Source organism: Ahaetulla prasina, chromosome 5 (assembly GCF_028640845.1).
Source record: "Ahaetulla prasina isolate Xishuangbanna chromosome 5, ASM2864084v1, whole genome shotgun sequence".
Taxonomy (NCBI): domain Eukaryota; kingdom Metazoa; phylum Chordata; class Lepidosauria; order Squamata; family Colubridae; genus Ahaetulla; species Ahaetulla prasina.
The window spans coordinates 100,337,427-100,409,515 of NC_080543.1; the positions used below are offsets into that span (position 1 = coordinate 100,337,427).

At 38.1% G+C, this 72,089-nt stretch overlaps 2 protein-coding genes across 2 annotated transcripts in view; both read left to right on the forward strand.

Annotated features, from left to right (window-relative positions):
* The first annotated feature begins 9,591 nt into the window (after positions 1 to 9,591).
* On the forward strand, positions 9,592 to 44,936 carry GCC2 (GRIP and coiled-coil domain containing 2). Its single transcript, XM_058185534.1, has 23 exons — positions 9,592 to 9,783; positions 12,497 to 12,559; positions 14,067 to 14,151; positions 14,436 to 14,503; positions 15,982 to 16,086; positions 17,121 to 19,598; positions 20,331 to 20,391; positions 21,000 to 21,100; positions 22,606 to 22,704; positions 23,239 to 23,358; positions 23,921 to 24,085; positions 24,166 to 24,270; positions 24,831 to 24,993; positions 25,983 to 26,083; positions 26,184 to 26,261; positions 27,058 to 27,195; positions 29,615 to 29,730; positions 30,855 to 31,031; positions 31,282 to 31,499; positions 31,958 to 32,152; positions 38,850 to 38,989; positions 41,271 to 41,472; positions 42,117 to 44,936. The coding sequence occupies exons 1-23, from the start codon at positions 9,778 to 9,780 to the stop codon at positions 42,185 to 42,187; spliced, it is 5,055 nt and encodes a 1,684-aa protein (XP_058041517.1). The 5' UTR covers positions 9,592 to 9,777; the 3' UTR covers positions 42,188 to 44,936.
* Positions 44,937 to 62,941: 18,005 nt separating this feature from the next.
* The window catches only part of LIMS1 (LIM zinc finger domain containing 1), an 82,118-nt gene continuing 72,970 nt past the window's right edge, over positions 62,942 to 72,089 (forward strand). Inside the window, exon 1 of the mRNA XM_058186725.1 lies at positions 62,942 to 63,475. Coding sequence (XP_058042708.1) covers positions 63,441 to 63,475 — 35 coding nt within the window. The 5' untranslated portion in view covers positions 62,942 to 63,440. The remainder of the gene's footprint in view (positions 63,476 to 72,089) is intronic.

Consider the following 72,089-nt stretch of genomic DNA (forward strand, 5'->3'; position numbering starts at 1 on the left):
AGCATCATGAGAGAGTCATCAACATGCATATTGATAAGTCACACTGTTGGCATCTCTGCCAACCATTTGAACATCAGACAGGGAAACCCTTTGATTTTAATGCTACTAAAATCCATGCTATTCTCCCTGTGAAAGCTAATGCAGAAGATGAGATCCACCAAAAGAAGATAACAATTTGCTTACTGGGATATGCCTGCCTAAGCTCTCAATCCCCAGTGTATTCCCATAAAGAGTTTCCAACCTACCTCAAAGAAACCAACTCCACCTAGCCACCCTCCAACTCACTCACATCCAGCTGGGTACTGGGCCAGGATAACTAACTAGCATAATCTTCTTCAGACAAAGAAATGATGGAAATACTTTCTTGAAAGGACTGTTCTAATAAAGGGAGCTATGGAGGTTTTCATCAGGAATTGATGAGCAAAGTGGGGAATCATTCATCCTTCCTTACTGCTTTAGCCAAATAGCCTTCTTCACTGCAAAGTTCTTTTTTTTTTTCCTTCACAGGGCTGCCAGCTACCCCTACGGTAAATGATTGTAATCTCACACTAAGAAAAGCATCATGACTAGATGAACGACATCTGGTTGTGTGAATGTTTATTTTAATTACTCTTTTTTTAAAACCTGGATTTCAAAAACCAAATCTCTTCTTACTAATGAGAAATTCTCATTACTACTTCTATTTCTAGCCATTTCTATATATTATGCATTTTACAAGAACCATCCCTGAGGTCATGTTCTGAGAGGAAAGCGAATCATTGCACAAACTGATATCTTTCAAGAAAGTGTTTGAGAAAGCTGTAGGAGCCTAATGAGATTTTATTATCTTGCTATCCTTGCTGACTATAATATCATATCTTAATGTTGGAGTGCCTCCAGCAGCACATGCACAGCCCGGGAAACCATTGTAATTCATTTGTCTTCCAGAGGAAATGCAGAAGAACGTGGCATCAGAAGGAACCAGAGAAGTGTAACAGCTAGCTTGGTTATCACATTTAATACCCCCTCCCAATTTTTTTAGCACACTGAGCACATGCAAGCAGCAAATTCATGTTTCCACTCTGCTCCTGATGATTGAAATAAAATGTCTCTCTCTCTCAACTGATGGTTGAGAGCCAAATTTGTGTTGGCTATGGAAAAAAGTGTACCCATATACTACTACAGCTCTGATGCCTGTAACTTTTAACTGAGAAAAATGGTACACCATAGGACAGGGGTCTGCAAACTTGGCTCTTTTAAGACTTGTGGACTTCAACTCCCAGAGTTCCTCGGCCAGCAAAGCCAAAGTCCACAAGTCTTAAAAGAGCCAAGTTGGCAGACCCCTGCCATAGGACAAACCATTTTGGCTCAAGATACCTTGGCTAACATGCAGAATAGGTCCAAAGTCTGGAACACATGACTCCCATGGAATTAATATTTGACAAATTTTATAAAACATTTTTTATGACAGAAACATTATCATAAAACAGTTAGTGACATACAAAATATCATAAAGCATTTCCTTTTTTGATGTTTCACTCTTTTACAGTTCAAAGTGATCTAAACAGCTTATAATGTATGTCTAATGGCAGTGGTGAAATCCATTTTTTTTTTGCTACCGGTTCTGTGGGCGTGGCTTGGTGGCAGGGAAAGGATACTGCAAAATCTCCATTCCCACCCCACTCCAGGGGAAGGATACTGCAAAATCCCCATTTCGTCCCCACTCCTGGGGGGAAGGATATTGCAAAATCCCCATTCCCACTCCACTCTGGGGCCAGCCAGAGGTGGTACTTGCCGGTTCCCTGAACTACTCAAAATTTCCGCTACCAATTCTCCGAACTGCTCACTACCGGTTCTCCAGAACCTGTCAGAACCTGCTGGATTTCATACCTGGTCTATGGAGATTTTCAGCCGTCCAGGTCATGGTTGTTCCAAAGCTGCGTTTTTTTCAAAAGTCAATTGGACTTTGTTTTTCCGGAAGACATTTCACTACTCATCCAAGAGGCTTCATCAATTCTTCTGAAGAAGCTTCTTGGATGAGAAACAAAACGTCTTCAAGAAAAACAAAGTCCAGTTGCCTTTTGAAAAAGCACCTTTGGGACTGTTTATGACACAATACTAAACAGCACAAGACATTTGCTGTGCTGATGTTTGATTGTTCTATATAGTTCAATAAGGCAGATACATCTCTGAATGTATCCTAACTTTTCCAGTGAAGGAAGTACATTAGAAGCTCTGTCATTTTTGAAGGCATTAAGGAATCTGATAAGAAAATATCTCTGAAATAATGACCCAATAAGGCATGAATGGTTCAGTCTAACTTAAAATCCAGATTAAAAAGAACAGAGTTTCAAGTGCTTTTTCTTTCACTATATGGCTTTTCTGTTTCATTCTGTAATTCATTGACACTCTTTGTACTTTTGTTTTGTTTTTTGTTTTCAACATAAATAAAGGGCTTGCTTGAAAGTGATTGGTAGGTAGGTTCAGACATTTTTATTCTTATAAGAGGACACTAGATCGGATGTGGCAATTAAGTCAGTGAGCTGGCTAAAGCTGCTAGCTCAATATATTTCATGGCTAAAAGTGGATTTGAATCCATCTCAGAAGAAGCTTGCATCTATCACTTTTTCCACTCTAAACTGCCCATTGCTGAAAAAAGACGTCCAAATTTTAGCTCTCCAGGTGCTGTGAGCACTCTGTTTCAAAGATCTATCATGAGGCTAATATAATAAACATGATTCCGTATGTGTCTTTATAGAGAAAAGGTGAAAATAAAAATGATCATCACATTACATATTCATTGCCATACTGTACAATCTTGGCCCTAGGAACTAAGAAGTTTGAGAGTTCAATTTGTAATTTTTTAACATCCTCTGATAACCTACTGATAAGCCTACTACATAACTGCAATTTCTCATAATACTGACAAACCCTATATGTTAAAATGTCAATAAGCTGTCTAGCCCTTACATTATAGCATTTGAAAATAATTATTTACAAGCAAGCATATCAGAGGTGGGTTTCAACAGGTTCTGACCAGTTCTGGAGAACCGGTAGCAGAAATTTTGAGTAGTTTGGAGAACCGGTAGTAAAAACTCTGACTGGCCCCGTCCCCATCTACTCTCTGTCTCCCAAGTCCCAGCTGATTGGGAGGAAATGGGGATTTTGCAGTAACCTTCCCCTGGATTGGGGAGGGAATGGAGATTTTACAATATCCTTCCCCTGGAGCGGGGTGGGAATGAAGATTTTATATTATCTTTCCCCTGCCACACCCACCAAGCCATGCCATGCCCATCGAGCCACACCCACAGACCCGGTAGTAAAAAAATTTGAAACCCACCACTGAAGCATATACTTCTATACAGCATTAGAAAGTAAGCCCCACTGAAGTTTATGGTCTTGACCTGGATAAGTAGTAAGTATATAGCTGACTTCCGGATTGTAGCTTGTGATACAACTACCTCATAAATTAAAATAAAAAACAATTAAGCTAAACAGGGTCAGCACTGCCTTAATAAATTTGATGTATAAATTGTTCACTATTCACTATCTGAACATATTCTAAGTATGTAAAACTATAAACAAAAACTGCATGAGATTTTTTAATTTCCACTTACCAATGGAACATATAGCTATATTAAAAGAAATAAAGCAAATAAAGCAAAATTAGAACCAAGTAAACAAAATATTTAGTGACTCTAGCGTATCCATCAATGTGCCACATTTTGCATAAATTGGTTCCATAGAATTCATTCAGCTGTAATATTGTACTGAAGGAAGAATATGAGAAATAAAAGTACAAACTCCCAGTTCCTTTTATTGAAAGCCTCCCTAAAATATTTTAGTACAGCTAATTTAGTAAATAAAGAAATTGGTGTTAAGGTCATCTTTTCTAAATGGTTTTAAGGGAATGGAAATCTAAATATAACATTTAGAATGAGAAAAAAATGCCTACTAATAAATTTTAATCATAGTCAATCACATTAAATACTGAAAAATCAATACATTTAATTAAAGTAAAAGCTTTCCTTGGATGAGATGAGAATTTCTTGGCAGAATGGTGCAGTCAATGGCATAATTTTTTTATCAAGAAATGGATATTTCATTACTCTTTCCTTCACCTTGTTTCCATTATATTTATTGCACTTTTAGATTGTCTGTCTTCTGTTTCTTCATGTTTGCTGTTTGACAATCTAACTAAAATCCCTACATTGTTCTTCCACAAAGGTTAATATATGCTTTAAAAAGTACAGTGAAGAATAAATCAAACCAACATTGAAGAATGCTTCAGACTGGATGGATGGATGGATTTGATTGTGATGCCTTCTCACCAGTAGTAGGTTTCAATTTCGTTCACTACCGTGCATGTATAGAGACGTTCAGGTGGGTGGGCGGAGCCTCCCACTGCTGCCGCTACCGGTTCGCCCGACCCGAGTTGAACTGGTAACAACCCACCACTGCTTCTCACTGCAACCACTTCTGGGTGTCTCACAAAATAAAGAGCAATATAAAAACAATGAACTGCAATAAATTAGACTAGAAAAAATTACAAAATAATTACAAGATGACAAGCTAAACAATTAATCAAAGTATAAAGTATCACAGACAAGGCAGTCCCATCCACCCTATCCCAAGGCCTGTTTTCAAGGCTATCCAGAACTCCCAGGATGGGGACACTTCATTCCAAAGGGCAGATGCCTCTGCAGAGAAATTGCACTTCCTAGATCTGTAAATATCTGTTCATTCAAGGGGAAGTGAGACAAATAATCTATCAAATAACTGAATTCGATTCCATGGAGGGGTTTATCGGTAATAACGAGCACCTTGAACTGTACTCAGAAGCACACTGGCAACCAATGCAGCTTGTGAACATCTCACAAATGTTCACTGGTACTCACACTTCTGCATTCAGGACCAGATGAAGTTTCCAATTGGTCTTCAAGGTCATCTCAAGCTAGAGCCATTTGCCATAGGCAAACCATGAGATGTAAGGCCATGGGAGATCCTGGAAAGGACATACTAACACACCAGATAAGAGTGTGCTAGTGCAAAGTTGGCTAGTCTTTAAGCAGGCACTTTGAGTCTAAGAGAAATCCTCCCCCCAAAGTTGCTCTTAAGTCCTGATTGGGGAAATGTAAAAATAATTCAGAAATAAAATGGAAAATGCCCATCTCAAGGTAGTCCAAACAGCCACAGGCATTCAGTCTGGGTAGCAATACTACTGGGTAGTCAATTTCTACTCATCTAGGCCTACACAGCCTTCAGATACAGAAACAGGATTTTGACAGCCTCATTTGGCCATCCTCAAATCAAAAAGTCTGACTGGATATTATCAACATACTGATGATACAGGTCTCCAAACCAGCAAATGACCTAACCTAGTGGTTTCATACAGATGTTGGAAAGGGAGAGACCATTGGATCTTCTGTACTCTTCAAGGGAGGACTCTCAGGAGTGATACACACACATTCTTCAGCACAACTGAAACTAGCTATAAAGAAAAGAGAGCCACTATAATGCAGTGCCCCCAATTCCCAATCTCTAGATCTGTCCATAAACATATTTTGGGACAAAGGAATCCAAGGATGGAAGCACCAGCTCTATTCTAGCTCCATTTTAGGTAATCAACAAGTACAAGCAAAGCTGTGTTAAATAATTTTGACTATACTGTTAAAAAACAACAATTTTGTGGTATATCAATTGACAAAAACATTCCTAAGAAATGGCAATCAGTTCATTTGTCTCACAACCTCTGAGGCTCCTAGCTGCCAAAAGTTAAGGCCATAGTGCCATCCGGTTTTCACCATGAACATTTTGTTCAAAGAACAAACTGATTTAAAAATATAATATCCAGAAGTATAAAAATATAAATAGATTAAAACTATAAATATGGGAGGGCAGGAATGCTGAACAAATTGACCCAATAGATAAAATGAGCTTGAATGTTCCAAGGTTAGATGGAAATAGAAAACAATATTTATAGTTGCTGCAAAGATCATGGGAAGGGCATAAATATCAGTGTAATTTCACTATAGGACAACCTGTAGCAACACATTAGAAATGTACATGAGGTTTGGGAAGTCTGGTTCAGAGCTTCACAAAACAACATTAAAGTAGCTAAAGGATGTTCTTTAATAAAATGTGATTTGTTCATAAGCCTGGATAAAGCTGAAACTATGCCTTTACCAAGAAATTGAAAACACATCTTCCTGTCCAGTTGGTTCCTCCATCCTTTTGGGAGAAAAAGTGTAAATTAATAAGTTGGGGAAGAAACCAGCAGGGGACTCAGCAGGTATGGTATAATCAAGATGGTACCATAACCCCACAATCAAAGTCTCGTGGTCTTTTTGCTTGCATTATGTGAACAATGCTCATAAAAAGGGGCAGAGCTTCAGTTGTACCATGCAATTGCCATCTTGACTTTTTTTTTTTGACACACATAAATATCCTTTCAGGCTCTCTGGAAACACACACCTATTTTATTTAGAGTAGATATGATACCAGACAAAACTGGGCATTTAGACTAGCCAGTCTAAATGCCCAGACATGAGAGGTCTCTCACATTATGTTGATTGTCTTTCCATTCTTTATTGCTTGTGGAACTGAAACATAATATGCAGGTAACTATTTTCTTGTGAAATATTGAAAGGAACTCATCATGAAATGCATTCAGATATTCTTTCTGCATTGGTTATCTCAGTCTGTCTTACTAGTCCCTCTTAGCAGAACACAATACAGTCATGGTAACTGAACACAAAAAGGTGTTCATACATTGATGTGCACATCCTAGAGGCAAGCCCAGGAAGCGATTTGCATCAATGCACACATCAATCACCCTTCTCATCCTCCTTGCCCTGTCCTGGTTTAAAAACTGTTTTAAAATATTATTAATGGTAACTGTTATTTTTCAACTTGCTTTTCTCACGTAGCAGGCATAGTATAAAGCTGAAGAGTTCCCATTGACTGGGCTTTCTTTTAGTAATCAGAAGCTTTAATGTGTTTCAGTAAAATTGACATAGCTGGTTGAAAGCGTGGCCACTCCTAGGAAGTATATTTCTGTAATTGCTTTCAGTGTGATGCCAAATTAGTTGGAGCACATGGGTGACTTTTGGCTTCTTCTGAGCATATAAGCTACATCATCGGCAGGCAGCTAAAAACTTAAATTTACTAAATTTACATTCATAGCTTATTAAGAAGCATTCATTCTTGAGTTATTTATACAAATAATAAAAGTGGATAATAAATATTGCATGTGTTAGAAACTTGGAAGCAGGCATATTTAGGTTTGTCCTGTGAGGCTCTGACAATACACTATGGCAACTTCTCCCAAAGGTGCTTTTTCAAGAGGCAACTGGACTTTCTGGTTTTTCTTTGAAGATGTTTCGTTTCTTATCCAAGACGCTTCTTCACCCTAATGACCTGGATGACTGAGAAACTCCATAGACACATGGCAACTTCTATTTGGTGGTTTTCTGGAACATTTGGGATCATTGAGTATCTGGGGCCTGAAAGAAAGGAATTACATCTATATTGTAATAACATCATTGCACAAATGAATGCCAGTTATATAATTTGTATCATTTGTGTTATGACATTGTAATGCAGATTACATCATCAAGTCTTAAAACTTTTACACTTGAGGACTATCTTTTTGGGGTTACAGCTTTTCCTAGGTTTTTTTGTTATTTTCAGAACCACAGGCAACTTGGTCCTATGCACAAGGATTTTCAAGTAAACTCACTATATCTATTTCTGCCAAATACTGTACATTGTCTTTACACGATTCTTGATAGGATATGTAAATATACAGTCAGATGCATAGCTTAATTTATCTAGGTGTTACAGTTATCATCTTGGGATATCAATCCTTCATGTTATTACTGTTCCCTATCTTTCAAAATTATTCCCTGCAATGAAAGTTTCTCAAACTTCACCCAGAAAAGTCTATTGCTAACTTTGAAGTATTTAAATGAAACCTTCTTTCTGCCCTTGGTGGGGGTTTTGGACTTTTATCTCTGTGGGTAATCATGTTTCTCTTCCCTTGTTTACTCTCTTTAAATCACTCCTTTTAAAATACATCTGTCCAATATGAATGTAATCACTCCACCTTTCAGATATGGAATTGTTCAGAAAGTGATATGCAGCAGCTGTTTGTAGTAGATTAATCTTCTGGTTTATATTGTTGAACTGCATAAAAAGTACCAATAAGACTTCAACTTTAAAAATACTTTTATTTGTTTTACATTAGTAGCAATTCTAGTATGTAACACTTGATAATCAGGCAAGAAAAATCTGTATCTATTGTTTTTTCAGGCAATATAGGTGTTTCTAGTCTACTTTTAGTGCCACCAATCAAACATGTTATTTTCTTTGACATATTTCATTTTTAAACAAGAAGGATGAAAGGGAGCACAGAAATATGGATTACAAATTGAAAACATTCTTGTCTGACCCTTGTAAAATCCATGTTTATTAGAAGATAATTCTAAGTAAACCTTCATCTAAAGCACTCTATCATTTAGCAAGGATGCTTTATGTAGGATGTATAAGGAGACAAAACTTGGCCATATTATGACTAACCTGTGGTTACTGAAGAAAAATAAATTTGACCAACTTTTACAAATAAAGTGATAATCGTTAACTGGAAAGGAACAAGAGCTTCCCATTTTAAGTATGCTTTCCTAAAAGCAATCATTATCTAAAATCAATACAAATTACATCAGATTAAATATGCTTAGAACAGGAATTTAATAGAAAATAGATTGCCTCTCCTTTTTTTTTTCCAAAAATCTTAACATGGGAGAAAATTAGCCCACTTGATAATTCAACTGGCTTTACCTGACCTCAGTTATTTTCCCCATTGCATTTTAATTTGGCAGAACATGTGGATAAATATGTTAGCTTATATATTTGTACAGCAACATATATTTCATTTGGTTTCATTGTAGTGACAACTTGCACACTCAGCTGGGAGTGCATGTATATAACCCACACTGTTCAAGTTTGCAACTGGTTTATTTCAAAGCCTCAAAGGCTAAACATAAATTAAGTCTTCAGGGTAACTCTGCAACCTAAATATTCCATCTACACAGTATGCAATTTTCCTGACATCCTGCTTTTGTTGGCTTCCTTCCAAAATGTTTTTTTTAAAATCTTTCCAATCTAATCAAAAGCGCTGTGAGCTCTGCTATTCTTCTATCCAATTACTAACTAGGGTCAAGCTTGCTTAGCTTTTCACCCTGTCAAAGTGGGCTACGTGCTGCCCCCTGCTGCTTCCAAGGAAGTTATAAATTGAAGCCCAGTACTGCAAAGTCTTTGAGGGAAATATAAAACCATTTATTTTATGCAGTGATCTTGGTGGTCGCGGGGATATACGCCGCAGCAGCAAAAGAACTATCTTTAACTGTGAACATGTCAGAGAAGGCAGGCGAAGGCCAATGCCTGCTGTACTGAGTGAAACTAGAAACAGGTAAGGAAGCCTGTCCGTTACCATGGCAATCGGAGGCCCGAAAATTCGAAACTTGGCAAGCGCTTAAAGTTATAACGGTAGATCCGGGCGACCAGAATCAGGCGACCGCTAGGGGGCCACAGAGCGCTCGCAGAACACTCCCTGCTACCATCTGGCGGCCACTTGGATGTTTCCGGCCCTCGCTCGAACTCAGCTTGGGCCGCGCTCGCGGCTGTTTGGCTGACGTCAGCGGAGGGCGCGCGGACGAACGGTGACGAAGGCGGAAGCGGCTCAAGGGCTGGCGTGGAGGCGACCTCCGCTTCCCCACCTCAGCCGGAATCAGCGCTGCCATGGAGGTAACCGGCCGGGGGGAAAGGAGGGCGTGGGGCGCCGCCTGGGGAGCTGGAGCTGCCCAGTTTCGCTCGCCTGCGAGCCGCGGAGGCTCGGCTTTTCCGGTTCGCTTTCTCTCCGGCTGTAAAAGGGCCTCCGTCCCCGCCGTTAGTGGGTGGCCCCGTTTTTCTCGGTGAAGGGGCGATAAAAATGCCTCTGGGTGGTGCTCGGAGGTGGATCGATATTCTTCTGTACTGGACCGAGGGGAACCCGGGGGAGTCCCCAGCTCTGTCCGCTTTTCACAAGTGCTCTGGAAACGCCGCCAAAGTGATTCACCCGAGAGGCGTGAATCTTTCTAAGCAGCCCGGAACGGGGTCCGAGTTGTGCGTGTGTTGCATTGTGGATGGTGCTGAACCGTCTTTGAGCCTGCTAGCTTTGCCTTTAGCAGCAACCTGTGAAGGCAGCCCCAACAAGTGAAGCTTTCCTGGTTCAGACCGAGAGCAAAGAGGACGCAGGGCTTAAGAAGAAGCAACAAAAGAGCTATTTCGGTTGCAACCAAAACTTTACCGAAGTTGCTTATAGGTTGGGCTTTCTCACTTCCTTCAGATATATAGTTAAAAAAACCCCAAACAAGTTATTGAAATGTGGCCACGGTCTGTTGTTTGCTTTTGGTTTCATGTGTTGAGTGAACTCGTTGTGGTTTGTTCAGCGAACTGGTTTAGTGTAATGTACTATAAGCCCGCTCTGGTGTTTTGTTTTTTCCTTCTTCAAATAATGAACTCCAGATAGTACAATCAAACAGCACCTTGCAATTATCCTTCATTTTTTTCTTTAAGTAATAGATTTGTGGAAAGGAAAGCCGGTAATGCATTCCAGTAAATATGATAACGTCTGGACTCTTCCCCCATCACCCCACTAAATGAAGCAGTGTCGGGGCTTATTAAAAGGATAATCGGGACCTCCAAAAATAGTTTCAGCCGTTGTAATGTGCTCTAAATGCTGAATATAATTTCCTCTGTACTTCCAACAGTTTGTTGACTGTCTTTGCAAACTTCTAAGCTTTTGTGTGTCTGTGTATTGCATTGAAACAAGACCAATTTTTAAAAATCGGATATCCTCAGATTTGGTCCTGATGTCTCCTGATTTTTTTGGGTTAGAAAAAGGTATTCATAATTTGACAAAAATACAAGCAAAGATAATTCTAAATGTCATAGGGAGAAAGTTGAGCTAAACTTCTTGGCCATACCTACAAGTAATAAATCCCAGAAATACGTTGGTTTATTAGTAAGCTGCAAGATAGTGTCCTGAGCTACATGTTTTCTACCAGAAGGTGGTGCTGAGAGACTGATGTTTTTATTCTGTAGGAGTCTTTTAAGATTTGCTTTTATTTTTCAGTGTTTTAAAATTAATATAAAGTCATCAAGAGCTTTTACAATGAGATGCCAAGGTTTTCAAATATCACCCAGTTATGTATGCACTATAGTATATCCTGGCATACCACGACAGGAATGAGTTTAGTGTACCCTATTACAATTTGTCATAGTTACAAAAAGAGTTTAAATCCCCTTGCCCAATTTTTTTTATTAACTTGCCGTATAATCTACCATGTTTCCCCGAAAATAAAACCCTGTCTTATATTTTTTTTAACCCCGAAATAAGTGCTTGGCCTTATTGCCATGCACTCAAAAGCCTGATTATTATCACGGGATGTCTTATTTTGGGGGAAACAGGGTAGGTGTGACAACTCTGATCAATGTTAACTATGGCCCAAATTGTTAGCCCAAATTCAAATTGTGGGTTATGAAACTGGCTTGCCGTAATTTAAGAGAACAGAAGAAAAATGGATATTTTCTCCTCATAGCTATCCCAGAGAAAGAAGAGAAGAGGCCCATATGAGCCTAGGTATAATGTTTTGTATTGTAATACACTTTTGTTTCTCACAATATCCAAATACAGTTTTCTTCTTTTTACCAAATCCATAGGAGGTGATTAGTTTCTTAACTGAACCTTAGTATATACAGTTTGCAATTTTTTTTTCCAGAGGTAAATTATGCACAGTAGAACTTTGTAGTGTTTTTGAGAAAATGTGGAAAAGGTGCTTTTGCAGTATGTTAGCGCATAAATGCAGCACATGCTATCTTTTTCTGAGATTACAAGGCTGCTGTAGAAGCCTGCAAATAGATCTAATCCACGAAAGGAATTTTGTGCCTTCAACTTAACCTTAACTCCTGATGACCTCATGGAGTCAGTACAGTTTTCTTGGCAACATTTTTAAAAGTAGTTTTGCCACTGAGAGAGAATGACTAGATTCTACCTTCTGCGTAAGGTATCTAGCCTCCTGGTTTTTAGCCTGATGGCCCAATCACTGTATCAGACTGGCCCGCAATGCCCTTCCCTTCTGTCATTAAAGCAGAAATCTTGCAATAGCAAGAAAAAGACACACCTACTTTAATAAATACAAATAGATCCTGTATTCACCTCTTCCTAGTAAAATCCAAAGTATTACATAACTTTAACAAGTACCACTGAATATTTTGGGGTAAATATAATGCAGAATTGCTAAGATCCCTTTCTGTAATTTTAAAATGTTAATTATTCGTTTAACTGGTTTATTAATGGAATTATTTAAATGCTATTTCTTTTTGTAAACTGCTTTTTTGAATAAGTATATATTATAGTTATAGTAATAAACTTTGATATTTCATGCTTTTTTCATTATAAAACTTTATTTCTGCTTAGCTGCAAGATAGTGAACAAGAAATGGCAGCTTCTCCTCCTACAGCCACATCAGGGAAGTCAAAGGTATATTTCTACAAACTTTTCTGATCTTTATAATAGAGTTGGAAGTCACCATCAGTGTGATCTGGATGAATGTTGCTCAACTTCACTAACTTTAAAATATATGGATTTCAACCTGCTGGCTGTAGAAGTCTAATAATTAAAGTCAATTCAAAATTGCTGAGAATAAGGAACACTAATCTAGATTGCTACCACCCCCCCACTCTGGATTCAGTGGATGACTATCTAGCCTCTGCTTAAAAACCTCTAATGAAGGAGAACTTATCATTTCATATCAGACCCTATATCACTGGCTAATAGCTTATCACAGTCTGGAAATTTGTCCTGATGTCTAATCAGAACCTGCTCCTTTGTAGTTTTAGCTAGTTGGACCTAACCTCTGTGGCAATCAACAATAAATTTGCTCTCTCTTCTGCATGACAAGCCTTCAGATTTTTTAAAAGACTGCTATCATCTATTAGTTGTTTTTTTTGTAAGCTAAACATACCCAAATTCTTTGAACATTATTACAAGGCTTTATTTTATTATATTAACAAACCCCCACTAATCCCCTGACTCTCCTCTGTTTTGTCACTGAGATGCCCAGAATGAGATATAGTACTCCAAGAGGTCTAATTTAATAAATTGGTTCATTTTCAAATGTAAATATTAGCTTTGTTTTAAATGTAAATACAGAGTCATTGTCATTGTTTATTTTTTTTTTTATTTGGCAAGGAACAATATATATATATTTTACCGAAACATCTTCCAATCATACCAGGAAAAGTAATTTTTATGCAGTAGTCTGATTAAAATAAAATACAGTGTTTACAATGTTCAGATATTCTTTTTAAACTTCCTTCTATGTGTAATTGGGTTAGCAAATCAAAGAATTATAAATGTCTGAAGATAGTTATATTTAAGTCTTTAAATAAATCTTAAATTTTAACCAACTTGATAAACTGCAGAAATTTCAGTTGGAAATCAGTGTTGTCCAATTATTCTGGTAGTATATTATTCTTCAGTCTGTAAGATCAAAACCCTCAAAGGATTTCTTTTCTGGATCAGGAATTTTGTTACTGAAACTTTTAATACCCCTTCAATATCATCTGTTGTAATGACTTGGAACCTGAAGATTTTATTCTACTAGACCCATAGCGGTATTTATGGAGCTCTTCAAGCTCTCTTGCTTTATTTAATTGGTCAAAGTAATATTTTGAAACATATCACGGAGAAATATGCAGGTCTATTGTAATTTTGGAAGACGCAAGTGCTTTAAGTATTATTGTTCTGAAAAGTTGATCTCATTTTGCAGGTCTATTGGAACTAAATGTGTTTTACAGTGATATTAAATCAAAAAGATTACATCATATATTACAATGTTTTCTTATGGATCCTGAAGTGAACAGCCATCTGCAGTAATATATTGGTTGAAGAGCAGAACCGAATGTTATGTTCTATATGATTATCAGTATGATTAAATAAAATTTTAATATTCATCCATTTTAATTTGCATTTATGGGTTTTGCAGCTGGACACATTAACAAGAGAAGATCTTATCAAATTTGCAAAAAAGCAAATGATGCTTTTACAGAAAGTAAAATCCAGATCTACAGGTATCTATACGGAAACTTATTTAAACTTATTTAAAAGCCATATAGCAGGATACTCTGGAGAAATTTAGCCAATATTTCCTCTATATTCCCCACCCCCTGATTTGCATTAGCATCCATGATGTGAAGCTTCCTTGGAAGAACTAGAAATATCAGTCTAACTCAGACATGTTCCTGTTAATAATGCTGAACTCTACAGGTTAAATAGATTATATTTTGGATTGTGTAAAAATAAGATACAAATATAACAAGATATTGATTCATACTCAAATAATAATTTTCCCTAGAATTAGAAAAAGAAATTGAGAAACTAAAAACAACACCTGTGGCTGGAGGAACAGATGATATTATTCAGGTATGAATCCATAATAATGCATAACAGATGGTGCAATAATGTTTAATTCCCAAGAAATTCATTGTTTGGTCCAGTGGGAATGATAATGGCTTGTTATATAGCTCACATTGCTCTTTATGTCTTTTGCATCATTTACCTAGAGATAAAATACAGACTGCTGATTGATTATGAATAACTTTTAATTGAATTTCACTTAATGTGGATTGCTTTTTAGCTGCTTCTGTGCTCTATTTTAGAATTAAATACTGTTTATGATAGCTTCATGTCTGGCATAAAAATGTATTTTTTTTTTAAAAAAGTAAAATTGAAATAGTGAAAGGAATTGTTAGCTTTAATTACTCAACTCACCATACAACTAGTAAGAAGGTGTTACCTACTCTAAGATATAATGGCAACTTTGGAATGAAATACTATATTATAATTTAATACTACATGTAAAAACCTAGGCTCATATTCATCTTCCTCTCCCCTCTTCATTGTACCTACAAAGAGCTGTTTTCCATTTTCTTTTAAACTCAGTTCAGTTTTGCATTCAAACTCTAATTGTTGCTTGTATCCTTACGATTTATACTGATATTGTTTCCTGATTGCTTAATTGTAGCCTCTGACTATCATTAAGTGTTGTAAGTGTTATACCTTGATGAAGGTATCTTTTATGTATACTGAGAGCATATCCACCAAGACAAATTCCTTGTGTGTCCAATCACACTTGGCCAATAAAAAATTCTATTCTATTCGAAAATGAAAAAGGTTTACTAAAACATGGATTTAATTAACCATGGTTTGCTTGGCTCATATTGTCTGCAGTTTAAGGCTCAGGTAGGATTAAAAATTGCACTAATTGAAAAATACAAGTGAAACTTTTTAACCATAGTCTCCTAATAGGGCTAACCATAAAAATATTTATAAGTACCAGTACTTTTATCATCCCTTTTATTTTGCCTTTTCTCTCCTAAGTTAATGTGATAGAGTAGGCCTGATATTTATTGATGAACAAAGTTTACTCTATATTTTGGGATTAATGATGAATACCTTCTATAACTAAAATTGACTGTAGGATGTGTGTTGATAAATTGTGTTTTTGTTAATTTTTTCACTGTAATGGTAATGACAGAGTTATTTTCCTTCCCCTGTTAAGATATCATTTATTTATGAAGAATGTCTACAAATGAATTTCACTGAAATATCATTGATATAATTAATATGGAAACAAATATTTCTGAATAACTTTCACATAAGAGAACCATGATGAATAACTTCCTTCCCACCCCCTCAAACCTCTGGATGTTATGCCAAAACAAGCAATAATTCCAGGAGATGAGGGCGGTTCTAGTATTGTGTCTGGCAAAGAAAAAAAAAGAATTTAGAGAAAATGCTGTGTGTGTGTGTGTGTGTGTGTGTGTGTGTATTTAATAAAGTTAAATGTGTCTCTCCTTTTGAAAGATAATTATAAGTTTTTTCTCTCTTCTCAAAACTAGGCACTTACAGAGAAACTGAATGTGGTTCTTTTGGAAAAAGCAGAAGCCCAGCAGCAGTGTGTAGCTCTGAAAAAAGACAATGTGAAAAAGCAGCAAGAAGCAGAGGTATTCCATAAGATGATTTGATAGGAAATTGTTGACATTAAAATATAGTTTATTAAATAGATTTGAGTCACAGAAAACTCTTTCATTTAAGTTTTTGGCTCCGAATTCTGGTTAATATGCACTGCCCAATTCTCTTTTGCAAACAGGCAAGTGCTAATGCTAGGAATGAACCCCACAAGAGTGTAAAATCTGTGTATAGGTCACTGTTTCTCAATCTTGACAATTTAGGATGTGTGGACTTCAATTCCCAGAATTCCCCAGCCAGCCATTCTCCTGATGACCAGGGAATTCTGGGAATTGAAGTCCACATCTTAATGTTATCAAGATTGGGAAACTACATTCTTTCAGATGGGTTTTCCAATTCTGAAATGTGGGTCACCAGTGTGCCATTGTAAGATTTGCAAATTTTAGTGTGAGAAAAAGTATTTTATTGACACAGAAAAGTAAAGCCAAACACTAATGTACAGATATATGTTGACTGAAAATGTTATACTCTACAGATGGGGCATTCAGATATTATAAAAATATAGAAGTTCTAAATTTGTATTGTAAATTCGCATTATTCTTCTACTTCGTTGAACATTTTACTGTTCTCTGATATCTCTGTTTTGGAAAAAATCTGAAATACTTTCAAAAATAATTTAGATATAATTTGATACTCAGTTCTGTTACACATACCAGTATGTCTATCATCTGACATAAAGCTTATTGCTACATAGATTTCACGTTCAGTTTTACAAATGGAATAAATTGGAAAGGAACTAAGTTAATTAAGTTTATATTATTTACGGACTATAGTATATTCCGTTGTATTTAGAAATCCTGTCTCGTTAGATGAGATGTACATTTTTCCCTTATCAGAAAAATCACTGCTCTAAGTTGAGATAAAAGTAGACATCAGTAATAGTACCTCTGTGGATTGCACATGTATATTTCTTGTAAAATCTACTAATCCTTTAATTATTAGTTCTATAAAATAGAACTGATGCTGTTATGATGCTTTATCACATATTTGATTTACTTTTTTTAATTAGGATGCTCTTGCTCAGGAAGAAACATGGCAGAAGAAGTTTGCCCAACTGAATACCTCTCACCAGAAAGAAATTGAAAGCCTTAAAAATGAAGGATTAATTGCACAGTCCAAATATAATGAAATTATAGCCACATTGCAAAAGGAGCTGCATACAGAACTGAAAAAACAAGAACAGCTCACAGAACAGCTTAACGTCCATACAGATGAGCATGATGAAGTTAGAAGACTACAGGAAGAAGTCCAGCAGACAAAGATCACTTACGAAGAGCAGATCTTGAATCTAAAGAAACAGATAGAATTCTCCAATTCATCTAAAGAGGAGGAAATTACCAAACTAAAAAATACTATTGAAAGTAATTCTAGGCAGTATCAAAACAGAATTGATGAATTAGGTGAAGAGCTAGACAAACTGAAGGCCTCTCACCAAGATGAGTTATCAGAGCTACTACAAAAACTTGAAGCCTCTGCTAAAGTATGTGAGGAGGAACAAATTAAAGTAGATAAGCTAAAACTGGATTTGATAGAGCAATACAAGGTAAAAGAGAAAGAGATGCAGGTTGAATTGCAGGCTTGTAAGGAGAAATATGAGCAGGAATTGGAATGCATAAGGCAGACCTTGACTAAAGATGATGAAAATCAAAATGCGTCTAGAAATGCTGAAACAGAACCAGAAATAGTAGAAAAGACTGGGCATATAGAGAAAGCTTTCAAAGAACTGGAATCTCAGCATATTATATTAAGAGATGAATTAACTTATATGAACAATGTTAAAATGAAACTGGAATTGGAAGTACAACATATAAAAGATGAGTATTTTCATGAAAAGGAAGATTTGGAATTCAAAATTAATGAACTGCACCTTGCCAAAGAAGATCATTGTTGTGTAATAGAAAAACTGAAATCAGAGCTCCAGTCGGCAAAAGGATTTTATGAAAAAAACATAAAAGAGAATGGCCTCAAAATGGAGAATTTAATAGAAACACACCAAAAAGAAATATGTGAACTGAAACAAGCTATTACATCGAGCGCAGAGAAAAAAACCCAGTCACTTCTTATTAAAATACAGGACCTTGAAGAACAATGTCAGAGGCATATAGAGGAGAAAGAAGAAGCCATTGCTAGTTATGAGAACTTGCGGGAAACACTGGTAACTTTGCAGACTGAATTGGGGGAATCAGCTGGGAAGATAAGCCGAGAGTTTGAATGTATGAAGCAACAGCAGGCTTCTGATGTTGATGAATTACAGAAAAAGCTTCGAGCTGCTTTCAATGAAAGGGATGTCCTCCGAGAAGAGGTCAATTCTCTCCGTCAACAGGTAGAACAGTTCTCTACCCAAAAAGAGGAGCTAGAAGAGCTCAGGCATAAAATTGGGACACTTCAAGGAGAGAATGACCAACTGCTTTGTTGTCTTGATCAAAAGGAGTCTTTCCTAAAACAAATGGAAGAGAAAGAAAATGAACTTTCCTCGCAGAATAGTAGCTTCCGTGACAAAATGCAAGGTTCAGCTGAGAAAATAGAAAACCTGCAGAAAAAATGCAAAACACAACAAGAAACGGTAATGGCACTTCAGCAAGAAGTTGAAGCTCTCAGCATATGCAACCATCAATTAAAACAACAGGCAGAAGAGTTGGGGGAGAGACTGGAAGGTGTTTCTGGAGAAAAAGAAACAAACCGGGAGAAGCTGATCAAATTTGAACAACAAATGGAAGGCTTTGAACAAGAAAGAACAGGGCTGTTATCTGAAATAGAGGCTCTTAAAAGTGAGAACAACAAATTGAAGGAAGAACAAGATCAAGCAAGGCAGGAGCTAGACCGCTTGTCATCTGAAAAAGGAGACTGGAATCTATCCAAAGATAAAGCAGAGAGCTTAGAAGTGAAGTTACATATGGCCTGTGAAGAAAAAAGCCATTTGATTAAAGTACTTGAGGAAGAAAAGGCCTTTAAATCTCTTGTTGTTAGTCAGCTGCAAAGTCTCCATAAAAAGATGGGCTCCAAATACCCAGATGAAAACAAAGAAGATATTGTTGGCACATTGCAGGCTGCAAATGAATTTTTGGCAGAAATGAAGCAAGAGGAACAAAGTCTGATCTCTCAGAAAAATGAAAATATTAATCTGCGGCAGGAATTGCAGAGAGTTCAGGAAGAAAACGAAGCTCGTTGCACAGAGTTCAGATCTCTGTTGGAGGATTATGAAAAAGAAAAATGTCTCTTGAAGGAGGAATTAGAAGGAGCTTTCTCAGAAAAAGAAGTACTTCAGCTTGACATTCAAGAGTTGAAACATACTGGTGAGAAAATCAGGAAGGAGAACCAAGATCTTCTAGTTCATATTGAAAATATTTCTGAACAATATGCAAATCAAGAAAACAAAATGAAAGAGCAGGAAGAAAAATCAGAAAAAGAACAGAAAAATCTAACCTTAATTTTGGAGCAGAAGGAGACTGAACTGAAAAATATGCAAGCTGAACTTTCTTTGCTAAAGGTTAGGCTTTTATTATTGAAATCTTTAGACCCCAAGACTTAAGTTGGAAAGCCTTGGGGAAGTATATGTAAATAACTTTCCCTCTACTACTCATGTATATAAGAGAATAAGTGCAATGATGTACTTTGTTTGAACTTTCAATGGTTCCTTTTCATCTTAGCAAACAAGATTGTTTTAATCATCTACTTATGACCACAATTAAGCTCAACATTTCTGTTGCTAAATGAAAAATTTGTTGTGAGCTTTGTCTGATTTTACGACCTTTCTTGCCACAGTTGTTAAGTGAATCACTGCAGCTGTTAAATTAGTAACATAGTTGTTAAGTAAATTTAGCTTCCCTATTGACTTGGCTTGTCAGAAGGTCACAAAAAGTGATTGCATGATCCTGGGATACTGCAACCGACATATATGTGTGTGAGTTGCCAGGATTCTGAGTTTTGATTGTGTGTCCATGGGGATGCTGCAATGGTTGTAAGCGTGAAAAATGGTCACAGATCACTTTTTCCAGTGCCTTTAAACAGTCACTAAACAACCTGCCATAAGTTGAAGACTATCTATAAATCTTCCTGCTGGGTTTTTTTTATTGTATAAAAACAAAAAATTGGCCAGTCTGACCATTTTATGTTAAGATTATGATGGAATGTTCTATCTCTAGAATTTGTTTCCTTTCCCTCACCAAGCAACAAGAATCATCTGCTGAAATGCCCTTATTTATTTTTGTTTATAATTCAGGAGTCTGTGGAGAAGTCTTCTGCTGATCACAATCAGCAATTATCAGAAACGGAGAAAATAGGTAATTTGTATGCATTTTGTTTGCTTTCTTTTTAAATCTTTTTGTTTTCTTTTATTTTTGACTGCTCAAAAGAGTTTGTACAGAAATCATTAAATGCTTTTCTAAAGTTTGTTATATGGAGTAATACCCTACCAAAAATTTTGCATCTGCCTTAAATTACAGGCTTTCGATTATAGTTTTAATGCTATAATGCTCTTGAGAACAAATACGCTTAATTGACAAAGCTCTTGCAAAGGATAATTTAAATAACAGTCTTTCAGGCAAATATTGAACATTGATTTTTTCTTTTAAAAAAATTAAGAAGAATTTTGCAGTTTGGCATTTAAGACAGATTGTGATCACTTAAATTTATTTCCATTTGTTGACTGAAAAATTCTACCACACACTTAATATGTTAGATATGCATTATTTGTTGTTGAATTTGGTGCTGCTAAGTAATTGTTGAACCTTAGACCATTTCAAACTGAAGTCCATTGAAATGGTTACTAAACACAGCATACAGTTTAAGTGGTGATACAAATAATGAAATCAATCTTTTTTAATACAGTTATTGACTATAGGAAGATTTTTGCTTTTATGTTTTAAAATATTAATTTGGTTTGCTTTAGTAAATTTGGAACAACAGCTGAAAGAGAAGGAAGAAAAAATGAATAAAATTAAAGCTGTTGCTGTGAAATTGAGGAAAGAACTGGATTCTAGCAGGAAAGAGGTAAGTTGTCAAAAGAAACCTCTGCACTTTCATTCAGTTGAAGAGTTGGTAATGTAATTACATTACACCACAAATTACATTTACATAGTAAATACTTTGGTAATGTTATTACAATATGTTAAAAGTAATGTTAATAATTTTAATTGTAATATATTTTCTGAGTTGTGAGTCTCCCAAAGTCATTTGTTGAAATGAGCAGGTATAGAAATCAAATAATAAATAAATAAACGTCATCCTGACACAATATAAAGTTCCTAAGGTCTGCTTTTATCTTATTGTTTTTAAAGGATAAATGATGAGCTTATCTGAACGTCTGGCCTTAGTTGCTTTGATCACTAAAAACTCTTTTGTTTCTTAATTTACATACATTTATGCATGTGGATTTGGTGGCAAGTTTTCAGTTGATTTTGCAGTAACAGTAGTCTGCATATTCAGTAGAATTTGTTAGAATTATATTTTATCAGTTCTTTATTCTGTTTGAACTGGCTTTGTAAATAAATCTTAAGGACAACTCTACAAAAGTTCTTTTTTAATTTCTAAAATAATTAGAAATTAAATTTCTTCAATTACTTGCTCTCTATTTATTTCAAACATTTTTTTAATTAAAATCAAATCTTTATTACAGTCAAAGACCAGAATAAGGTACATGGAGCATAAAAAGTATTCAAAATACTTTGATGCTGTTTCAAGTCAATAGACGTTCTTGAAAATATGTTCAATCTAGGCGGTCACTGGAATAAGCAGTTTTGCTTCTGAGCTTTCGGAGCAGCGGCCAGCCACCGAAGGCTCATCTTCATGTGGCAGCACCAGCAGCAGATGCCTCCTGGCAGAAGCCCAGGGGAAGGCAGGCAATCCAGATGCACCGCATGGACCATGGGAAAGCCAAGAGTTGGTGGGCTGGAGCAGGTGGGCAGCCACAGGAGGCTCATGTTTGCATCTTTCGGCTTTCCTGCAGTCTGTGGCATGATTGCCTGCCTCCTCCCCTCTGCCTCCACCTGCTGCTTGGACAGGGAATCAGCCAGGCTGATCAGCCTGAAATCGTGTTTCCCTGAAAATAAGCCCTAGTGCTTATTTTAGAGCCCCTCCCCAAAATATAAAATGGGGTCTTATTTTCTGGAAAATGTGTGTGTTTATACACACATACATATATAAATACATATACACACAAATTTTGTTATAGATTTTCCACTTGGAGATTTTCCAAGTGGAAAAGCTAGATGCATTATTTTGGAGGTTTGTTAGCAAGTGTACTGATTATAATTTTAAAATTTTTGAGTGAGAGTCAGAATTTAATGGGCCAAAGATATTCATTGAATAGGACTTTCTTGTATCTTGGGTTCTCCCTAAGTTACAAAAATGTGTCTGTAGAATTGGAAAGCCTTTGAAAGACTGCAGAAGTGCTGTGGGATATTTAAAAGAAAAAGTGGATCAGTAAAAAATACATCCTTCCATTCGGTAGAGCTCATCTTTGCCACTATGATTAACATTTTTTCCCCTGCCTGTAGGTACAGTCCCTTAGAGAAGAGCTGGAATTAATAAAATCAGAAAAAGAGCAACTCTCTTCTTCAGTGGCAGACATCATTCAGGGAGCTGAGAGCTATAAGGTAAAATGTCTTCATCTTTAGCAGGTGTACTTCAGGAACAGGCAGCTGTTCTAATCCTGTATGTGCAAGTAGAATTTTGATAACATATTAAATGCATTTGATAACATAAATGCTGTCCTGGTGTGATACAATCACATACCAGACCTCCATTCATCAGGAAAAAAAGCATAGATGTTCCCCCCAAATGCTATCTCTTCCCACTTTTTATGGGACCCAGAAGTCACTGAGCAACAATCACTCATTCTTCCATTTTGAAACAATGCCAAAGAGGAAGATATACAATTGGAGGCATTTTTAGAAATAAATATGCTGAAGCTGGTGTTTTTCTATGAAGCATGGTAGTGTTCCATCAATATAGTTTTCACACAAGATTACAGAAAATAAAATATAGACTTATTTCCTTTGGGGTAAAAAGTCAATTTGTCTAACATGGTGATGGGGTACAGAAAAAGATGCATTTCCCTTGTACATGTGTAATGCACTGTGGACCTATATCTGTTCCAACAATGTTTTAAATTACATGTGCTTTCCAAGAATCTTTTATTAGAATATGACAAGCAAGCAGAACAACTGGATTTTCAAAAGACTCGAGCTCGTAATTTTGAACGTCAGATTGATGACCTGACCAAGCAGTTGGAGAATTCAGTTCAGCAGGTATTTTTTGGGTAACATATATAATAAATATATTTGCTATTAGTATTTCAAAAGCAGAAGATAAAACTAAAGTGGAAGAAATGGAGAGAGAAATTGGGAAAACAGACTGCTGCTTAAGATTCCAATGTAAGAATAACCTTTGACAATAGATTTCTAATTTTTTAGTCCAGGTCTTTATAGTCACTAGTAAGTAACCAAATGTCTGTGGAAAGCTTATTGAAGTGCTGCACTTGACTGTTCTCATTTTTCTTTGTTTAAGGAGAATTTTCTGTTCTGCCAACAATTTATTTAATATTTTTCATCCTTCCCAAGCAGGCAGTCTTTTTGACAGAACAACAGGAGAGAGAAAGAGAGAATCAAAGAGCGGAAGGCCTTTACATGCTTTTTGCTTTGATGTACGCAATGTTGACCTTAAGCTTTCTCAGCTCTTGATGGAAAATTAGTAGGAAATTAGCTCTTGCTTCAGGCAATGCAAATATTTAAATGTTAAAAGGTTAAAAGTTTCCATATACGGAATGGAATAATGGTTTGTCATCATAATTGTATAACTTCTCTATTTTAGCAAGAACAGTGGCATTCTGCAAATGAAGACCTCTTGACTCGTGTTGAGACTCTTCAGACTAATGTGAAGCTGTTAGAAACCCAACTGCTAGAAATCCAGAAAGCCAAAGCAAAAGTTGATAAGGAACTTGAAGCTGAAAAACTTCTAAAAGAACAAAAAATAAAGGTAAACAGCACAATTAAAAAAGCAAAAAATAAAACAAGTACTTTGATTTTTTGAATTTAGAGCACAAACTATTTTTGCAGGACCATGCTAATTCTGTCAGAGAAGCAGAAGAATTTCAGACATTACTGCAGAAAGAAAAGAAGCAACTTCAGAAAGTTTTGGACGAGCTAGAATTAGCAAAGAAGGTAGATGAGTGGTTTTCTTATTTGCTTGTCATACGTCTATTTAAATATTTGTCATCTTTTGATATTTTTTGGTTTTGATAGTTTCAGAATCCTAACTTTTATTTGAATAATAGCATGTTACAGTATTTTTTGGAGTATAAGATGCAAGTTTTTCTCCCCTAAAAAAATGTGAAAATTTGGGTGCGTCTTATACACCGAATGTAGCCCTGCCCAGGTTTCAGACTGAGGTTTCAGAGGCTGAAAAAAGCCTCTATTCCTCCATTTGAGAGGCTGGAAAAATAGTAAGGCGCAGAGCTCACAACCAACGAACCTGTTGCTAAAGTTCACCTCTGGGAAACAGCTAATTGGGGGTATTCCGGGAGGCAGATCCACCCCCAATCAGCTTTTTTCTTATTTTCCTCCCCAAATATTAAGGTGCATCTTATACTCCGGTATGTCTTATAGTCTGAAAAATACGGTAATTTAGGATATGAGAGAAATAGCTAATGACTTCTAGACAAGGAATAACATTAAAAGTGCATGTTTTAATTTTAAATGATGCTGAATGTTTTAATATACAGGATGCTCACAAAAGCACATTGATGGATATGGAAATAGCTGATTATGAGCGTTTTGTAAAAGAACTTAATCAAAACATTACCGACAAAAGTAGCAGAATTGAAGATCTCAAGCAAGAAATTAAAATACAAAACCAGAAGAAAGAAATTCTACAGGAAGAAATCAGTAAGCAGCTTTTTAGAATTTAAGCTTCCGTTTCTGCCTATAGAAGGATATATATATCAGTTGAAGAAGGCTTTGAATTCCGATTCAAAGTAACGTGCTATAAAACTGGCATATTTTAATACAGTGCAACTCAGTAACCTGTTAACAGATAGGAATATATGCTCCCACAATTATTGTTGCAATGGTTAATATTGTTTAATCAATTAAATGCTTATTAAACAAGCTTTACACCAGTGGTAGTCAACCTGGTCCCTACTGCCTACTAGTGAGCGTTCCAGCTTTCATGGTGGGTGGTAGGGGTTTTGTCTGATACTGAAGCACTTTCCTTTTTTTTTATTTAATTGATTTTTTTAAAAATTTTCATAGCATTATTTAAAAACATTTTCATTAGGTTTTCATAAAATTCCCTGTGACAATTTAAATTTCTGAAAATATACTATTTGTATCACCTGCGCATAAGTTTAACTTACGTTACCTAAGTGAAACTAAATGGCACTATAGTGCGACCGCAAACAAAAGAGCCTCATCCCAGAATAGCTCGTATATCTCCCCCCACACCACCCAGCTGTAACAAACCAAGCAGAGCTGGTAGCCGGCACCTGCCCCCAAACCCAATCCACGATGCGCAGACGACGATACATGGTGCATTACTGTGGAACTGGTGGGCAGTTAGAAAATTTTACTACTAACAGAGATACAAAAGTTGGCGGTAGGTATAAAAAGGTTGACTACCCCTGCTTTACACTAACAATTTTGTTGTTAGAGTTAAAAAACAGATCATTGAATTTTTTTGCAAACTTTTGTCCAAAGATGTGACCTGCTGTTGTAAACTAAAATAAAAAAGTACAAAAAATATTTTTTCAATAAAAAAGAGAGGCTTTACTATCCAAGTAGAATTTGCATAAACTCCTAAGTAGGAAAGTCGTGTTTCATTAAATTTCAGCTGTTTTTCTAAACAAGTCAGCAACAAGGATTACTTTGTTCCTTAGAATCCTTACAGAACTCTGTACAGGAGTATGAGGAAAAGAATGGCAAACTCAAGCAATTACTGGTAAAAACAAAAAAAGAGTTGGCAGACTCAAAGCAAGCAGTAAGTTTGTGTTTTCCACTATTAATTCAGTTTTACTGCCTTCTGACAACAGTATATAATAATGTTTTAATGGTGTTATTATGCATATTTTTTATTTCAGGAAAATGAACTTTTAAGATTTCAGGCATCTCTCAAGGGAGAACTAGAAGCCAATAAGCAACAAATGGAAGATTATAAGGCAAGATCCTTTTTCCCCCTTTCAGATAGTAAAGAAGAGTATTATATCCATATCGATATTGCATCAATATCTGCTTGGAATGTGTGTATCATAACTTCCACTCCTCTTTCAACTCATTGAACAAATTTGAACTGTGTGAATATGTTTTGTTTCATTACCAGGAATGCTGTGGATAGTGCACTGGCTATAAAATTTATTTTCATTCTGGGAACTGTAACTCAGATAGTCAGGGAAATTTTCCCACATTTAGCTAAAGATGAATTGCCCCAAATATAAGGAGGACCCCTGAACTGGGCCGGGATCCATGTGGAATTCCTGGGCCTAAAAGCATGAGGCAGTTCCTGAATTACATAGGAATTCCTTTCCAACTGCCGCCATTTTGTACATGCATCAATATGACAGTCTCCATTTTATGTTAAAAGCAATAGCAGACATTTTTGCATCCTTTTGTGATGTACATGTCAAAATCTACATCATTTGGGGACTTTTCCTGTGCTGTATAGGAAAAGTAGCCTCTCGGTCATTCTTTTGTCAATTTGATTTGCTTACTTGGAGGCAGCACTTCATGGCTTTGCCAATCTTGAGTTTTATTTGATTAAACTTCTTTTGCCACAACAGTGTGTCACAAGTCACTTCTCATGAAATGTGCAGATATATAAATTTGATTAATCAATTAATAAATAAATTAGTTTGCAATTCAAAACAATGAATATTAGTATAGTATTTAGTATTTAGTATTGGCCTTAAAATCAGAGTAAATGAGAATTATTCTATTGAAATAAATGTACTTTTGCAGATTCAGCTGTCGGAACTTACTTCCGAAAAACATAAAATTCAGGAACATCTGCGGACTTCACTAGAGCAGCATCAGCGGGTTTTGAGTACTTATCAGCAGAAAGTAGCTGCTCTCCAAGAAGAATGTAATGCAGCAAAGGTATTTCAAGCCAACTTAGTCTGGTTGCCTCTTTAACAATTCCTCTGCAAACAATTCAGTAGAGAGCTTAGACCAGGGCTGTCAAACTCCCAGGCAGGATGCATCACGCATTGGCCACGCCCACTCCTGATACGTCACGTGACGCCATCGTGACAACGTGAGTTGACACCACTGGCTTAGACAGTAAGAGAGATGACCTCAATGTAGATGTGCTGTTACTTAGACAAAAGGAGCTGAAAGCAGTAAGTCCAGAGCATTCGGAAGCCACTTATGCAGAGGCCTCCCTGATTCACTGGAGTATAAGGTGAGGGAGGAGGCACAGCACAGTTAGACTTGCAAGGTTCTGTTAATACAGGTGGTGCTCGACTTAACAACAGTTGATTTAGTGACTGTTCAAAGTTATAATGGCACCGAAAAAAGTGACTTATGACCATTTTTTACACTTCGGACCACTGCAGCATCCCCATGGTACTATGATCTAAATTTGGCCACCTGGCCACTGAATCATTTATGATGGTTGCAGTGTCCTGGAATCACGTGATCACCTTTTGCAACCTTCTTATAAGCAAAGTCAGTGGGGAAACAGGTTCACTTAACTTGTTACTTACTTAACAATTACAGTGATTCACTTAACAACTGTAGCAAAAAAGCTGATAACGGGGCAAATTCACTTAACAAATATTTCATTTGGGAACACAAATATTGGGCTGAATTATGGTCATAAGTCGAGGACTGCCTACATAGCCAATCTCAGTAAAAGTAGTTTTGGCCTCCTTATAGATTTTCTAGTCTGGCCTACCAGGTGGGATTGACATTAGTTGTTCACGGTTTCCATTCTGTCATTTGGACCATTCATAATGTTTAACACCTGGTACTGAAGATCTCAGAAATAGATTCCATGCAATAGATGCCACGAAGGCAGCTTTGAGGAGTGTATATTAAAAGGCAGTAGAAGAGTTAAAACATGGTCAGCATGATATATTGTTTTCAATAAATATTCATCACCTGTGCCTGTTACGACTAGGCTGATTGATGCACTATTTATCTCTTACACCCACTATTATAGGCATTTGGTATATTTTCCTACATATCATAACTCTTCTCCAAAGGCTACATACACAAGGAGTGATTTTCATTTGCTTGTAAGGCACTTAAACGGAGTATGGCACTGTAAAAAGCCATGTATATGTATGTTTTGAGCAGAAATTACCAAGGTTTGATTCATAAGACTGTATTAAAAGGTGGCTTATAAATATTCACCTTAAAAATGGCTTTTAAATATTCACCTTTTGTGGGGACTGATTTAAAAAGAAACAATTTACATTTTCAGTAGCTTCTTCGTACTTGATATTGGTAGTTGGACAAGTATAGGCTGTATTTACTAAAGGCTATTTTGGAAAGCAGATGGAAAATATGCTAAAATATTTGTACTATGGGAGACCTGTTTGAATAATCTGTGGAGTGCACTAGGCTAAAAGATAGATACTCTGTTTATAGCATAGTGTTCTCGTGCGCAATGTGCAATTTCCAATCTTGTTTGCTTTTGCAAAATTGAATGACTAGAATGTAATTATAACTAGGCTTTTGATGGATGTAGCTTTAGAAAGAGACTGGTTTATGTCTTGATGTGTCATGTCAAAATAAGAATTTCTAAAATTGTGCTAGCTTGCATAGTAATTGTCCTGTGAAGCAGCTGGGTATACTTTGGTTACAAATAACATTGTACATATTCTATCATTTATGGTGTATGGGGAGGGTGTGAAATAACATTGGTATTCATTTTGAAAGAAAAAAAATTCTGCTATTCCAATAAAATTAGGCATATATTCATTACATTCAAACAGTTTATCTTATGAAGGTGGAGAAAGAGAATTAATTTGTCTGTAGTGAATAAGTGGTTACTTAGCTATTTATATAGAAAATATAGGTAGTTCTTGACATGATGGCAACTGGACCTGGAATTTCTGTTACTAAGTGATGCAGTCATAAAGCAGTAAGTCAAGGAGGATGGTCAGGGAGGATGCAAGGGAGATGCATGAGACGCACAGTGAAGTTCAACAAGGATGTGAGTGGGTGTGTGGGAGGTGCAATTCAGGTCAGGCAGGGTATGTGGGGAGCCAATGTGAGTCAGGTAGAGTGTGTGGGGGAGGGAGGAGTGCCAACTCAGAGATGCTGGCAATCTTTCCTACTAGCTTCCCATTGACTGTTTGGTTGGTAATCAGAGTGCTGCAGCCAGTCATAAGTAGGAACCAGTTGGCAAGCAGCCAGATAATGATCAGGTGATCTTGGAGTTGCTGGTATGGGCAGATCTCCAAAGACTAATCATAGCCACCATCTTAGCTTTGAATGGTCACTGAACAAATGATCATAGATCAAGGACAACCTGTAGTTAGTTTCATTTTATCACGTCTCATTGCAGGAAGAACATTCTACTGTAACCTCTGAATTTGAAAACTACAAAGTCCGTGTTCATAATGTATTAAAACAGAAGAATAAATCTTCACAATCTGAAACTGATGTGACCAAACAAGAAAGGTAAGCTTTATATGTAATGGGTTGAATTTTGCTTTTAATCACATTTTTAGTTCCTGGCTCAAGAATCTTCTTTGAAGATAGAAGAGTGATAATCTGGAATCTGCTATTTTGTATAAAGTCTGGATAATTTCTGTTCTGATTTTTTAAGCAGAGAATATTTAATTAGTTAGCTATTTTACCTTTAAAATTGGCTGAATGAGCTAATACGCTAAAGAACTGGTTAGCTCTTCCTCTTGTTCTTTTTTCAAGAAAGAAATATAAGATTATTTAATCTTTCTTTTCTATTCTGTGAAAATCTCACCACAACTAAAGTCACATCTAAAAAAACAACATAAAGCAATCCTAGTAGTTGACCTAAGTTTGTATTTTATGTGAAATATGTCATTTTAGTGTGTTCCAGATCCTACAGATTCTTTTTCAAGAAAACATATTAAACCATAAAAGCTACAATTCAGTCTATATCCATAAATTCATATAATATCCATATAATTGGACAGCAATGCATTAAGTTCCAAAGGATCCACTTGTCCAAGAGGTGGGAATCAAAAATCCCCATTACCTAAATCAGTTTTCTTAACCTTAGCAACTTTAGATATGTGAACTTCAACTCCCAGAATTGAATGCCATGAGAATGCCAGCATGCCATGAGAAACATTGATCTAAATGTTCACTAGAATAATAATAGCAGAAAGTTTCATTCCATGTACATTTCATGGAGTATACATCCTTGCGAATATGTTTTAGAAAACTCAAATCCATTTATTATTTCTTTTACTATTATTTTACAATTATGTTATGCAATGATACTAATCAAACCACATTGATCCCATGATAATATTCAATAAAATGCAGAATAAGCTGTTTTAAAGGCCTGAAAATAAACAAATAAATAAATAATATTGAATGTATATGCCACCTGACGGTGTAAATAAAATGCCTTGAAACATTTAACGTGCAACACTTTTAAGATCTTCAGAATGACCCAATTCCAACTTGAGAGAAGATTTTTCATGAAACTTCCTGTTCAAAATTCAAATTGCTCATCTCTATGTTAATAACTTGTAACTTTTTAAAGAAGCAAGTTATACATTTTCTAATGTTTTGTGAACTTTCTTTTCTTTTAGAGAACATATGGAAAAAGTAATAGAACAGCTGAAGATTAAATTGCAAGAGACACAACATAATTTACAAACGAACGTGGTAGACCTTCAGACTTTGCAGTCCGAACATGACGCATTGCTGGACAGGCACAATAAGATTCTTCAAGAGACCGTAGCAAAGGAAGCAGAACTCCGAGAAAAGTAAGTTTCTTTAGGATATATTTTTTATTCTTGGCTTACTATTAGCCATGATTTCTTTTTAATGTGTCCAAATATTTTCTTCATTGATAATCGTTAGATCTAAAAATCAATATAATGGTTGTATCTCTTAATAAAGTAATCTGTTTATAGAAATGGTCAGCAGTGGTACTATAGCTACTCCTACCTCTTAGTACCAGGTATTTGTTACTTTTTCTAATATTGAAATTTGGGTGGATGGGATATTTTACAGGCTTTGCACAATACAATCTGAAAATGTGGTAATAAAGTCAGAACATGCACAGACTGTGAGCCAGCTGACAGCCCAGAATGAAGCTCTTCGGAATAGCTTCCGGGATCAAATCAGACATCTACAAGAGGAGCACAGAAAGACAGTGGAAACATTACAACAGCAGCTGTCTAAAGTTGAAACCCAGCTTTTTCAACTCCAAAGTGAACCAAGCACCAAAAGTAAGCAGTGATCCATTTTTCATTGAGGGGGGAAGAATGAAAATCCAAACAAGGCTATCTAATCCACTATACTCAAATGCCTAAATTTAAATCAAGATTATTCTCTTGGTAAGTTACATGCATTTAAATAAATGATTTTAAGGTGAAATTTAATTTTTGTCACTAAATCAAGTAACTTATTTTATTATGGTCTGGGAAGATTCAGCTGAAAACAGTTTAGTTCAGGTAGCAAAGTTAGAGGCATCTGAAAGAGTAATTTACTGTGTATAATTGATAATATAATGCAATGGCTTCATTTGCAATAAAAATGAATAGTGATTGATTTTCTTAAAATATTTTGGAGCAGCTCTGTGGTAAGTAACTTGGTGTTTTTGATGCTGTTTTATTATATAATTTTATAATGCTCTTGTAATTCTCAACTAATAGCCTCAATTATTTTCTGTTCATTTGCTTTTCAGATTCTGCGCCTTCCACTCTACCAACCAAAAGTTTGCGAGAAAGAAGGAACACTGACCTTCCTCTTCTTGATGTGCATGCTGTAACTAGAGAAGAAGGTGAAGGAATGGAAACCACGGACACAGAATCTGTATCTTCTGCCAGTACCTATGTACCATCCTTAGAACAGCTTCTCAATACGCCAGAAATGAAATTTGGTAAGATGGCCATACAGTGGGGCATGGGAGGTTAGAGTTTGTTTCTAACATATTACCAGAATCATTCATTTGGAATACGTTATAGCTCAGCAACAAATTAAATATAATATACTATGCATTTAAAATATAACCAGTAGATAAATTATTATGAGATACGGATAGGAGTAATGGCTACTCTGCCCCGAATCATTAGGTTACATATTACTATGGAAATAACCTTGTTTACAGTTCTCCATGGATGTTCAACTGCTTCCTTTGCTGGGCTGTTTTTTGAATTTTGGAAAACGGCCTTGGCCTGGCTATTTTTGTCAAAATAACCTTTCATTATGCAAGTTCCTTCATCAACCTTGGATTGGAGGTCTTTTGCATTGCCCATTACAGCAGTGTTTCCCAATCTTAACCATTTTAAGGGGTGTGGACATCAACTTCCAAGTATTCTGGGAAACATTGTGCTACAGTTAGAGATAGCAAAGAAGAGAACAAACTGCCATCTAAGTTTCATTTTGTGATAAAGTAACTTGTCTTACAAATCTCTGCTGTTCTTTCTTTTTTTATTGAAAGAGTTTTAAAAAACAAAAACATTTTTCCCCCTTTTTTCCCCCTCCCTCCCAAAAAAAAAACACAAAAAACCCTTCCCGCCTCCCCCCCCCCCGGCTTCCCGGGTCAATCACAAGGTATTGTTATACATAAACCAAGCATAGAATAAAATTTTCCCTTCCAATCCAAATAACCACATCCAAAGCTTTTCATCTCCCAACCCCTCCCATTACATAAAATAACTTTCTAATTATTCAAAGGCAATCTGATATTTCTTAATCTGATATCTGTTTTGTAGATAATCAATCCATTTTTCCATTCAATTAAATATTTTTCCTGCGTATTGTCTTTTAAAACGCTGAGATTTTAGCCATCTCAGCCAAATTAATAACTTTCAATATCCATTCTTCTATTGTAGGTATCTCTTCTTTCTTCCAGTATTGTCCAATCAACAGTCTTGCTGCTGTTATTAAATTCAGAATCAATTTAGTCTCAATCCCTGTACAATCCATTATAATTCCCAAAAGGAAAAATTGTGGCAGGAACTTTATCTTCTTCTTCAGTACATTTTGAATAATCCACCAAATTCTTATCCAAAAGACCTTAATTTTCTTGCAAGTCCACCAAATATGAAAATATGTAGCATCATCACAATCACACCTCCAACATTTCGCTTGGATATTAGGATACATACATGATAATTTTTTGGGATCTAAATGCCATCTATAAAACATCTTATAAAAATTTTCCTTAAATTCTGTGCTTGTGTAAACTTAACATTTCTAACCCAAATTTTCTCCCATGTTTCCAACATTATTGGTTCCTGAATATTCTGTGCCCATTTTATCATACAATCCTTTACCAAATCCTTTTCCGAATCTATTTCAAGCAACACATTATACAATCTCTTTATATGCTCCTGGGTCTGATTTCTAATTTGCTTTATTAAATTTTCCTCCTTTGCATTATACTAATTTTTTGATCTTCTTTCCATCTAGCACTTATTTGCCCATATTGAAACCAAGTATAATTCCTCCCTTCTTCATTTAATACCTGTAATGATTTTAATTGCAATCTACCTCCTTCAGCATACAAAAGTTCTTTATAAGTAATCATTTCCTGTTTCTGTTCTATATTTATATTCTCTATTGCATGCCTAGGGCTCGCCCATATAGGAATCTTGTAATCTAATTTATAGGAATATTTTTCCAGACCATAAAGAGCACTTCTCAACACATGATTCTTAAAAGCCCTATCCACTTTTTTCATAAAATAAGTACGCATGCCATCCATATAACAAGTCATAACCTTCTATATTCAAAATTCTTTCCTCTGTTAAGTTAAACCAGTCACTTATTACTGAAAGGGTTACTGCTTCATAATATAGTTTAAAGTTAGGCATTCTTAAACCACCTCTTTCCCGTGAGTCCTGTATTATTTTCATTTTAACCTCGCCTTTTTACCCTGCCATATAAATTTATTAATCCCAATCTGCCAATCTTCCAAATTTTTATCCTTTTTAATTATTGGTATCATCTGGAACAGAAACAAAATCTAGGTAACACATTCATTTTAATAGCAATCCTTCCCAATAGGGATAACTGCAATTTCTTCCAGCCACTCATATCATTCTGAACTTTTGCCATAGCAAGTCATAATTATTCTTATAAAGTTTCTTGTTCGATGAGCTAATATAGACCCTAAATATTTAACCTTTTTACTACCTCAAATCCTGTCATTTCCTCTAGTTTTTGTTTCTGTTGTATAGACATATTTTTAATTATCACTTTTGTTTTATTCTGATTTATTTTAAATCCTGATACCTTTCCATATTTATCAATTACTTCCAACAAAATCTACTTGAATTTATAGGATTCGTTAACGTAACCACTACATCATCTGCAAAAGCTCTAACTTTGTACTCATATTGTCTAATCTTAATTCCTCTATTTTCATTAATTCTCGTATTTTATCTAATAATGGTTCCAGAGTCAAAACAAACAATAATGGTGATAAGGGACATCCCTGTCTCGTTCCTTTCGCAATCTTAATAACTTCTGTCAAACTACCATTTACTATAATCTGTGCTGTTTGCTCTCCATAAATCGCTTTAATTATTCTAATAAAACAGTCTCCAAATTGCATTTTCTCTATTAATTTAAATAAAAAATCCCAATGCAATCGATCAAAGGCTTTCTCTGCATCCAAAAAAATAAGTGCCGCTGAAGTATTCTTCTTTTCCAAATATTCCAATATATTAATAATCTGTCTAACATTATTCCTCATCTGCCTCCCTTTTATAAAACCAGATTGATCAGTATGAATTCTTTGTTGTAAAACTAACATTAATCTATTTGCTATTATTTTTACAAAAATCTTATAATCATTATTTAAAAGTGAAATCGGCCTGTAGTTACCAGGTTTAGAGCAGTCTTGCTCCTCTTTTGGTATCAGTGAAATAAAAGATGTTTTCCATGACGGGGGTATTCCCACTCCTAATTGTATCTGATTAAATAATTCTTTAAGTGGGCCTAATATTTCATCCTGTGTTTTTTTATAATAAGTTGCTGTAAGACCATCTGTACCAGGGTTTTCCCATTTTAATTGTTTAATTGCCTCCACTATTTCTCCAGTAGCTATCGGCCGATTCAGCTCCTCCTCTGTTCTAATGTTAGAATATTAACCTTATAATCTTTCAAATAATCATAAATGTCCCTATTCAATATTTTGTCTTTTGCATATAGTGCAGTATAAAATTCTGAGAATGCCTTTTTATGTTTATCCTGTTGGTATATCTCTTTACCTTTATATTCTATTTTTTGTATGACACGTGCTTTCTGTTTCTTCCTTAAATTATATGCCAACCATCTCCCAGGTTTATTTGCATTACAAAAGGTATTATGTTTAGCATATTGTATATTCGTTGCCACCTGGTCTGCCATTAACATATTAAATTGACTCTGTAATATTTTTATAGCCTCTTTAAGTTTGTGATCTTGTGGGTTTTGAATTAATAACTGTTGCTTCCTTTGAATTTCTTCTTCCAAATACCTACGCTGCCTTTGTTTATTATTCCTTTGCCTGTTGTCCAAGTATATCAATATCCTCTAATAAACGCTTTGCTCGCCTCCCACACAGTTCCTATAGGTGTCCCTTTGTACATATTAAAATCAAAAAATTCTTTTAACTGTTTCTTACAATAAGTTACATTATCCTCATATCTAAACAGATTTTCATTCAACCTCCATGTTCTACCACCTTTTTTCCCTTGTAATAATTCCATCCATACTGGGCTATGGTCAGTTAAACACCTCGAAAATATCTTCGTTTTCTTCACCCTAGAAAGCAAGTCATTAGAAATTAAAATAAAATCAATACGTGAAAAAGATTGATGCCTATCAGAAAAAAAAGTAAAATCTCTCTCATCTGGATTCCGTAACCTCCATATATCTCTAAACTCAAAGTCTTCCATCATTTCAAAAAAGGATTTTGGTAATTTTGCATGTATAGGTATCTTCTTGGAGGAGGTTCTCTTATCCTTCTTGTATCAATTACTCCATTCCAGTCTCCTAATAAAATAAACGAACTATAATCCCAGAGGGTCAACCTCTCATGTAACATTTTGTAAAACTTTTCTTGTTGCTGATTAGGTGCATAAATACCTATCAACAAAGTCTTTTGCATCTATCACCAGTTCAATAGCAATAAATCTTCCTTGAATATCTGCCTCAATTAACTTAGCTGGTATATCCTTCCTGATATATACAACAATTCCATGCTTCTTTTCCAAAGCTGATGCAACAAAATGGTTACCCAATTTTGAATTAATTAAATATTTTTGGTCTGATAATTTTATATGTGTCTCTTGCAAACAAATCACATCATTTTTAAATTGTTTCAAGTAGTGAAATATTTTCCTTCTTTTCTGAGCTGAATTCAAGCCATTAACATTCCATGACAAGATTCTATTTGCCATTACTGGCCTCCTGAAGCTTTGAAGCAGACAACGGAAGCTCCTCCTCCGGTATCTTCCGTCTAGCTCCTCCCACAGCTTCCATACTGGGATCCTGACTTTTACTTTGAGACTGTTGCTCTTCTTTACGCTTAAGGGCTCCTCTTGTCACCCTTTGCTCTTGTGGTTCCTCTAATACTGGCAGCAATAAAGGCTCTTGGATCACCACGCCTTCTTGAGTCTCTTGAAGTTTTTCTATCACTTCTATTTCGACTTTCAAAACTGTAGAAAGAAAATCCTTTGCCTTTAAAACAGTGTCAATTCTATATCTCCTTCCTTGATAGAATACTGTCAGTCCAACTGGCACCTCCCATCTGAATTGAATCTGATGTTTTTTAAGTTCTTGTGTAAAAAAAGCAAATTCCTTCCTGTCTCTTAACATCTTTGAAGGAATCTCTTTCAACACCTTCAACTCCTGTTCTCCAATTTTTAAAGTTGTCTGATATGAAACTTGCAGAATTTGATTTCTCATAGTCCTTTTCACAAAATAAACCACAATGTCCCGAGGAAGCTTTCTCTGTCTTGCAATCCAGGAATTAACTCTATATATTTTATCAATTTGGTAAGCTACCTCTTGGGGTTCCACTTCAATAAATTCAGCCAATGCTTCTGATATAATTTTTCTTAAGTCTTCTCCTCGCTCTTCTTGCATACCACGAATTCTAAGAGCTCCTTCCATAAGTTTATATTGTAATATCACAACCTGATCTTCATTTTGATCCACTTTTTTCTGAACACCTTTCATTTTGTCTTCTAAATGCTTATTTGACTGAGAGATCTGTTGCATTTCCACTTCCAATACCTCAATTTTTTTACTCAGTCCTTGAACTGCCATAAGAATATCTTCTCTTATTTTTGCATTAAAATTCTCCATCATCTCTTTTTGCCTATCTTCAGAAAGTTTTAATTGTTCTTTCAATATTTCCTCAAGACTTGGTTCAGATCCCCTTCTTCCAGAAGGCTTTAAAGGTTTAGCTGCCATTCTGTCTTCAAAAGAATCAGGAATTCAAACTTAATAACTCTCCTTCCTCCTTTCAGTATAAAAACTCCGTTTGTAACAATCCACAAACAACGCTGCTTCATCGTACTAAAAATTTTACTTTCACTTTCAGACGCCATTTTAAAAGTCAATTAATCAAAGACAAAGAAAGGTTTCAAGTTTCAAAAGGAGTCGGTACTTGCCGTGTTGATTCTTCATCAAAGATCGAACGCTTGTGAAATTCCGTCTGCTTGGAATATCAATCAATTTAATAAGTCCTTTAGAGCAGAAGCGACATTCCCTCCTTTTCCTGATAAAAACAGGGCGTGCTGAAGTTGGAGGAGTGGAATTCGGTGGGGTCATAAATCCAGGAAAATTCGCTCTTGAGCAAACCCCTGTCAGACCTGCCACTCTTCCACAACTCTGATAACCTCTTTCACCCAGAGATTATGCTAAGCTCAGTGAACAGTGATTTTTTTTCTGTTTCACTGAGTTTTACAATCTTCTAACACGGAGTGCTCTGTTAGAGCACCCAGCAGGAGGGTGACGTCACTGGAGCCTGTTCTTAAATTGATGGTGCCAATTAATAGTAATCATAATTAATAGTAATAGTAATAGTGGCTCAGGCTGTAAGATAGCCTATTATTAAAACACAGCTGCTTGCAATTACTGCAGGCTCGAGTCCCACCAGGCCCAAGGTTGACTCAGCCTTCCATCCTTTATAAGGTAGGTAAAATGAGGACCCAGATTGTTGGGGGGGCAATAAGTTGACTTTCTAAATATACAAATAGAATGAGACTATTGCCTTACACAATGTAAGCCGCCCTGAGTCTTCGGAGAAGGGCGGGATATAAATGTAAATTTAAAAAAAATATCTAAATAGATGTAGAATTTTCATATATTATTTTTATAATGTTGACTAGTTGTGATTAATGTAAATTATGTAATACTTGGACAACTGATGACTGGCATTCTGAAGGTCATAAATTAAAAAGGGTTTGGTTTTGATATTGTTTGCACCAGTAAGAATGGAAATTTGGATTTTAATTTTTCAAGAAAATAAGTGTAAAATGTATACTATTTTTGGTTACAGCCATAAATTAGAATCCATATAGTGAAAAAAAATGTACTGAGCTAACCAGAAATTTGCTTTTTGTAAACAATTTTAGAACCTCCACAATGGGAAGCAGAACTCACAAAACAAGAGTTGGTCCAGAAGTTAAGTACAACATTAAAGAGTGCTGATCACTTAAGTGGATTGCTTCGTGAGTCAGAAGCAACCAATGTCATCCTAATGGAACAAATTAAGGTTAGTAGGCTTGTACTTACCATGCTCCAACTTAGATTTAAAGTATATGTGAATTTGATGGCATTTTGCTCTTATTTATACAACAATAATTCACACGCTCTACTATCATGCCATCCTTCATTTGACTCCTTGTAAGTAGTGATTCTCTTGTTAGAAGTTTTTGTCGGTTGGGCAAAAGTGGGGCACAGACAGGGGTGCTATTCAGCAGGTTCTGACAGGTTCTGGAAAATCGGTAGCAGAAATTTTGAGTAGTTCAGAGAACTGGCAAATACGACCTCTGGCTGGGGTGGGAATGGAGATTTTGCAATATCCTTCCCCCAGGAGTGGGGAGGGAATGGGGACTTCGCAGTATCCTTCGCCTGGAGTGGGGTAGGAAGGGAGATTTTGCACTATCCTTCCTCTGTCACGCCCACCAAGCCATGCCATGCCCACCAAGCCACGCCCATATAACCAATAGTTTAAAAAAATGAATTCCACAACTGGACACAGATAACTTGGTGGATGAATAAGCAAATAAAATACAGAAGGGATGGAAGAGGGAGGAGAAGTTGTCCATATCAGAGTTCTGAGCTGGACTCCTTAAATAATGTTTAGAATCCTTCAAGGTATTTAAAAAGGGATGAACATTAAATTTCTTAGGTTGGCAACATACAAAGCTTGAAAAAAATTTAAGGCACATGATTTGGTCCTGGTCTGTTATCCATTATGGTTTCAAATAATACATATGTTAAAAATAATTATGGTTCAGGTTTTCAATGTGATATGGAATTGTACTTATAAAATGTAGAGTTTGTCATCTGATAAAGAGCTTTGGCTGTATAGAGTCTGGAATATGGCAAGGGACAGGCAAGAGCACGAGTCAAAGCCAGGGGAGTGTAAGCCAAAACAAACAATTGTTCCTGACAAAGACAATTCCCCCAATTTCCATCCTCAACCCCTGGTCTCTCCAAGCATTTAAAGGGAGACATGCCATCCCCAGGACAGTCCCGGTTCCAGCTCCTCCTCAGAACCAGGTCATGACAGTTGTTTTGTTAAGGCTTAAAAAAGTGGTAGCAATTGCACTCATACACCTCCCCATAGTGCTTTACAGCCTTCTAAGCAGTTTGCCTTCAACAATCTGGCTGTTCTGTCCCCCCACCGCAGTCCGGGAGGCACGAGAAATGACTCAATTAGCCGGCAATTGAGTCCACGGCAGCTACCAGCTCTGGCAGCAACCCAGCGAGCGTCTGCCAAGGTTTTTCTGTTATCTTTCTTGATGCCGGCGTGTCAACCAGGAAGTCAGGAATAAACAGCACTTCAGCTCAAGTTCTCTCTAGGCAGTTTGATTTGTTCGTCACGAAGCAATATAGCAGCCCCTCCTGCTTTTATATCCTGTGGGGTGTGTCTCCATGACTCAGCACTTTCTAGGCCTGCCCCACCCTTGCTTCTGTTGTTCCCGCCTCTCTTGTCTACGAAACCTGGGATCTAACCAGGACTGATTGTCCTCAGCTGGGTCTGGAAGCATTTCCTGGGTGGGGGGAGATACAGGAGACGGAGGCCTCGTCACCTCTTCCACCTGGCCTGCCTCTGGCTCCTGGAGCTGAGCCAGGGAAGCCAGCCCTGCAGAAGGGAGCCCTGACGGCCCTTACCCCTCACTCTCTGAGTCACTCTCTGGCAGGGTGCCAGGCCCAGGGGTGGGGGCTGGAGCCATAAATTGGCTCCTCATTTTATTGGCCTCAGAAGAATGGAAGGCTGAGTCAACCTTGAGCTGGTCAGGATCAAACTCCTGTCCTGGCTGTGGGCAGAGTTAGCTGCAATACTGCATTCTAACCACTGTGCCACCACGGCTCCCATAGATACGCCATCTCCCCAACAACTCGAGTGGCTGGTTTATTTTCCCATCGGATGGGACACTAGAAATCAGAGGGAACATAGTACAATATTCCAAGTCCCTGGCAGATTTGAAGATTGTTGGTGTTCTCAGTTAATCTTTGCCTGACTGTGAATGAATTTATTATATGAGAAATCAGGAAATTGTGAGTTTTATTTCTTTTATCCTGAGACACATAGCTAATGATTAGGAATTGTGAGAAATCTATTCAGCAATACCTGAAAGACCACAAACTGACCCCATCTTCATTATTGCACTATATTTATCTTGGATCTTTTAACACGGAATACCTGCTTATATTGTTTTCAGGGCTATTTTTCTAATATAACTTGGCCTGATAAACTTTCTGCTTTCTTGTGTTCCTTCTGAGAAATATATTTCTTTGGATTTTGTTTTGTTTTTCATTCTCAGCTTCTTAAAAGTGAAATAAGGCGATTAGAAAGAAACCAGGAACGAGAGAAATCTGTTGCTAATCTGGAATATTTGAAGAATGTTCTATTGCAGTTTATATTTCTAAAATCAGGCAGTGAAAGACAGAGACTTCTTCCAGTAATAGACACCATGTTGCAACTAAGCCCAGAAGAAAAAGGAAAACTTGTTGCAATTGCTCAAGGTATGCCAGTCTGTTTTGCTACTAACATTGCTAATGGAAGGGACACATAGTAACATTCTTTTGAATATATCTGCAACTAATTCCAGGCATTGTTTTCCTGTATTTGACACTGTTGATAAAAGACTATTTAACAAAAGCAATGGTACAATCTAAACAAATGCTTCTAAGAAACCATTTGTGTCTACTTACGTTCAAATCATTCAAAACATTTAACTATAGAGTAATTTTCTTTCTCAATATTTTTTTAATTTATTCATTTTAAAAAAACATTGAGCAAAAGTGCCTTAACATCATTATCCAATCGATCTGTGTGGAACAAGCGACTGTCTGTTTCATGGCAGCTCCTTGTCATTTCTTGTTTAACTCTGCTGGATCTTCACAGCTCACAAAATCGATGCCTTTCAATTCAATATGTTAATCAGTAAAGATGATATCAGGTGCCTTCTGGTTTTTTGCTATCACAGATTAACGTAACTCTCCTACCATTGGTAATTACTGTGATTCTAATCAAACTAATCATCTCAAGTATGCAAATTAAAGGTATTGTGTCATTTACTAAAACATTGAATTGTGCTTTATGTCTTGTCATTTATATCTGGGGCTGGATATTTAAAACCAATATGGGTTGTGTTATGTTTTGTAAGGTGACGAAGAGACCCTGTCCCAAGCCTCTGGATGGGCATCATACTTACACAGCTGGTCCGGACTCCGATGAGTTTTCACTGTTTGGGTATTCAAAATCAGCAGCTACACTGGGAAGTATTTCAACCATAAAGAATGAAGCAACTCTTGTTTGGGGTTTTCCCACAACTGCCTCAGTTGTTTGTTTGTTTTTTGTTTCTTTTTAAGAAATAATAATATTCTAAATGAGACTTGTTGAAGGATGTGGAGTAATGTCTTGTAGTCTCAGTTTCTGACTCCCTTTTTAGGGCAAGTATGGAGATTTTCAGTGACTTCCCTCCTAGCAAGAGCTATCCTTTTCATTAATTGGTGAGACAATTTTGCATAACATACTTTGTGTGACTGTGTCATTCATCAAAATGAATCTGTAAGCTTTCACAGAGCAAAATTCTGTATGTTTGCAGATCCCTACCCCCCACCCCTGGGTTGGAATTTCTGACAGTAAATAGTAGCAGGCTTCCACAATCTGCTATCCTCCATTAGTAAATTCAATATAACTTCTAAAACTTTCAGCCTTGGAATTTTATATGTTGCAGTTTGAAACATTAAGAGGATATTAACTTTGGCTGAACTACCACTTGCATTCCTTCTTTTTATCTGCTAGGAGAAGTAGTATGATTCAGTTTGGTGATCTGTGGTAAGCCTATCATTGACAGAAAATGCTGACTACAGACTTCCTATGCTATTCAGAGCTTTATTTCTTTAGTACCCCAAACTAAAAAAAAGAAAGAGAAGATTTTGCTGAGCTTTAAAATGCTTTTTCTTCTGGAACTGAAAGCCAAATGTAAAAATAAAGTGAATGTCTTCTGCACATTCACTTTACTTTAACAGTAAGAAATTTCCCAAGCTTATTTAATGATTCTTTAGACTAATAATATACATCTTGTCTTGGGGCACTGCTTTGACAGATTATTGCATTTTCCATTCAATCACTACTTGAAAAAGACTAAGAGCAAACTTTTAAAAATCAAATTGAAAACAAATTGCATCATTTTAAAAAATCAGTTGGAAACTGCATTCTACTGTCATTCGAAGGAAACATTGATATATTGCTTATGTTAGTATATAAAGATAAAAAATGATATTTTGCTATGAATGATGAATCCAAAATATAATTGCTTGGGATTATCTAAATTGAATGTTAGCCAAAGAAAAAATATTGAAATGTAGTTTTTATAGGTTTGTCAAGATACCATTTTGTCACATCCAGATTTACCTTTGTGACTCTTGTTCTTTATCTGCATTCTACTTCAGAATTGGATCATTTTGGGTAATGTATACAAAAAAGATGCTGACATGCATAGAAGCTTGAATTTGGAGCTCACAAAATTTAAGATCCATTAATAATTGAAAATCCATTTATTTGAATAAATGTGATTGAAGCTGTTGAGGTGGGGGCAACTTATTGTTTACAGAATACATTGGTGTCTAGCTGTATGTGCCGTCAAAGAGGTTACTGTTAGAGTCCAGCACAAGACCAAGATGGGTTAAGAAACAATTATATTGTTGTCTATAGGGAAGAAACTGCTGATGCTATTGTGCCCTGTGTTGTCTGTGAATGAAATCTGACGTTTTGGAGATAACTCTTCTTGAGAGAAATGATTTAGTGCCTATTCACCACCTTTCTCCAATGAATATCCTGTATCTGAAAATAGTGTAATTATTATATGGAAGAAGAAATATTTAGTTATTAAGATATGACATTTTAATGGCAAGGCCATTTCAGAAATGCCTATTCAACAAAATATGTTGGTCGTCGTCAATTTTCATAAGACGCTCAGATATAAAAGTCAGGAGAAAATATCTCTCATCATTGAAGTATAACATGAGAATACAGCCCTTAGCTCTTCTGTCTAGTTCAACACATTTCTACCGTATGTTATAGAAGCTATCCAGTTCCACCATTCTGAAAATGTTTGGAAAGTGAGTTTAGTTTAAGCATATAAAACATTTCTCTTCAGTAATAATAATTTTGTGACATTTCTTGATCAAATCAGAAGTCTCTTTGCTTAGCCTTGATAGCACTGAGAGTAAGAGAGGGAAAATTAAGCATTGTGGCTGTTCAGATCCCAGCCTTTCTTCACAGGTGAGCCACACCTTTCGACATCCGGGTCTCCTCTGAATGTGTTGGAGGTCCTTTCGCAGAATTCTTAACCATTGTGGCCTCAAAGAATTGAAAGAGAATATCTGAGGAGCAATGAGTGGGGAAGGTTGCTTGAAATGTTAAAGTTTATGCTCATTGACCTCTAACACATTTAGAAGGGACCAGGATGATGAAAGTGGTGGCTGACTTGTGAAGAAAGGCTGGGATCTGAAGAGCCACAATGTCTCTTCTACTGTCAGTGCTATCAAAGCTAAGCAAAAATACTTCTGATATGATCAAGAAATGTCACACAATTATTACTACTGAAAAGAAACATTTTATATGCTTAAACTGAGCTCACTTTCCAAACATTTTCAGAATGGTGGAACTGGACAGCCACTATAACATGTGTTAGAATTGGTTGTGTCTCTTCCTTTTTAAAAAGTGTAAATTTCACAAGTCAATAATTTGACTTGTCCCCTATCATGTACATTACATGCTTAAACTGAGAAGGAAAATGTCTGGCCCATCATTAATAGTTTACTAATTCCAGAATTAGCATACCTGTAAACTTGCTACTGACTATTTCCTTATCTACACACTTATATTAATAGCTGTGACAATATGAAATTGTATTTTTGGTCATTTCAAATCCTTTTTTTAATAATTTCAGACTGTGAATAAATTATGCATATATCTTTGTTTATTACTTTTCATTTTCGGTTGTATGTTCAGTATATTAAAATACAAAATTTGTAAATGTAATTTATTATCCACATGCCTTAAATATATTTTACACTACAGAGAAAGATTTTGGGTAATGTGACAAGGCAGGGATTCCAAATTAAAATAATGGATGCAAAATGTGGTCTTTTGTAAAAGTTTATTGAGCTGCTATTTTTAAAGTATGTAAAGCTGTTTCTAGAAAAAGTTAAAGGCACAATCTTGTCCCAGGAGGGCATCCAAATGTTCACTGGATATAGTGAAACTCTGTCTTGGCAGAGAGAGAGAGAGAGAGAGAGAGAGAGAGAGAGAGAGAGAGAGAGATCTGTGACTATGGATGGTGCTGGGAGATGACAACATGTGTCATAACATGCAAATGACACATTGTACATGTAAGGGTCAGACATTACAGAGATAATTACTTAATCATGTCGTTTGTGTGCTGATGTAATGACAAAATCCTGTACATTATTTGGACATCATCGTGACTAGCATCATAGCCAGTGGCTACAACTATAGGTGAAGGTCTACTTCTATAAATCATCATCTCAATGGAGCAGATATTCCATTGACACCCTTCTTACAAGTTAGCATTCTGACAATGAAAAGAGAGAAGAGACATGTAGAGGACTTTGGAACAAAATCATCCTTGTTCTACCACAGTACAATTTGTGTGCTTATTTTTCCAAACACATATATAAACATTCTGTCATAACCAGTGCAAACCTGGTTATTTTTTAATATAAGATTTACACCACTGGATTTCCCTCCCCCTAATTTTATTGTATTTCCTTTAAAACTTACATAGTAATAGATCTGAGATTTGTGGATGGCTGAGAATTGACTAATTCTTATTTCATAAATATTATGGTTCATCTTTTCTAATTGGATTTTGTTTTGCAGAATATTGTATAGGTTAATTAAGTTTCATGACCAAACTGAAATACTGATGAGGATAGCCTTGTTTTCAAATCTGAATTTATTAACAATGCTGCAAATTACAAAAGGGAGCAGATATGATATCCAATGTACCGTACTTTCTTAAGGCCTAGCTACATGGGTATATTCCTGTCTGTACTGTATTCTTAGATAAATGTGGAGAAGCCTTGCTTTCTTGACCTTTCCAGTTTGGCTCATCTGTCACTGAAGTCTCTAAAGAGTCTTTCTGAGCTCTCTTTATGTGGGTTCTTTAGAAAACATTGTTGTATATATAGCCAAACTATTTGCCCATTAGCAAGATTATACCAGATGAAACATAATTTGAATGGATTTAAGCAACCAAGACAGAAAGGTGATGCCTCGGTGCTTTTTCTTAATTTAATTGTTAACTGTTTTGGATTAGCCTACACATGCATTTTCTATTTCCTGCTGAAGCAAAAGCATTCAACCTGGAATTGAATTGAATTGAATTGAATTTTTTATTGGCCAAGTGTGATTGGACACACAAAGAATCTTGTGTCCTTATCTTAGATTAAGAAGTGTCCTCTGAAGAAAATATGTTACACTTTCTGAGCTATTGCATAGTTTTAATATAGCAGCTTCCTATATACATATATTCTGGCTGATTTCTCCCCTATGAGTTTATCCTTTAGCTCAGAGGTTCCCAACCTGTAGGCTGTGGCCCACTAGTGAGCAGTGAGTGGTTTGAAACTGGGCTGTGGGAATGGCCAGCAAGCATGCATGTGTGCACGCACATTCTCACATGAGCAATGGGAGAGCGCATGCGCACAAGCTCTATTTGCATGTGCAGCAGGCGTGTGTGTATGCCCCTTGCACAACTGGAGATGCATGTGCACACATCAGCTGCTTGTACAAACCATCCCTTACACCACCACCCCAGTCCGCAAAGCCGGGACAATTTAGCTGCCTGTTGCATCTTTAAAAAAAAGAGAGGAAGGCAATTAGACAATACTTTATATGAACCATCACTCTATATAGAGAGAAATTTCACAGAATATTGGTGAAGTTTATCTATAATGTTACAGCCCCGTGATGGCGAACCTTTGGCACGCGTGCCAGAGGTGGCACACAACATTCTCTCTCCACAGAGAGTTCAGCTCTGTTGTGCACGCGTGCATGCCTCCCATCAGCCAGCTGGTCTTCGGGTCTCTGCCGCGCATGTCCGGGGGGCAGCATGTGCATGTCCGGGGGGTGCATGCGGGGGGCCACACACATGCAAGGGGGCTGCTCACGCATTGCAGCTTGGGGGTACAGGCACACATGCGTGCATTTGCGGCCACACATGCACGCTTTGGGCACTCTGTCCAGAAAAGGCTAGCCATATAAAAATTTATAAATAAAATAAATCACTGTTACAGCCCATTTTTAATCATCTGTAACAAATTAAGGATGACACTAATGCAAAAATATTATATGGAAATACTGGAGGAACAGAAAATGTGCACTGCAACTATAGAGAAAACAATTAACTTTGTTAATAGACCAAAATAGAAAATAGAATTCTACAATTAAATCTAAGCTTATCACCAAGACAGATATTAACTGTCTCTGGTCACCTGCAAACTTTAAAGCAGGGGTATCAAAGTTGCATCCTGATGGTGGCATCATGTGACATATCAAGACTTTTTTCCCCTTTACTAAACCGGGTGTGGCCAGTGCATGATGCATCCAGCCCATGAGCCGGGAGTTTGACATCCCTGCTTTAAAGGCTTCCATGCATTTTGAAGTGGGAACCTAAGCTATCTTGTCAAATTCCCTGTCCCAAATACAGTAGTCCTCAACTTGTGATCATTTGTTTAACAATCATTCAGAGTTACAGTAGTGCTGAAAAAAGCGACTTACAACCAGTCCTTGCATTTCTGTCTATCGCAAAATCTTTGCTTGAATCTTTTTGATTATTTGATACTTATCAATGTTAGCAGGACAGTGATCCAAAATTGTTTGCATTATGTTTCTCATCCCATCATCTAGTATAAGTTCTGGCATCATTTTAAAAGAAAATGCTTCAATCCTTCCAACTGGAGGAAGTAAAGAACAATAGCCCCAGCCTTCTTTAGAAAACACATTCTTTCAGATTGCCTTTCTCATGCATCAAAAAGCACCTGAGATATTTAAAGATAAAGTGGATTTGAAGATACAGATGGAGATGGAGTATATTGCAATATATTTTGCTCAGTTGGGGCTCTGATGTGTCAGTTATGAGTTACTGACTTGGGTTTATGTGTTGTTTGGATTCTTACCAAATGCCTACTAAGAACATCAGGAGCTGCCAATACTGCACAGCTGCATAACTTTGACTTTTGTGTCAAAGTTATTGAATTACTGCCATAAATATTCTTAAAGCTAATGTGTTACACTGGCAGAGCAAATACCATACAAGTTGCAGTGTTCTACATGTGAGCACATCATCAGTTATATACATATATAGACATATAGATATATAGATATATATATACACACATACATACTTGCTTGTGGGATGCTCATCTAATATTTTAAACAAATAGTTCTTTAATACTAATACAGGAATCAATATAGAGTACTACTTAATTTCTGGTTGAATCCTGAAGGTTTGTTTCATGGATAAACACTTTAGAAACATAGATTTGGATGGGTGGGGTAATAAAGGGCAATATTCCATTTTGGCTGTTTTATTTGCTTACATAAAATCTGACATAAAATCTTATATATAAAGAGTTTTTATTGGTCAAAAAAGATTTATGCAAATACATATCAGGTATGGTAAATTTTCATTTTTCTTATACATGATAAGAATTTTACTCAAAATTTTAAACACATACAACAGCCATATGGCAAGCAGGTGATACGAAGTAGCTAAGTTTCAATCTTACATACACAATAAGGAAGGGTCAAGAATAATCAGAATATCATACGAAAGAGAATAAGGAAAACCAACACAATACCAAATATCTTTGTCACTTCCTAGTTTTGGATCTCAGAACTCTGGGTTCAGCCTGACCCAACTCCAGGGCCGCAACAGCGGCAGCCGCCTCCGCCCCATGGTCTATAACCTCCCCTTCTTCAATTCCTGGGTCATCTAAATCCAGGAGGGCTTTGTGTTCCTCCACGTAGGCCGCAGCCTCCGCAATTGTACTAATTTTTTCGTAATGCCCTCCCGGAAAATCATCAATCCCTCTGGCATAAAATCTTAAGGTAAAGTTCTTTAGTAAAGTTCCGACTGAAAAATGGCAGTGAATCAGAAAGGAAGTCAAAGTGATTACTAACATACCTTTGTCAATATATTAAGTGTAATCTTGCTCTATTTTTGTTCAGTGGGGCATAATACATCATTCAGCCATGCCTACCTTTTAAAGAGCTATTTTAGGAAACAGTTTAGTCTGCTTTCACTCCTTCAAATACAATGTGAAATGTCAACATGCATAGCTAATTCTCTGAAGGGCTCACTGCAGACTCTCATAGGGTGGCATTTTCATTTTTCTTCAAATCCCTTCAAAAACTAAAGAACCTGTACACGTGTGTACTCTGCACATTTTATTTCAGAGCATTCCAAATTATTTGGGTTAAGGCTTAATCATTTCCAGCAAGTGGGCTCAATGAACACATATATAACACTAGAAAACATTATAGCTTGCAGAGGAATTAAAATATAAATTCCATTCATCATGCAAAATAACATTAAAATTGGGTAGAAACTTTTGTGACTGTATACCCATCCTGCGGCTTTACCAGATTGAACATTGAAAAAAAACTGGGATATGCCCCACAGGAGCCAACTTGGAGTCCCAACATTAGTTGGTTATCTCATTCCTGTTGTGGTCCATCAGCAGCCTACGGAGCTGGCAACCGAGTCAGACAGCAATGAGGCTGAGGTGAGGCCAGGGCCATTGGGAAGTGAGGTGCGGACTCCAGAGCCTGATAGTAGTGAGGCAGAGGAACAAGAGGAGCCTGTTCCTAATGCATGCAAGAGAAGAGCTGCCAGAAGGCAAGAGCAACTCAAGCAGAGAGGACAACTCGGAAGTAGGGCCAAGAGATGATTGGCCCCTCCCATAAGGCTTAAAACAGACCAGCACTGGAAAACAACGTTTTCTTTGCCAGAAAACTATGTTGTAGCTACGTCTTCTGCTTCGTGTATGTCTTTGTTTATATGGCTTCTGGACATCTGCCAGGAAGGGCCTTTGGCAGTTTGCCTAATTGGACTAAGATTTGTTAGATAACTGAGGAATTTGTGTTGGGAGGCATTTGTTTTACATTCAGTTGAACGATGCTGGGAATGAAGTAATTCCCAGCTGTTCGAATAAAGTTTATTTTTCCACAGACTAAATTTATTACTACCTACTTGGGTCTGGGTCACAACAATTCCCTTGTTTCTTTCAGCCATAGAATGATATGATGAGACGATAGTTGTAAATAGAATATGTGTCATCAACACGCTACATGTGCAACTATTTCCTAAACAGTAGCTTGATGTAGTTTTAAGTGTTTTTTTTCCCCTCCAAATGCACTGAAATCTGAGGCTCAGTTCAATCTAAATACTGTAGTGTTCTAGAGATTCTCACAGTGTTGGTACCTGTTGCACGAGTATTGAATTGGTTAGAATGAGCTTGTGATACAAAAGAAAAGATTTATGGATTTAATTCTCAGATTGATTTAGAAGTGATTGGAAACAGATCTTGAGGGAAGATTTTGGAATTATGATGCAGAGCTAGAGGAAACATTTCTACAGATATCCATGTTTTTCCTACCCTGATGATATTCGCAAAATCTTTAAAAACTGACTTTTCCCAGGCATTGGGGTCATTTCCTGTTGTGTGCACTTTTCAAAGTGCATCAAAGGTGGGTTTCAGCAGCTTCGGACCAGTTCTGGAGAACCGGTAGCAGAAATTTTGAGTAGTTCGGAGAACCAGTAGTAAAAATTCTGACTGGCCCCACCCTCATCTATTCTCTGCCTCCCAATTCCCAGCTGATTGAGCAGAAATGGGGATTTTGTAGTAACCTTCCCCTGGAGTGAGGTGGGAACAGAGATTTTACAGTATCCTTCCCCGGAGTGGGGTGGGAATGGAGATTTTACAGTATCCTTCCCCTGCCACGCCCACCAAGCCACGCCCACCAAGCCATGCCACACCCACCAAGCCACACCCACAAAACCGGTAGTAAAAAATATGAAACCCACCACTGTCATGCATGTAGTTTGTCTTGTCTAGATGTACATGGTTTCCTCTGTTTATTATTTTATTTTACCCTTTTAAGATTTAAGCTACCTAAGGTAATTCTGGACTCCAGAAACCGCTAAATCTAATACAATAAAATACATATATTAAGGCTTTGTTTTACAATTATACAAAAAATATGTGTGATTTCTACTCAGAGAAAATACTTAGAATGTAGTTCAGGTGATCTTTGACTTACAACAGTTCATTCAGTGGCCAAAGTTACAACAACACTATGACTGTTTTTCACAGTTATGACCTTTGCAGCATCCCCATGATCATGTGATCAAAATTCAGATGCTTGGCAACTGGCTCATATTTATGACTGTTGCTGTGTCCTGGGGTCACATGATCACCTTTTTTGACCTTTTGACAAGCAATCAATGGGGAAGCCAGATTCATTAACAACCGGATTACTAACTTACAAGTTGCAGTGATTCACTTAACAACTGAGAAAGGTTGCAAAATGGGGCAAAATTCACTTAACAAACAACAGAAATTTGGGGCTCAATTGTGGTAGGTCGAGGACTAGCTGTACATCCTGGCAAATGTATATAGCTGTAAGCTATATTAGCCATTTGTTGAAGATGATAGCTCAAGATAAATGTTGTTGACAAACATTTCATAGAATTTTAAGGAGCCCTGGGGCTTTTTGTGTAGTGCTGGAAGTGTGAGTGGATTTGTTAAAACCGACATCTTTAGTTATAAGATTATAGCCATTTTTTCTGTGCCACAATTCCTCATATTTTACTATGTTTTTAAAATAAATTATTTGCTTCTTTTGCCTTGCACTATAGTCTCTATATTCTATAGAATATATTTTATTTGTGAATCCTGATGTTGAATCGAAGTGGTTGTGGAACAGAACAACACAACTGAATAGTTCATTATCATGAACTGCTGCCAAAAGTTTGCACTAGTGTATCTGGTATGAGTAGAATTGCGAAGTGTGAGAAAACCGCTGGGATGTTCTGGCATGTAAAAGGGTGAGGTTGGTGGTATCGGCTCCAAAGGTGATCTTTGAGACAGGAGAACTAAGTCAACCATGCAGAAAATAAGTCATGGATTTATGCTGAAAATCTTGTGCCACTGCTGGATCTTGCTGAACTCCAAACTCTTGATAAGTGCCTTTAGTACAACGTTGAGGGAGTTCAGCAGCATCTGGAGAGTGGCATTTGTCCATCTTTATATAATGGCTGGAGTGGGAAGTCATAAGATTGTGTACTGCATGTGCTCTTGCTCTTTTTATGTTGTTTCAAGGGAAGCCCAGATCATGTTGCTGAAAACCAGAAGCAAGACTACTGTTAATTGGTGACATATTTTTTGTGCTTTTTTCTTTAGAAATCATGGTAAGTGCATCTATTTTGCATCTGTGGTCACCCACAGAGAAGAGAAGAAAGGCAAAAAACACACTGTGACATTGTAGCACAAAAAAACATCCCTTAAAATACTTACAATGCAATATTGTGACACAGGTGCAAATGGGCAGATTTTGCATCATAATGTCAAGATGCTTCTTTATTTATAGAATAGAATAGAATAGAATAGAATAGATTTTTTTATTGGCCAAGTGTGATCGGACACACAAGGAATTTGTCTTGGTGCATATGCTCTCAGTGTACATAAAAGAAAAGATACATTCGTCAAGAATCATAAGGTAAAACACTTAATGATAGTCATAGGATACAAATAAGCAATCAAATCATATTAGGAAACTAACAATATAAATTATAAGGATACAAGGAACAAAGTTACAGTCGTACAGTCATAAGTGGGAGGAGATGGGTGATAAGAATGGTAAGAAGATTAATAGTAATAATAATGCAGCCTTAGTGAATAGTTTGACAGTGTTGGGGGAATTATTTGTTTAGCAGAGTGATGGTGTTTGGGGAAAAACTGTTCTTGTGTCTAGTTGTTCTGGTGTGCAGTGCTCTATAGCGTCGTTTTATGGGTAGGAGTTGAAACAATTTATGTCCAGACTCTGAGGGGTCTGTAAATATTTTCACAGCCCTCTTTTTGACTTGTGCAAATTATTTTGGCATTGTCAGGATTTGAAATGGACATATTGGATGCCATCCTCCTGGCAAAAATACAAAAGCTGAACATCCAGTGCCCAGACCCAAATACAAGGCCATACTATTTCAACACCTCAGAAGCCAAAGTAATACTTTAAAAGAAAAGTAAAACTTCAAACTGATTGCCATCCTCAGTCCACTATTGTTGTTGTCCAGCTATTGATTTTCTACTATACATCTAAGAGCCTTCTGACCATTTTTCAAAGCAGAACTACATACTGTATTCAAAGCTGGGGTGACCACTCAATTTGGGCTCCCATTGAACAAAGCATTCTGGTGATTTGGCTGGTTCTTGAGGCTGAAGGAAAATAGATTCTCACTGTTAGTTTTTTTCTGTCTGCTACTGTAGGTTGGAGTAGTGGCAAGAAATTGCTCTCCAGTGTATAGAATGGATAAAGTTACTGCCTTTATTTGTTTTCATAAAACAACTTCGTTGCTAGGTGTACTCACACTTCACCCTGTAAAGAAGTATATGTGGAAACTGTCAATGGAGTTCTGTGAGGTTTGGTTATGCCAAACTATCTTGAGAGAGAGAGAGAGAGAGAGAGAGACAGACAGAGAGAGAGAGAGGGAGAGAGAGAGAGAGAGGGAGAGAGAGAGAGAGAGAGAGAGTCAGTCAGTCATGGGACTTGAACTCAATAATAGGAATATCTGGGAAATCAGCACATCAGACCTTTCCTGTTCTTTAGCTGCTTATATATTATGAAGTTAGATGACTTGGAGGCCTGTCCATATTTATAACCTCAGTGTATTATTTTAATGCATGGGTGATGGGTGGCTTTACTTCCTCTGTTCTGTGATCCTAAGCCAGTTGCTCTCTGTCAGCCCTAGGAAGCAGGCAATGGCAATACCTACTTATTGCGGACCATTGCCAGACTTTCCTTAGAAACCATGTTGATCTCTGTGTTAGATTCAGAAGTCCTTTTGCTGGCATATCTCCACATAAGGAGGAGTTGCAGCTCATTAGCTACAGTAACAAATCCAAATAAAGGGACAAATTCTTGCACGAAATGCTATACTGAAAGAATCCAGCAGCAACAGCTCCACACCGATGAATGAAATATTATATTTTTTCTTTTTACAATCCTGTAAACCTTTTATTCAGGGTAGAGTTAGGGCAACTGAACAGAACTAAGCATTTACTGGCTGCATGCCGTTCCTGACACCTATGTGAAGTTGGCAAATATTTTCTCTTTGAGCCCTGAGAGAGAAAAACATCTATTGCTACTTAAGATTGAATTCTCAGCTTTCTGAGAGTCCCTAGCCCGAGGCTGTGGCTCACTACTGGGCCATGGCCTATGTTGTGACCCAGGTTCCTGGACCCAGACTCCTGGACTCGGATGATTCAGAAAGTGAGGGAGAAGACCTGGCAGGCCCTGCTTCTCTTGAGCCCTTTCCCTCCCTGGCACCTACTCAAAGGGAGGAGGAGGGGCTGGCAAAGCCTGATTCCCTGGAGCCTTCTTCTGATTTGGCAACGCCCCAAGAACAGTTTTGGAGTGATGCAAGACTGTGCAGGCGTGACCGGCGCGCGCAGCAGAGGAAGCGTTGGGACAAAGCCAAGTCATAATTGTCATGCAGTGACATCTGCAGAGACTATAAATAGGAGGCGGGACTTCCTGGTTTTTTGTCTTGGACAAAGCAATGAATTTGCGCGGGCAAAACTGTATCAATGGAGGGAAGAATATATTCGTGAGTAATTCTGGCCTTATCTGTAATTTCCTTGTTATCTCCAGAAACTTGGCAGGCCCGTGGGTAGACGTGGCCAGGACATTTATATATATGTAAATAAATCAGAAAAGGAGGCCTCTGACTGACTCTTTGCTGGGAGTATTGGGGGAAGGGAAACAGAACAGCCTATTTGGAATGGGGCTGTGTGAGAAGCTGGCCAGTGCACACATACGTGTGCAGCTCAACTTATGCAAGCAGTAGGCCCATGCACACATGGGCACACACAGCTCAACTTGCGTGAGCAGGGAGCCGGTAAAGGTTGGGGACTGCTGCTTAGGCCACTGTGCTGCTCAAATGAAATATTCTATGAATGTGTATAAAATCATACTTCATTTAATAAATATTAAATTGTATAATTATAAATATTTGATAGTACATATTTGATAGTTAATGAATCAGGCTAGAAACTGGCATATTGTGAGTTCTAGTCTTGCCTTAGGTAAAAAGCCAGTTGGGTGATCCTGGGGCAGTCCCTCTATGTCAGCCCTAGGAAGAAGACAATGGCATGCCACTGCAGAAAAACCTTGCCAAGAAAACTGCACGGACAGTCACCAGGAGTTAAATAATTTACTTGAAGGTGCACATACATGTGAATGCACACACATATACACACATGTACTGTACAGTAGATTCTGCATGCAGATATCTACATAGTGGCTGGATGGGATGAATAGGATTTTTATTCAGGAGGTTGCTTCAGTTGTCAAAATTGGTTTAAGAAGGCATCAGTACCTCCAAATTAAATATCTAACACAGTGAACGGTGACTATTTCTATCCCCTCTATGTGTTTCCAGGTGCTTTATATTGTTTTGGACTAGATTATTTTAAGGATGCATTCCAGCTGAACTACTTCTCTCCAAGATGAAAATTGCAAAAGCTTTTTTCTAAAATGGCCTCTCCAACTCTGTATACCAGATGCTCAAGGGAATTCTTCAGAGCATTGGATGGCTTTTTGTTTTCAATTTGGTCTGGTTTTTAATTCATCATTTTAAAATAGAATGGCAAGATTAAAATACCATTACCTTTCTGACTGCTGGATTGTTTTGTTTGTGTTAATTTGTTTTCATTTTGTTTTTATATTTTGTGCCCTTCTTACTACTATCTTAAATCATCGGTGTACCAAGTAAGTAAATGTGAATATCTGTGGTAAAAGGTGATGCTCATGTAAGTGATGAGAGTCAACACTTGTTCTGATTACAGGTAGTCCTTGACTTACAACAGTTGATTCAGTAATGGTTCAAAGTTACAACGGCACTGAAAAAAATAAGTTATGACTATTTTTCACACTTACAAACTTTGTAGCAGCCCCATGATCATGTATGTATGAGCCGTGGTGGTGCAGTGGTTAGAGTGCAGTACTGCAGGCTACTTCTGCTGATCACTGACTGCCAGCAGTTTGGCAGATCTCACCAGGCTCAAGTTTGACTCAACCTTCCATCTTTCCGAGGTGGGTAAAATGAGGACCCAGATTGTTGGGGACAATATGCTGACTCTGTAAACCACTTAAAGAGGGCAGTAAGCACTATGAATTGGTATATAAGTCTAAGTTCTATTGCTATTGCTATGTCAGGGGTGTCAAACTCACAACCCTCGGGACAGATGCCTCACATACTGGCCCTTCCCCCGCCCAGTTTAGCAAATTGGAAAAAAAGTCCCGATACATCACATGACGCCACCATGACAAGAGTTTGCCACCCCTGATGTATGTGATCAAAATTCAGGTGCTTAGCAACTAGTTCATACCTGTGACCACTGATGTGTCCCAAGGTCATGTGATCACTTTTTGCAACCTTTTGACAGAAAAAAATCAATGGGGAAGCCAGATCCACTTAGCAACCAGGTTACCAACTTATCAATTGCAGTAATTCACTTAATAACTTTGTCAAGAAAGGTCATAAAATGGGGCAAAACTCACTTAGCAAATGTCTCACTTGACAACTGAAATTTTGCACTCAATTGTGGTTGTAAGCTAATGACTACCTGTGCAGTGAAAAGCAACTAAATCTACCACCATCTTTCCCACATACTTGTAGGATTTTGTGAGGTATATACCGGTAATTTGAATGATCACTTACCTGAACTTTTAAATCTTGTTTGAATGTTGATCTATTATTATAACATTCTTCTGGCAAATTTGTTGTGTGAATTGTTGTTGTTGTTGTTAGTTGCGAAGTCGTGTCCGACCCATTGCGACCCCATGAACAACATTCCTCCAGGCCTTCCTGTCCTCTACCATCCTCTGGAGTCCATTTAAACTCATGCCTACTGCTTCAGTGACTCCATCGAGCCACCTCGTTCTCTGTCGTCCCCTTCTTCTTTTGCCCTCAATCTTTCCCAGCATTAGGCTCTTCTCCAGTGAGTCCTTCTTTCTCATTAGGTGGCCAAAGTATTTCAGTTTCATCTTTAGGATCTGACCTTCTAAAGAGCAGTCAGGGTTGATCTCCTCTAGAACTGACTTGTTTGTTCGCCTTGCAGTCCAAGGGACTCGCAGGAGTCTTCTCCAGCACCAGAGTTCAAAGGCCTCAATTCTTTGGCGCTCAGCCTTTCTTATGGTCCAACCTTCACAGCCATACATTGCAACTGGGAAAACCATAGCTTTAACTATACGCACTTTTGTTGGCAGGGTGATGTCTCTGCTTTTTAGTACGCTGTCTAGATTTGCCATAGCTTTCCTCCCCAGGAGCAAGCGTCTTTTAATTTCTTGGCTGCAGTCCCCATCTGCGGTGATCTTGGAGCCCAGGAAAATAAAATCTGTCACTACCTCCATTTCTTCACCATCTATCTGCCAGGATAGATGTGTGAATTAGAAAGCCAATAGTTTTCAACTCTTTCAGTCTGGAAGCTGTGGATATTCCTTCTGGCATATTGTGTTGTTGTTTTTTAAATTATTTTTTGAAAATAAACCACATACAAATCATTTTTGAACAAGATATCAGTCAGGTACATAATTAAACATAATTCAAATTTCACCCCACCCCCCATTGTATTATTTATCCAATATATTTCCCTTTCCCTCTTAATATTTTATTATTTGCACATCTCTATCATAAAATCTGTTCCTTCCCCTATCCTGAAATCAGTGTTAAATCAAGTCTAATCCCCATATTTTTACCCCCTTTCTTGCCCTTCCCTTCTTCATTTAAAGTATTCTCCATCAATCACCATCTATAATCCTTACATTCCACAAAATATAGCAATAATTGTCCCTAGTTCCATAAAAAAAAACCATAACAGAAAAAAAGTAAAATAAAAGAGACAAAATAAAATCTAAAGAAATTTTCTCTTACATTTCGTCAATTTCAAAAAGATCTCCCATCACCAATAATGATTTCCAAATTATCCATTCTTAATAAAAGAGCAAAATAAAAAAAAGCAAACATTTCTTATTTTTCAAAAAAAAATATTCCAGACTTATATTCAAATATTCTATTGGAAGTTTTATCTTAAATTATTTCAATTTCATTACTTATGCTTAGAAAACTTCATATTTTTTATTTTAAATTCCTTAACACTCCTTTCCCTCTTTTCTCACCATTTTTATAATCCTCTGATAATCTTTAATACAGGTTTTAACTTATTTTTAATATCATACATTTTATATTCCTCACTAGAATTGCTGCAAGCTAGTCTTGTTTTTTAAAACATTGTTAATATTCCAGTTCTGTAGTTATCTCTTGCATTCTTGCTTTGATGTCATTTGAATCTCTGCTTATTCTTTGATGTTATAAATCTTAAAGGTCAGCCATCTGGTTACAAAGTTCTCTCTTAAGCTGTCTTGCAATCCCAAAGACATATCCATCTTCCTTGGAACTGTCCTGAGATCACAGAAACATTTCCATCTTGTATTTCTTCCTCTGCCTCTAGATGTCAGTCTTTAGACTACAGTTACAATCCACAATTAGCAAAGTATCCATTTTGTTTCTGTAGCACCACACCTTTTCTTTGTTTCAAATTGTTTCCTTTTTTCCAGATTTGTCCAGTTATAGTAATTTCTTTATATTCCTTTAAATCCAAATTTATAGAGAATAGAGGGGTTTGGAGGTATTCAATTAAAATCAATTTAAAGTCTTCTTTAAATCCTTTTTTTCCTCTCTTTTTTTCCCTCTTCCTCTTACATATAATCTCTAAACAGTCAATAAAAATTCCAAAATTCTCCAAAGTCAGTTTTAGTTATTAAAAAAAAACTTGTTTTCCTTCATTTAATTGGGGCTCTAGACTTCAATTCCAAGCCAACTTTTGTCAGAATTTAGGTATTGTTTTATTTATTTCCTTCCATTTTCATTTCCTGTCTAATTTAGCCACTGTTTCGCAATTATTCTTTTAAGGCTTGTGTCAAAATTATTCAAAATTGCCTCTTCATGAGCTGATATTAACTCACCTGGCTTCAATATCTTATTCAGTATTTACGCTTTATCCTCCTGCCCGTTCTTGTGGCCATCCCGACTTTGGGCAGCTGATGATGGCTGCGGTCCTCCTTGCTGGGTTGAGGGAAAAAAGCCAGAGCTACAGGGAATTTGCAATTTCCCTGTTCGCTCTGGTGGCTCCCTCATTCTTCGCTGTCTCTGTGGGGTAGCTATGGTCCAAAACGGACCCTCATATCGAGGGGATTTTCGGTGCACACCCCGGAGCTTTCGGGGTTTGCGACTGTTCCGTCACGACGCTGGCCACGCCTCCTTCTGGCATATTGTTAAACTCACAATTCACGTCCTATCTGCTGTCTCCTCAGACTGCCGTTCTAATTATTCTTCTGGTTAAATGCAGTTAGGCTCAATTTAATAGCAGTTTGGAGACATTAAGTTTTTTAGATGACATTTTTGCTGTGCTAACAAGGAAGTAGATAACTGTGCTTCTGGGCATGTATTGGTTGTTGCAGTTGCTTCCAAATCTCTGTAACCTTATTTATTTATTTATTTATTTATTTATTTATTTATTTGATTTTTATACCGCCCTTCTCCCGAAGGACTCAGGGCGGTGTACAGGCAAGATAAAACAATACAATATACAGATTAAAATACCATTTAAAAACTTATTTAAATTAGCCTAAAATTAAAAAATTTCCATACTAAAAACCCCGTTTAAAAATTGATAAAAGATAAAATTCAATTTAAGACAGCCCAGCAAATAAAAGATGCGTCTTCAGTTCGCGACGGAATGTCCGAAGGTCAGGTATTTGGCGTAAACCGGGGAAGTTCGTTCCAGAGTGTGGAGCCCCACAGAGAAGGACCTTCCTGGGGCCGCCAGCCGACATTGCTTGGCGGACGGCACCCTGAGAAGTCCCTCTGTGAGAGCGCACGGGTCGGTGGGAGGCATGTGGTAACAGCAGGCGGTCCCGTAAGTACCCAGGCCCTAAGCCATGGAGCGCTTTAAAGGTCGTAACCAGCACCTTAAAGCGCACTCGAAGGCCACAGGCAGCCAGTGCAGTCTGCGCGGGAGGCGGTGTTATATGGGAGCTACGGAGCTCCTCTATCACCCGCGCAGCTGCATTCTGGACTAACTGAAGCCTCCGAGTGCACTTCAAGGGGAGCCCCATGTAGAGAGCATTACAATAATCCAAGCGAGAGGTAACGAGCGCATGAGTGACCATGCACAAGGCATCCCGATCAAGGAAGGGGCGCAACTGCCGAACCAGGTGAACCTGGTGGAAGGCCCCCTGGAGACGGCCGTCAAATGATCTTCAAACGACAGCCGTTCATCCAGGAGGACACCTAAGTTGCGCACCCTATCCTTTGGGGCCAATAACTCGCCTCCAACAGTCAGCCACGGCTGCAGCTGACTGAATCGGGGTGCCGGCATCCACAGCCACTCCGTCTTGGAGGGATTAAGCTTGAGCCTGTTTCTCCCCATCCAGACCCGTATGGCTTCCACGCACCGGGACAGCACTTCAACAGCTTCATTGGGGTGGCCTGGGGTGGAGAAGTACAGCTGGGTGTCATCAGCGTACAGCTGGTATCTCACCCCAAAGCCACTGATGATCTCACCCAACGGCTTCATATAGATGTTGAACAGAAGGGGCGAGAGAATCGACCCCTGTGGCACCCCACAAGTGAGGCACGTCGCGGCCAACCTCTGCCCCCCTGTCAACACCGTCTGCGACCGGTCTGAGAGATAGGAGGAGAACCACTGATAAACGGTGCCTCCCACTCCCAATCCCCCCAACCGGTGCAGCAGGATACCATGGTCGATGGTATCAAAAGCCGCTGAGAGGTCTAATAGGACCAGGGCAGAGGAATAACCCCTGTCCCTGGCCCTCCAGAGATCATCCACCAATGCGACCAAAGCTGTCTCCGTGCTGTACCCGGGTCGGAAGCCGGACTGGAACGGGTCTAGATAGACGGCTTCATCCAGGTATTGGGGTAGCTGTCGCGCCACAGCACTCTCTACAACCTTCGCAACAAAGCGAAGGTTGGAGACTGGACGATAATTACCCAAAATAGCTGGGTCCAGGGAGGGCTTCTTGAGGAGGGGTCTCACCACCGCCTCTTTCAAGGCGGCAGGGAAAACCCCTTCCAACAAAGAAGCGTTGATAATCTCCTGGAGCCAGCCTCGTGTCACCTCCTGAGTGGCCAGTACCAGCCAGGAAGGACACGGGTCCAGTAAACATGTAGTGGCGTGAAGCCTCCCCAACAGCCTGTCCACGTCCTCGGGAGCCACAGGGTCAAACTCATCCCAAATGGACTCAACAAGACGTGTCTCCTCTCCCTCGCCTGGATCATCCCAATTTCGGTCCAGACCATCCCGGAGCTGAGCGATTTTATCGTATAGATAACCACTAAACTCCTCAGCACGTCCCTGCAACGGGTCATCCCGCACCTCCTGATGAAGGAGGGAGCGGGTCACCCGAAACAGGGCGGCCGGGCGGTTATCTGCCAACGCAATGAGGGTGGAGGTATATGAGCGCCTCGCCTCCCTCATTGCCACTAGGTAGGTCCTAGAATAGGACCTAACTAGTGTCTGATCAGCTTCGGAACGGCTGGACCTCCAGGTGCTCTCTAGACGTCTTCTCCGGCGTTTCATCTCCCTCAGCCCCTCGGAGAACCAAGGGGCCAAACGAGATCTGCGCCGGGTCAGAGGTCGCAAAGGCACGACACGGTCCAAGGCCCCAGCCGCGGCCCGCTCCCAGGCCGCAACTAGTTCCTCAGTCGTGCCGTGGGCCAGATCCTCAGGGAATGGCCCAAGCTCCGTCAGGAACCTCTCGGGGTCCATCAGGCGCCTGGGACGGAACCACCGTATAGGTTCCGTCTCCCTGCGATGGTGGATGGCGGTTCGGAAGTCTAGTCGAAGGAGGAAATGATCGGACCATGACATCGGTTCGGTTACTAAGTCATCTAATTCCAAATCATTTAACCACTGTCCAGAGATATAAATCAGGTCCAGTATGCCTCCCCCCTTAAGTTCTTGTTAAGCTCATACTACTGCTGTCACCAACTTTAGCTATCAAAAACTTTAGCTAATACATGTTCTTGTCCTGGTTACTGAAATCCCTGAAGATGCTACGGATCTAAAGATAGCAAACTGCTCTTCTGAATCTTAATGGTTTCTTTTTAAAAAGGGTGATGTAATTCTAGACCACAAACAAAATAAAATTCAGTGACTTCAGTAGGCCGTTTAGGTAATCAAAGTCTTTATTCAGAAATATTCTTAAGTAAATGGACATCCAGAAAAACAGCTATCATTTTTATTCTTCAAGATTCTTCAGATGGGAACATCTGACTCCACCCATTATTGATCCTTCTGAATGACAACTCTGACATAAGAAGAAGAAGAAAAGGTTTTAACTAAGGATCACAAGACACGTCCAGAAGGATTTCTAATGATTTCGACCAAGCTTCCTGCTTATAATTATTTGGCTTGAAGCTTCCTAAGACCTAAATAGGATTTAGGAAGGGGAACCTTTTCCATTCATTGTAGAACTTCCAGTCAGATTGGGGGGGGGGGGAGGAAGTGGGGGAGGCGAGGTTTCAACGCAAGAGAAGAGGGACAGCAAAGGTGAATCAGGCGGAAAAGTAAATTAGCCCCATCACCACCACCGCGCGCCTCAAAAGCGCACGCACAAGCGCACAGATACACACACACGAATTCTAGTCCGGCCCTTTTTGTGGGTTGAGGCAACTTTTCAGCGGTGGGTGGTCAGTTATCTCTCGCATGGCTAGGAAAAGAACTTAGAAAGATTCCCATGGTCAGAAAGCCGCGGCCGACCATTCGAACCTCTCTCTCGGGGTGTGTGTGTGCTTCCGAGGTGCCCCGGGGAGACTTCGCCCCGGCCTTCCTTTCTTCAGCGCCGCGGGCGCGGGAAGAGACGCGGAGGGGGGCTGGGTTGGTGTGGGCACTGACGCGCCATTGCTGCTGCCGCCTCCTCCTCCTCCCGGCTCCCTCCTCCTGCTTCCTGCGTTGCCTTGCGGGGGCGGCCCCGCCTGCAGCTGCTGCGCGGAACTTGCTTGGAAAAGCCGAAGAGCGCCCGAACCAGCCAGGAAGGGAGGCGAGAAAGTTGTTTTACCCTGAGTGGCTTCTCTTGCTTTCTGGGTTTCGCGATGTTGGGGGTCGCGGCTGCTGGAATGACCAACAGGTAAGTCTGTCCTTGATACCTCTGACAGCGCCCGAGCGCTTCATTCATTGCAAGCCTTCGACTGAAAGTCACCCACCGGGCCGCCCTACCCTGCTCGATCCCGGGGTCTCTCCGCTGCTTTTTCCCGGCTGCTTGGACGAGAGAAACCGTAGGTTCCTCCTCTCCGCCTCTAGTAACTTTCGGAAGGGGACGCTGCATCCCCTTCCCTCCCGGGCGGAAAAAAAAGAGCGGGATGAGATAATCCCACCGCGCCCTCCTGCACCAGCCGCAGCACCGAGTGGAGGCGGAATCCAGGGTCTCCGGAGGGCGCGCGCCAAGGCAGCGGAGGCTCCCGAAAGAAGGGGGCCGGACGGCGGAGGATTTTTGCTGCCAAAGGGCTGGGAAGAAACCGGGCGGGGATGGGAAGAGAGAGAGGGAGGGAGGGAGGGCAGCCGAGGAAATTCGCCGCCTGAGGTTGGAGCAAAAGGAAGGGAGATTTCGTGCGCGTAACAAGAAATCGGCGAGCTGAGCGTGCGGGCAAAGTGGGGCCAAGAGGACTAACTTCTCTGGGGAAGCGGAGACAAGCCGGGCTAGTACCGAGGAGGAGATGATAATTTGGCATTCGTGGCGGCAGACACCTTCTGTCAGACCCAGGGAGGCAATTTAGAAAAGGAAGAAGCGTAAATGAGAAGTTTCGAGCAGTTGCTGTCCTTGGGAAGGAATCCGGGGGGTGGGGGGGCGATTCGGAAACTTTCCTCCTCCTTTTTGTCTCTTTCTCTAAATTCGACGTTGCTGGAGTTTGCCTGCAACGGCGAGGAAAGCCACGTTTACCTCCCAATCAGTTGGGAGCCATGCGGTGGGCGGGGCAGAAGCAAGACGTGGGTGGGGCCGAGATCAAAGACGCCCCTTCTGTGCCTTTGGTCCTTTCCACGCGCTCTCTATTCCTTGTAACCCAAGGGGAGGGTTGGAAATGAAACTATTTTTCTTTCGGTTTGGTGTACAGGTAGTCCTTGACTTACGACCACAATCGAGGAGCAACGTCTCTGTTGCTAAGTGAAAGATTTGTTAAGTGAGTTTTGCCCCAATTTACAACGTTTCTTGGCAGAGCTGTTAAGCGAATCACTGCAGCTGTTAAAGTTAGAAACACGGTTGTTAAGTGAATCTGGCTTCCCCAATGACTTTGCTTGTCAGAAGGTCACAAAACACACTGTAAGCCGCCCTGAGTCTTCGGAGAAGGGCGGGATATAAATGTAAATTTTTAAAAAAACCGTAAACACATGAACTCAGGACACTGCAACCATCATAAATATGAACCTGTTGCCAAGTATCTGAATTTTGATCATGTGACCATGGAGATGCTGAGACGGTCAGACGTGTAAAAAATGGTCATTAGCCACTTTTCCCCCCAGTATTTTCAGTCAGTAAATGAACTGTTGTAAGTTGATGACTACCTGTAGAGGTTAAAATGCCAAACTAAAAGCCTGGGGACTGCGAGTTCTAGGCTGCCATTCAGCATGAAAGCCAACTGGGTGACTTTGGGAGTCTCTCTCTGTCCAACTTTTGTTGTGGTGGAAAATAAGAGCGGTAGTATTAGATATGTTCGTTGCCTTAAGGCAGGGGTCTGCAAACTTGGCTCTTTTAAGACTTGTGGACTTCAACTCCCAGAGTTCCTCAGCCAGCAAAGCTCAAGGAGCTTCAAAGGAGTTGAAGTCCACAAGTCTTAAAAGAGCCAAGTTTGCAGACCCCTGCCTTAAGGTATGTATAAAAAAGGTGAGATAAAATATAAAATAGAGAAAGTCACAGAAAATGAAGAAGCTAAAATGCTCTGGGATTTTAGAATAGAATAGAATAGAATAGAATTTTTTATTGGCCAAGTGTGATTGGACACACAAGGAATTTGTCTTGGTGCATATGCTCTCAGTGTACATAAAAGAAAAGATATGTTCATCAAGGTACAACATTTACAACACAAATGATGGTCAATATAAATCATAAGGATTGCCAGCAACAAGTTATAGTCATACAGGCATAAATGGAAAGAGATTGGTGATGGGAACTATGAGACGATTAATAGTAGTGCAGATTCAGTAAATAGTCTGACAGTGTTGAGGGAATTATTTGTTTAGCAGAGTGATGGCCTTCGGGAAAAAACTGTTCTTGTGTCTAGTTGTTCTGGTGTGCAATGCTCTATAGCGTCGTTTTGAGGGTAGTAGTTGAAACAGTTTATGTCCAGGATGCGAAGGGTCTGTAAATATTTTCACGGCCTCTTCTTGATTCGTGCAGTATACAGGTCCTCAATGGAAGGCAGGTTGGTAGCAATTATTTTTTCTGCAGTTCTAATTATCCTCTGAAGTCTGTGTTTTTCTTGTTGGGTTGCAGAACTGAACCAGACAGTTATAGAGGTGCAAATGACAGACTCAATAACTTTAGACTTCAAATAGACAAGCACTTGCCACATAACATGCCAGATTTAACGATTGTCAATAAGAAAGACAAGTCTGAATAATGGATGTGGTAGAACCTAGAATAGAACGGAAAGAACTGAAGAGGGCAACAAAATACAAAATCTTGCTAATAGAAATAGAACGACTGTTGCAAAAGAAATCAAAGATAGTACCAATAGTAATAGATGCCTTGGGTGGAATCCCAAAACAACTGAAACACCACTTGAACAATATCGGTATTGACAAATTCGCCATCAGTCAATTGCAAAAGGCAGATTTACTCAGAACAGTTTATATCCTGCAATAATACCTTTAACACCATCAAACATCCACATCTGCTTATCTTGCGTTCTTGGGAAAGGTTAGATAGGTGGACCAAAATCAGTCTGAACATCTGCCTGATTATAGGATGAACCATAATAATAAAAACAAATACTTAACAATGCAGGATTTTGGCTACAGTTCAAAAAGTGAACCAAATGGAATGAAATGTACTATGTCATGCATAGTTTTTGATGAAAAGATCATATTGAAAAATAGGATCAATCAGCCATTGGGCTGCAGATAAAAAAAACATTCAGGAAAAAAAATCTCACATGTGTCTCTATGGGAGAGGCTGTAGCTCAAAAGAGTGGTGGCTGCTCCATTCTCTGCCCTCCTCCCTTCCAGTCACATGACTCTGAGAGCACCCTACAATTTCATCCTGTGCTTTTAGTAGACAGACATGTACTATGATTCAGTATGAGGAGAGAGCAGAAATATACAGACAAATGCAACATGATGTTTCACTACTATGAAGAATAGCCAGATGTCTTTTATGGCCACTGTTCTGCATGCTTTCCCTGCCCTGTTTCTTTCTCAAGCCAAAGTTACAGGAAAGGGAGGAATAGCTCTTTCAGGAGTCTGCACTGATTAATTGCATATGTTTTGAAGTTAGGACCAGAGCTGAAGTGAAATTAGCCTGAGGGCTTCATTTTGCCAGGTTTTGGAATTCAGCAATGGATGCCAATTGACACATTCCTTTGCAACATAGCAAATCATGGCTTGCAAAAAGTATTTAGCAGGCAGTGACCTACAGCTCCACAGCTGTCTTTATAAGATTACCTCTGTGATATACATTTTTTCTAAATTCATTTTCTGTCACATGCATACTAATGAAAATAATATATGAACTAATGTGTAAAATAAAATAATAATATGTGAAGCAGCCAAGAGAACTGTTTCATCTGACCCATCATGATTCTCTTTTGGGGTATGCAAAACACACAAAAAGGTAAATTAAAATCATGAGATAAAGGAAACACAGTGAAAGTAATTTACCTCTAAAATCCATTCACATATTTTTCCCCTTGCAAACTATGATTGTTTCTATTATGTCTCCACCAGCTTCATACATGTTTTCTTCTTTAAACATCTCACTTTTCTCTATTAGAGGATCTCATCAGTTTCCTCAATCATGACTCTTCCTTTTTCTTTTAGACCATTCACTTTTTCTTAATATATTTCTTTTATAATTCAATACTTATACATTCTCTTAATATATCTTAGCTTAACTCTTACATATTAGTCGCTCATTTTTATCCCATACATGTGCATACATTATCCCACAAATGCACATTTTGTACTTTTGAATGAGGGAAATTTGACTTTATATTTTACATCACGCAGTTAAGTGCCTCATTCTCACTTCATTCATTTTAATGGTAAAACCAATTTCCATTTAATATATCCATATAATATAATCCATATACTCAGAAAGTGTTGTGACCCAGGCCCAAGTAGGTAGTTATAAACTTAGTCTGTGGAAAAATAAACTTTATTCAAACAGCTGGGAATTACTTCATTCCCAGCATCATTCAACAAATGCCTCCCAAACACAAATTCTTCAGTTATCTTACAAACCTTCGTCCAATTAGGCAAACTGCCAAAGGTCCTTCCTGGTAAATGTCTAGAAGCCAAAAAAAAAAAAGATATACATGAAGCAGAGGACGCAGCTACAACGTTGTTTTCAAGCTGAAACACGGGTGCTGGTCTGTTTTAAGCCTTATGGGAGGGACCAATCATCTCAGAGAGTCGTTCTCTCTGCTTGAACTGCTCTTGCCTTCTGGCAGCTCTTCTCATGCGTGCATTAGGAACAGGGTCCTCCTGTTCCTCTGCCTCACTACTATCAGTCTCTGGAGGCTCTGGAGTCCGCATCTCACTTCCCGATGGTCCTGGCCTCACCTCAGCCTCATCGCTGTCCAACTCTGTTGCCAGCTCTGTAGGCTGCTGACAGACCACAACAGAAAGCATATGAAGTCATTTGTAAGAGTCACTGTTTGGTGCCTCAAATTCCTACATGCTTATGTTATCCATCTAGCACAGGGGTGTCAAACTTGGGGCCCGCGGGTCAGATCCATCACACGCTGGCTACGCCTATCCCATTTTAGCGAAGGGGAAAAAAGTTGTAATATATCACATGACGATGTGATGATGCGAGCTTGACGCCACTGATCTAGCAGATAATTGCTGTAAGCAGTCCTCAAATAAGTGCATCAAAGCTACTAGTCCACAACATTTGTTAACCCATCTAACCATAATTTTGGTACATGTAGTCCTCAACTTACAACAATCCATTTAGCAACCATACAATGTTACAATGGCACTGGAAAAAAGTCTCTGTGCTTTGGACCTTTGCAGCATCTTCATGGTCACGTAATCAAAACTTGGGCCCTTGTCAATCAGCATGCATTTGCAATAATTGCAGCACCCCAGGGTTTTCTGATTGCCATTTGATTTGCAATCTTCCCAGCAAGCCTCTGACAAACAAACTCAATGGAAGAAGGACTTAATGACCACATGATTCATTTAACAACTGCATAGATTTACTTAACAACATGGCAAAAAAAAAAAGCTTGTAAAATTGAATGTGATTCACTTAATCGCCTTGGTCAGTCCCAATTGTGGTTGTAGGTCTATCTGTAATGTGGTTGAAATTATATATCCTCTCTCTGTAACCCTGCTGCCCACTGTCTGTTGACTTTTCTTATTTTACTATAACAGCTCTGGTCTGTAATGTTTACTGTACATAGTGGAAATTATTTTGGTAAAAGCTTTCTGAATGACTTTGAATAATTAAAAAGAGGTTTTTCCATAAAGCCAAAATCCTACTCTTTGAATATTCTGAAACAAATGGGATCTGTTCAAATGTAGAAAAGATTCTCTTCTCTTCTCTTCTCTTCTCTTCTCTTCTCTTCTCTTCTCTTCTCTTCTCAAGTAGGATACATTGATATGGTTTTCTTCTTTCACAAGATAATTTTCCTTAGCAAAAGTAGAAATGTTTGTTTACACGCATTTCACATCTTGGAAGAAACTGAGCATTACATACAAAAAAACAGAAAACTGACAGCAGAAAAAGACCTAATGGTCCATCAAGTTTGCTTTTGAAATGTTTTGTTTTGTTTTGAATTTATTTATATATTATTTTTAATTTTATATTTTTTATTATTTTTTATTTTTGTCGGATGATGGATATGCGTTTATCCCAAGCATGTTTAAACTCAGTTCCTGATGATTGACCCACTACTCTTCCTTACTGCAAGTCAGTTCAAAGTGTTCACTATTCTTTCTGTGAAGTAATGCTTTCTAACATTACTTTTGAACTTCCTCCTTTTCAGTTTGAGGTTATACCCCCATCTTCTTGATTTTTGCTTAATATTGAAAATGCTACTTTTTAGAATGTTACTCTTAATATATTTAAAGGTTTCAGTCATGTCATCTTTTTCCCCCTCTGTCCGTCAGGCTGTACATATTTTGTATGCTCTTCCTGGATCCTTTGCAAACTGTATTATTCATGATTGATCCATACGTCATTAAATTATTAACAGAGAGAGATTGCATAATAAAAGTTACAATGCAACATGTATGCTTAAAAAATAATTTCTGTAATCATACATAACCTGCTTTGCGGTCAATAAAACATGAACTCTGCAGGCTACAGATATAAATGTTATAACAGGGGTCTCCAAACTTGGCAATTTTAAGACTTGTGCACTTCAACTCCCAGCGAAGCTGGCTGAGGAATTCTGGGAGTTGAAGTCCACATGTCAAAGTTGCCAAGTTTGGAGAACCCTGTGTTATAACATTTTGGGTCATTTTGGGATTTCTACCTACCTTAAAGAAGCGGCACTTCTTTTGTCTGACTTGAAAATGAGCTAAGAAGAGCTGCTCGCAACTCACTGTGTGTGTCTCAGTAAAAGTTACAGTATAGCAGAATATGTTCCCAGAATCAGCACTCCCATCTTTGCAAGGACAAAGCGTTTCAGCATAGGAGGATTTTTCAGGGACTTTCCAACCTGATACTAAATCCCCAAAGAGTAAATGCCAAAGACTGTAATTTGTACGTTTGGCCATATATAATGCAAGGTTAAAATGAAATTACTGTGCTTCAGTTGAGTTCTAAATAGTCTCACCAGACAGTTGTTGGCCTGATCATCATTTTTCCCTTCTTCCAGATAGGAGTTATTACATATCCCAGTTTCTATGGGTGAAGTGTATTTTATCAACCTAAGTGAAAAATGCAGCCAACGCTGTTCAAACTGGGTTTGTTTCAGTTCAGGGGGAATTAAATCCAGACCTGGGACCCTTTTGGATTTTAATTGCCTAATCAGCTTATATATTCACATTCCGAGTATCTAAATAGCAAATCATCATCTGCAGATGTTGTATGGTTAGAATATTGTCTTATGACATCTGTTTTTGCAAAACTAAATACAGCTTCTCTAGACACATTTAAAAGGTAACAAAGTTACATGAAATAAAATGTCAAAAGTGGTGTTCCCCAAGGCAGCGTTTTTGGACCAACACTCTTCATATTATACATTAATGATCTCTGTGACCAAATAACAAATAATTGTGTTCTCTTTGCTGACGATGTCAAACTATTTAACACCACCAATAATACAGCTACCCCTCAAAAAGACCTTGACTTTGTATCCGAATGGTCTAAAACTTGGCAACTTCAAATCTCTACCAGCAAATGTTCAGTCTTGCATATTGGAAAAAAGAACCCAAACACTAAGTACAAGCTTGATGGACATTATCTTACAGATGACCCCCACCCTGTTAAAGACCTTGGAGTTTTCATATCAAATGATCTAAGTGCCAAAGCCCACTGCAACTACATCACAAAAAAAGGCTTTAAGAGTTGTAAACCTAATCTTGCGTAGCTTCTTCTCCAAAAACACTACTCTACTAATCAGAGCATATAAAACATTTGCTAGATCAATTCTTGAATACAGCTCGACTGTCTGGAACCCATACCACATTTCTGACATCAATACAATTGAACGTGTCCAGAAATATTTTACAAGAAGAGCTCTCCACCTCTCTGAATACCTTATGCCACCAGACTTGAAATCCTGGGTTTAGAAAATTTAGAACTATGCTGTCTTCGACATGACTTGAGATTAACTCATAAAATCTATTACAATGTCCTTCCTATCAAAGACTACTTCAGCTTCAATTGCAACAATACACGAGCACACAATAGATTTAAGCTTGATGTTAACCGCTCCAATCTTGATTGCAGAAAATATGACTTCAGTAACAGAGTTGTTAATGCCTGGAATACACTACTTGACTCTGTGGTCTCTTCCCAAAATCCCCAAATCTTCAACCAAAAACTGTCTACTATTGACCTCACCCCATTCCTAAGAGGTCTATAAGGGGCGTGCATAAGAGCACAAGAGTACCTTCCATTCCTGTCCTATTGGTTCCTTTCTTTATATTCAATTAATTTAGTTATTACATACTCATACTTATATATATATACTTATATATTGTATAGTTATTTCATGCTTACACTCATATATACTGTGTGACAAAATAAATAAATAAATTAAAATAAAATAAAATAAAATAAAATAAAATAAAATAAAATAAAATAAATAAATGACCGGTCTGTTTCCTAATATCACTCTTGTTCTGGAATTAAACATTGTATCTCAGTTCAGCTGTGATTTAGATGGTTTCTTTTCTCTTTGTATTGTTATCATTGTTCTTGCAAAAGTCTTAGTTATGGACTCTTTACAATTAAGAGTTCTAATTTTGAGTTTATTAGCCTTAAATAGTTTGGACTTCCTCTCTTTGTGGAAGTTATGACCATAGTGGTTAGAATGAAGTACTGCAGACTAAGTCACTGCTCACTGCCA

Coding starts and splice junctions, on each gene's coding strand:
- GCC2 (XM_058185534.1), top strand. Junction 19,599..20,330: donor CTGAACTTTCTTTGCTAAAG/GTTAGGCTTTTA, acceptor TTTATAATTCAG/GAGTCTGTGGAGAAGTCTTC. Junction 32,153..38,849: donor TACGCCAGAAATGAAATTTG/GTAAGATGGCCA, acceptor AAACAATTTTAG/AACCTCCACAATGGGAAGCA.